The sequence below is a fragment of the Euprymna scolopes genome, chromosome 27 (assembly GCF_053919585.1).
Source record: "Euprymna scolopes isolate OS-2025 chromosome 27, ASM5391958v1, whole genome shotgun sequence".
NCBI classification, from domain to species: Eukaryota; Metazoa; Mollusca; class Cephalopoda; order Sepiida; family Sepiolidae; genus Euprymna; species Euprymna scolopes.
This window is the reverse complement of record NC_136508.1, coordinates 23,995,104-24,067,192: the sequence shown is the minus strand read 5'-3', so window position 1 is coordinate 24,067,192 and position 72,089 is coordinate 23,995,104. Positions and strand designations below refer to the sequence as shown.

At 34.0% G+C, this 72,089-nt stretch overlaps 2 protein-coding genes across 3 annotated transcripts in view; both read right to left on the bottom strand.

Moving 5' to 3' along the window:
- Positions 1 to 24,386, bottom strand: part of LOC145248797 (uncharacterized) — a 59,569-nt gene extending 35,183 nt beyond the window's left edge. Inside the window, exon 1 of one of the 2 annotated variants that reach the window (XM_080110452.1) lies at positions 24,213 to 24,386. In XM_080110452.1, coding sequence (XP_079966578.1) covers positions 24,213 to 24,371 — 159 coding nt within the window. In that variant the 5' untranslated portion in view covers positions 24,372 to 24,386. Of the gene's footprint in view, positions 1 to 15,274; positions 16,216 to 24,212 lie in introns of those variants that run through there. The other variant, XM_080110453.1, reaches the window with a different exon arrangement.
- Positions 24,387 to 44,633: 20,247 nt separating this feature from the next.
- On the bottom strand, positions 44,634 to 67,759 carry LOC145248796 (uncharacterized). The gene is made up of 4 exons (XM_080110451.1): positions 67,488 to 67,759; positions 52,547 to 52,604; positions 50,261 to 50,310; positions 44,634 to 45,982 (listed from the first exon to the last, which is right to left on the bottom strand). Exons 2-4 carry the CDS (start codon positions 52,561 to 52,563, stop codon positions 45,681 to 45,683), a joined length of 369 nt encoding a protein of 122 aa, XP_079966577.1. The 5' UTR covers positions 52,564 to 52,604; positions 67,488 to 67,759; the 3' UTR covers positions 44,634 to 45,680.
- Positions 67,760 to 72,089: the final 4,330 nt, after the last annotated feature.

Below are 72,089 nucleotides of genomic sequence, written 5' to 3'. Positions count from 1 at the left end.
AGGTGAGAATCCTATAGACCAAGCCTTCTCAGATTGTATTCAATTGAAAAATTTCTAAGTCCAAACAAGAGGGGATGTAAGTATAGATAGGTGAGAATCCTATAGACCAAGCCTTCTCAGATTCTATTCAATTGAAAATTTCTAAGTCCAAACAAGAGGTGATGTAGGTATAGATAGGTAAGAATCCTATAGACCAAGCCTTCTCAGATTGTATTCAATTGAAAAATTCTAAGTCCAAACAAGAGGGGATGTAGGTATAGATAGGTGACAATCCTACAGACCAAGCCTTCTCAACGTGTATTCAATTGAAAAATTTCTAAGTCGTAACAAGGGGGGATGTAGGTATAGATAGGTGAGAATCCTATAGTCAAAGCCTTCTCAGATTGTATTCAATTGAAAAATTCTAAGTCCAAACAAGAGGGGATGTAGGTATAGATAGGTAAGAATCCTATAGACCAAGCATTCTCAACGTGTATTCAATTTAAAAATTCTAAGTCCAAAAAAGAGGGGATGTAGGTATAGATAGGTGAGAATCCTATAGACCAAGCCTTCTCAGATTTTATCCAATTGAAAAATTCTAAGTCCAAACAAGAGGGGATGTAGGTATAGATAGGTAGGAATCCTATAGTCCAAGCCTTCTCAGATTGTATTCAATTGAAAAATTCTAAGTCCAAACAAGAGGGGATGTAGGTATAGATAGGTGAGAATCCTATAGACCAAGCCTTCTCAGATTCTATTCAATTGAAAAATTTCTAAGTCCAAACAAGAGCGGATGTAAGTATAGATAGGTGAGAATCCTATAGACCAAGCCTTCTCAGATTGTATTCAATTGAAAATTTCTAAGTCCAAACAAGAGGTGATGTAGGTATAGATAGATAAGAATCCTATAGACCAACCCTTCTCAGATTGTACTCAATTGAAAAATTCTAAGTCCAAACAAGAGGGGATGTAAGTATAGATAGGTGACAATCCTATAGACCAAGCCTTCTCAGATTGTATTCAATTGAAAAATTTCTAAGTCCAAACAAGAGGGTATGTAGGTATAGATAGGTGACAATCCTATAGACCAAGCCTTCTCAACGTGTATTCAATTGAAAAATTTCTAAGTCCAAACAAGAGGGGATGTAGGTATAGATAGGTGAGAATCCTATAGACCAAGCCTTCTCAACGTGTATTCAATTGAAAAATTCGAAGAAAAACAAGAGGGGATGTAGGTATAGATAGGTGACAATCCTATAGACCAAGCCTTCTCAACGTGTATTCAATTGAAAAATTTCTAAGTCCAAACAAGAGGGGATGTAGGTATAGATAGGTGAGAATCCTATAGACCAAGCCTTCTCAGATTGTATTCAATTGAAAAATTCTAAGTCCAAACAAGAGGGGATGTAGGTATAGATAGGTGAGACTCCTATAGACCAAGCCTTCTCAGATTGTATTCAATTGAAAAATTTCTAAGTCCAAACAAGAGGGGATGTAAGTATAGATAGGTGAGAATCCTATAGACCAAGCCTTCTCAGATTCTATTCAATTGAAAATTTCTAAGTCCAAACAAGAGGTGATGTAGGTATAGATAGGTAAGAATCCTATAGACCAAGCCTTCTCAGATTGTATTCAATTGAAAAATTCTAAGTCCAAACAAGAGGGGATGTAGGTATAGATAGGTGACAATCCTATAGACCAAGCCTTCTCAGATTGTATTCAATTGAAAAATTTCTTAGTCCAAACAAGAGGGGATGTAGGTATAGATAGGTGAGAATCCTATAGACCAAGCCTTCTCAGATTGTATTCAATTGAAAAATTCTAAATCCAAACAAGAGGTGATGTAGGTATAGATAGGTGACAATCCTATAGACCAAGCCTTCTCAACGTGTATTCAATTGAAAAATTTCTAAGTCCAAACAAGAGGGGATGTAGGTATAGATAGGTGAGAATCCTATAGACCAAGCCTTCTCAGATTCTATTCAATTGAAAAATTCTAAGTCCAAACAAGAGGGGATGTAGGTACAGATAGGTGACAATGCTATAGACACACCCTTCTCAGATTTTATTCAATTGAAAAATTTCTAAGCCCAAACAAGAGGGGATGTAGGTATAGATAGGTGAGAATCCTATAGACCAACCCTTCTCAGATTCTATTCAATTGAAAAATTCTAAGTCCAAACAAGAGGGGATGTAGGTATAGATAGGTGACAATCCTATAGACCAACCCTTCTCAGATTGTATTCAATTGAAAAAATTCTAAGTCCAAACAAGAGGGGATGTAGGTATAGATAGGTGAGAATCCTATAGACCAAGCATTCTCAGATTGTATTCAATTGAAAAATTCTAAGTCCAAACAAGAGGGGATGTAGGTATAGATAGGTGAGAATCCTATAGACCAAGCCTTCTCAGATTGTATTCAATTGAAAAATTTCTAAGTCCAAACAAGAGGGGATGTAAGTATAGATAGGTGAGAATCCTATAGACCAAGCCTTCTAAGATTCTATTCAATTGAAAATTTCTAAGTCAAATATAGAGGTGATGTAGGTATAGATAGGTAAGAATCCTATAGACCAAGCCTTCTCAGATTGTATTCAATTGAAAAATTCGAAGTCCAAACAAGAGGGGATGTAGGTATAGATAGGTGACAATCCTATAGACCAAGCCTTCTCAGATTGTATTCAATTGAAAAATTTCTTAGTCCAAACAAGAGGGGATGTAGGTATAGATAGGTGAGAATCCTATAGACCAAGCCTTCTCAGATTGTATTCAATTGAAAAATTCTAAATCCAAACAAGAGGTGATGTAGGTATAGATAGGTGACAATCCTATAGACCAAGCCTTCTCAACGTGTATTCAATTGAAAAATTTCTAAGTCCAAACAAGAGGGGATGTAGGTATAGATAGGTGAGAATCCTATAGACCAAGCCTTCTCAGATTCTATTCAATTGAAAAATTCTAAGTCCAAACAAGAGGGGATGTAGGTACAGATAGGTGACAATGCTATAGACACACCCTTCTCAGATTTTATTCAATTGAAAAATTTCTAAGCCCAAACAAGAGGGGATGTAGGTATAGATAGGTGAGAATCCTATAGACCAACCCTTCTCAGATTCTATTCAATTGAAAAATTCTAAGTCCAAACAAGAGGGGATGTAGGTATAGATAGGTGACAATCCTATAGACCAACCCTTCTCAGATTGTATTCAATTGAAAAAATTCTAAGTCCAAACAAGAGGGGATGTAGGTATAGATAGGTGAGAATCCTATAGACCAAGCATTCTCAGATTGTATTCAATTGAAAAATTCTAAGTCCAAACAAGAGGGGATGTAGGTATAGATAGGTGAGAATCCTATAGACCAAGCCTTCTCAGATTGTATTCAATTGAAAAATTTCTAAGTCCAAACAAGAGGGGATGTAAGTATAGATAGGTGAGAATCCTATAGACCAAGCCTTCTAAGATTCTATTCAATTGAAAATTTCTAAGTCAAATATAGAGGTGATGTAGGTATAGATAGGTAAGAATCCTATAGACCAAGCCTTCTCAGATTGTATTCAATTGAAAAATTCTAAGTCCAAACAAGAGGGGATGTAGGTATAGATAGGTGACAATCCTATAGACCAAGCCTTCTCAGATTGTATTCAATTGAAAAATTTCTAAGTCCAAACAAGAGGGGATGTAGGTATAGATAGGTGAGAATCCTATAGACCAAGCATTCTCAGATTCTATTCAATTGAAAAATTTCTAAGTCACAACAAGAGGCGATGTAGGTATAGATAGGTGAGAATCCTATAGACCAAGCCTTCTCAACGTGTATTCAATTGAAAAATTCGAAGACAAACAAGAGGGGATGTAGGTATAGATAGGTGAGAATCCTATAGACCAAGCATTCTCAGATTCTATTCAATTGAAAAATTCTACGTCCAAACAAGAGGGGATGTAGGTATAGATAGGTGACAATCCTATAGACCAAGCCTTCTCAGATTGTATTCAATTGAAAAATTTCTAAGTCCAAACAAGAGGGGATGTAGGTATAGATAGGTGAGAATCCTATAGACCAAGCCTTCTCAACGTGTATTCAATTGAAAAATTCTAAGTCCAAACAAGAGGGGATGTAGGTATAGATAGGTGAGAATCCTATAGACCAAGCCTTCTCAACGTGTATTCAATTGAAAAATTCGAAGTCCAAACAAGAGGGGATGTAGGTATAGATAGGTGACAATCCTATAGACCAAGCCTTCTCAGATTGTATTCAATTGAAAAATTCTAAGTCCAAACAAGAGGGGATGTAGGTATAGATAGGTGAGAATCCTATAGACCAAGCCTTCTCAGATTGTATTCAATTGAAAAATTTCTAAGTCCAAACAAGAGGGGATGTAAGTATAGATAGGTGAGAATCCTATAGACCAAGCCTTCTCAGATTCTATTCAATTGAAAATTTCTAAGTCCAAACAAGAGGTGATGTAGGTATAGATAGGTAAGAATCCTATAGACCAAGCCTTCTCAGATTGTATTCAATTGAAAAATTCGAAGTCCAAACAAGAGGGGATGTAGGTATAGATAGGTGACAATCCTATAGACCAAGCCTTCTCAGATTGTATTCAATTGAAAAATTTCTTAGTCCAAACAAGAGGGGATGTAGGTATAGATAGGTGAGAATCCTATAGACCAAGCATTCTCAGATTGTATTCAATTGAAAAATTCTAAGTCCAAACAAGAGGGGATGTAGGTATAGATAGGTTACAATCCTATAGACCAAGCCTTCTCAACGTGTATTCAATTGAAAAATTCGAAGAAAAACAAGAGGGGATGTAGGTATAGATAGGTGACAATCCTATAGACCAACCCTTCTCGGATTGTATTCAATTGAAAAATTTCTAAATCCAAACAAGAGGGGATGTAGGTATAGATAGGTGAGAATCCTATAGACCAAGCCTTCTCAACGTGTATTCAATTGAAAAATTCGAAGTCCAAACAAGAGGGGATGTAGGTATAGATAGGTGAGAATCCTATAGACCAAGCCTTCTCAACGTGTATTCAATTGAAAAATTCTAAGTCCAAACAAGAGGGGATGTAGGTATAGATAGGTGAGAATCCTATAGACCAAGCCTTCTCAGATTGTATTCAATTGAAAAATTGCTAAGTCCAAACAAGAGGGGATGTAAGTATAGATAGGTGAGAATCCTATAGACCAAGCATTCTCAGATTCTATTCAATTGAAAAATTCTAAGTCCAAACAAGAGGGGATGTAGGTATAGATAGGTGACAATCCTATAGACACACCCTTCTCAGATTGTATTCAATTGAAAAATTTCTAAGTCCAAACAAGAGGGGATGTAGGTATAGATAGGTGAGAATCCTATAGACCAACCCTTCTCAGATTCTATTCAATTGAAAAATTTCTAAGTCCAAACAAGAGGGGATGTAAGTATAGATAGGTGAGAATCCTATAGACCAAGCCTTCTCAGATTCTATTCAATTGAAAATTTCTAAGTCCAAACAAGAGGTGATGTAGGTATAGATAGGTAAGAATCCTATAGACCAAGCCTTCTCAGATTGTATTCAATTGAAAAATTCTAAGTCCAAACAAGAGGGGATGTAGGTATAGATAGGTGACAATCCTATAGACCAAGCCTTCTCAGATTGTTTTCAATTGAAAAATTTCTAAGTCCAAACAAGAGGGGATGTAGGTATAGATAGGTGAGAATCCTATAGACCGAGCATTCTCAGATTGTATTCAATTGAAAAATTTCTAAGTCCAAACAAGAGGGGATGTAGGTATAGATAGGTGAGAATCCTATAGACCAAGCCTTCTCAACGTGTATTCAATTGAAAAATTCGAAGACAAACAAGAGGGGATGTAGGTATAGATAGGTGAGAATCCTATAGACCAAGCCTACTCAACGTGTATTCAATTGAAAATTTCGAAGTCCAAACAAGAGGGGATGTAGGTATAGATAGGTGACAATCCTATAGACAAAGCCTTCTCAGATTTTATTCAATTGAAAAATTTCTAAATCCAAACAAGAGGGGATGTAGGTATAGATAGGTGAGAATCCTATAGACCAAGCCTTCTCAGATTCTATTCAATTTAAAATTTCTAAGTCCAAACAAGAGGTGATGTAGGAATAGATAGGTAAGAATCCTATAGACCAAGCCTTCTCAGATTGTATTCAATTGAAAAATTTCTAAGTCCAAACAAGAGGGGATGTAGGTATAGATAGGTGAGAATCCTATAGACCAAGCCTTCTCAGATTGTATTCAATTGAAAAATTCTAAGTCCAAACAAGAGGGGATGTAGGTATAGATAGGTGAGAATCCTATAGACCAAGCCTTCTCAGATTGTATTCAATTGAAAAATTTCTTAGTCCAAACAAGAGGGGATGTAAGTATAGATAGGTGAGAATCCTATAGACCAAGCCTTCTCAGATTCTATTCAATTGAAAATTTCTAAGTCCAAACAAGAGGTGATGTAGGTATAGATAGGTAAGAATCCTATAGACCAAGCCTTCTCAGATTGTATTCAATTGAAAAATTCTAAGTCCAAACAAGAGGGGATGTAGGTATAGATAGGTGACAATCCTATAGACCAAGCCTTCTCAGATTGTATTCAATTGAAAAATTTCTAAGTCCAAACAAGAGGGGATGTAGGTATAGATAGGTGACAATCCTATAGACCAAGCCTTCTCAGATTGTATTCAATTGAAAAATTTCTAAGTCCAAACAAGAGGGGATGTAGGTATAGATAGGTGAGAATCCTATAGACCAAGCCTTCTCAGATTGTATTCAATTGAAAAATTCTAAGTCCAAACAAGAGGGGATGTAGGTATAAATAGGTGACAATCCTATAGACCAACCCTTCTCAGATTGTATTCAATTGAAAAATTTCTAAGTCCAAACAAGAGGGGATGTAGGTATAGATAGGTGACAATCCTATAGACCAAGCCTTCTCAGATTGTATTCAATTGAAAAATTTCTAAGTCCAAACAAGAGGGGATGTAGGTATAGATAGGTGAGAATCCTATAGACCAAGCCTTCTCAGATTGTATTCAATTGAAAAATTCTAAGTCCAAACAAGAGGGGATGTAGGTATAAATAGGTGACAATCCTATAGACCAACCCTTCTCAGATTGTATTCAATTGAAAAATTCTAAGTCCAAACAAGAGGGGATGTAGGTATAGATAGGTGACAATCCTATAGACCAACCCTTCTCAGATTGTATTCAATTGAAAAATTTCTAAGTCCAAACAAGAGGGGATGTAAGTATAGATAGGTGAGAATCCTATAGACCAAGCCTTCTCAGATTCTATTCAATTGAAAATTTCTAAGTCCAAACAAGAGGTGATGTAGGTATAGATAGGTAAGAATCCTATAGACCAAGCCTTCTCAGATTGTATTCAATTGAAAAATTCTAAGTCCAAACAAGAGGGGATGTAGGTATAGATAGGTGACAATCCTACAGACCAAGCCTTCTCAACGTGTATTCAATTGAAAAATTTCTAAGTCCAAACAAGGGGGGATGTAGGTATAGATAGGTGAGAATCCTATAGTCAAAGCCTTCTCAGATTGTATTCAATTGAAAAATTCTAAGTCCAAACAAGAGGGGATGTAGGTATAGATAGGTAGGAATCCTATAGTCCAAGCCTTCTCAGATTGTATTCAATTGAAAAATTCTAAGTCCAAACAAGAGGGGATGTAGGTATAGATAGGTGACAATCCTATAGACCTAGCCTTCTCAGATTCTATTCAATTGAAAAATTTCTAAGTCCAAACAAGAACGGATGTAAGTATAGATAGGTGAGAATCCTATAGACCAAGCCTTCTCAGATTCTATTCAATTGAAAATTTCTAAGTCCAAACAAGAGGTGATGTAGGTATAGATAGGTAAGAATCCTATAGACCAACCCTTCTCAGATTGTATTCAATTGAAAAATTCTAAGTCCAAACAAGAGGGGATGTAGGTATAGATAGGTGAGATTCCTATAGACCAAGCCTTCTCAGATTGTATTCAATTGAAAAATTCTAAGTCCAAACAAGAGGGGATGTAGGTATAGATAGGTTACAATCCTATAGACCAAGCCTTCTCAGATTGTATTCAATTGAAAAATTTCTAAGTCCAAACAAGAGGGGATGTAAGTATAGATAGGTGAGAATCCTATAGACCAAGCCTTCTCAGATTGTATTCAATTGAAAAATTTCTAAGTCCAACCAAGAGGGGATGTAGGTATAGATAGGTGACAATCCTATAGACCAAGCCTTCTCAGATTGTATTCAATTGAATAATTTCTAAGTCCAAACAAGAGGGGATGTAGGTATAGATAGGTGAGAATCCTATAGACCAAGCCTTCTCAGATTGTATTCAATTGAAAAATTTCTTAGTCCAAACAAGAGGGGATGTAGGTATAGATAGGTGAGAATCCTATAGACCAAGCCTTCTCAGATTGTATTCAATTGAAAAATTCTAAGTCCAAACAAGAGGGGATGTAGGTATAGATAGGTAGGAATCCTATAGTCCAAGCCTTCTCAGATTGTATTCAATTGAGAAATTCTAAGTCCAAACAAGAGGGGATGTAGGTATAGATAGGTGACAATCCTATAGACCAAGCCTTCTCAGATTCTATTCAATTGAAAAATTTCTAAGTCCAAACAAGAGCGGATGTAATTATAGATAGGTAAGAATCCTATAGACCAAGCCTTCTCAGATTCTATTCAATTGAAAATTTCTAAGTCCAAACAAGAGGTGATGTAGGTATAGATAGGTAAGAATCCTATAGACCAACCCTTCTCAGATTGTATTCAATTGAAAAATTCTAAGTCCAAACAAGAGGGGATGTAGGTATAGATAGGTGACAATCCTATAGACCAAGCCTTCTCAGATTGTATTCAATTGAAAAATTTCCAAGTCCAAACAAGAGGGGATGTAGGTATAGATAGTGAAAATCCTATAGACCAACCCTTCTCAGATTGTATTCAATTGAAAAATTTCTAAGTCCAAACAAGAGGGGATGTAGTTATAGATAGGTGACAATCCTATAGACCAAGCCTTCTCAGATTGTATTCAATTGAAAAATTTCTAAGTCCAAACAAGAGGGATGTAGGTATAGATAGGTGAGAATCCTATAGACCAAGCCTTCTCAGATTGTATTCAATTGAAAAATTCTAAGTCCAAACAAGAGGGGATGTAGGTATAAATAGGTGACAATCCTATAGACCAACCCTTCTCAGATTGTATTCAATTGAAAAATTTCTAAGTCCAAACAAGAGGGGATGTAGGTATAGATAGGTGACAATCCTATAGACCAAGCCTTCTCAGATTGTATTCAATTGAAAAATTTCTAAGTCCAAACAAGAGGGGATGTAGGTATAGATAGGTGAGAATCCTATAGACCAAGCCTTCTCAGATTGTATTCAATTGAAAAATTCTAAGTCCAAACAAGAGGGGATGTAGGTATAAATAGGTGACAATCCTATAGACCAACCCTTCTCAGATTGTATTCAATTGAAAAATTTCTAAGTCCAAACAAGAGGGGATGTAGGTATAGATAGGTGACAATCCTATAGACCAACCCTTCTCAGATTGTATTCAATTGAAAAATTTCTAAGTCCAAACAAGAGGGGATGTAGGTATAGATAGGTGAGAATCCTATAGACCAAGCCTTCTCAGATTGTATTCAATTGAAAAATTCGAAGTCCAAACAAGAGGGGATGTAGGTATAGATAGGTGACAATCCTATAGACCAACCCTTCTCAGATTGTATTCAATTGAAAAATTTCTAAGTCCAAACAAGAGGGGATGTAGGTATAGATAGGTGACAATCCTATAGACCAAGCCTTCTCAGATTGTATTCAATTGAAAAATTTCTAAGTCCAAACAAGAGAGGATGTAGGTATAGATAGGTGAGAATCCTATAGACCAAGCCTTCTCAGATTGTATTCAATTGAAAAATTCTAAGTCCAAACAAGAGGGGATGTAGGTATAGATAGGTGACAATCCTACAGACCAAGCCTTCTCAACGTGTATTCAATTGAAAAATTTCTAAGTCCAAACAAGGGGGGATGTAGGTATAGATAGGTGAGAATCCTATAGTCAAAGCCTTCTCAGATTGTATTCAATTGAAAAATTCTAAGTCCAAACAAGAGGGGATGTAGGTATAGATAGGTAGGAATCCTATAGTCCAAGCCTTCTCAGATTGTATTCAATTGAAAAATTTCTAAGTCCAAACAAGAGGGGATGTAGGTATAGATAGGTGAGAATCCTATAGACCAAGCCTTCTCAGATTGTATTCAATTGAAAAATTCTAAGTCCAAACAAGAGGGGATGTAGGTATAGATAGGTGACAATCCTACAGACCAAGCCTTCTCAACGTGTATTCAATTGAAAAATTTCTAAGTCCAAACAAGGGGGGATGTAGGTATAGATAGGTGAGAATCCTATAGTCAAAGCCTTCTCAGATTGTATTCAATTGAAAAATTCTAAGTCCAAACAAGAGGGGATGTAGGTATAGATAGGTAGGAATCCTATAGTCCAAGCCTTCTCAGATTGTATTCAATTGAAAAATTCTAAGTCCAAACAAGAGGGGATGTAGGTATAGATAGGTGACAATCCTATAGACCTAGCCTTCTCAGATTCTATTCAATTGAAAAATTTCTAAGTCCAAACAAGAGCGGATGTAAGTATAGATAGGTAAGAATCCTATAGACCAAGCCTTCTCAGATTCTATTCAATTGAAAATTTCTAAGTCCAAACAAGAGGTGATGTAGGTATAGATAGGTAAGAATCCTATAGACCAACCCTTCTCAGATTGTATTCAATTGAAAAATTCTAAGTCCAAACAAGAGGGGATGTAGGTATAGATAGGTGACAATCCTATAGACCAACCCTTCTCAGATTGTATTCAATTGAAAAATTTCCAAGTCCAAACAAGAGGGGATGTAGGTATAGATAGGTGACAATCCTATAGACCAACCCTTCTCAGATTGTATTCAATTGAAAAATTTCTAAGTCCAAACAAGAGGGGATGTAGGTATAGATAGGTGACAATCCTATAGACCAAGCCTTCTCAGATTGTATTCAATTGAAAAATTTCTAAGTCCAAACAAGAGGGATGTAGGTATAGATAGGTGAGAATCCTATAGACCAAGCCTTCTCAGATTGTATTCAATTGAAAAATTCTAAGTCCAAACAAGAGGGGATGTAGGTATAAATAGGTGACAATCCTATAGACCAACCCTTCTCAGATTGTATTCAATTGAAAAATTTCTAAGTCCAAACAAGAGGGGATGTAGGTATAGATAGGTGACAATCCTATAGACCAAGCCTTCTCAACGTGTATTCAATTGAAAAATTTCTAAGTCCAAACAAGGGGGGATGTAGGTATAGATAGGTGAGAATCCTATAGTCAAAGCCTTCTCAGATTGTATTCAATTGAAAAATTCTAAGTCCAAACAAGAGGGGATGTAGGTATAGATAGGTAGGAATCCTATAGTCCAAGCCTTCTCAGATTGTATTCAATTGAAAAATTCTAAGTCCAAACAAGAGGGGATGTAGGTATAGATAGGTGACAATCCTATAGACCAAGCCTTCTCAGATTCTATTCAATTGAAAAATTTCTAAGTCCAAACAAGAGCGGATGTAAGTATAGATAGGTGAGAATCCTATAGACCAAGCCTTCTCAGATTCTATTCAATTGAAAATTTCTAAGTCCAAACAAGAGGTGATGTAGGTATAGATAGGTAAGAATCCTATAGACCAACCCTTCTCAGATTGTATTCAATTGAAAAATTCTAAGTCCAAACAAGAGGGGATGTAGGTATAGATAGGTGAGATTCCTATAGACCAAGCCTTCTCAGATTGTATTCAATTGAAAAATTCTAAGTCCAAACAAGAGGGGATGTAGGTATAGATAGGTTACAATCCTATAGACCAAGCCTTCTCAGATTGTATTCAATTGAAAAATTTCTAAGTCCAAACAAGAGGGGATGTAAGTAAAGATAGGTGAGAATCCTATAGACCAAGCCTTCTCAGATTGTATTCAATTGAAAAATTTCTAAGTCCAACCAAGAGGGGATGTAGGTATAGATAGCTGACAATCCTATAGACCAAGCCTTCTCAGATTGTATTCAATTGAATAATTTCTAAGTCCAAACAAGAGGGGATGTAGGTATAGATAGGTGAGAATCCTATAGACCAAGCCTTCTCAGATTGTATTCAATTGAAAAATTTCTTAGTCCAAACAAGAGGGGATGTAGGTATAGATAGGTGAGAATCCTATAGACCAAGCCTTCTCAGATTGTATTCAATTGAAAAATTCTAAGTCCAAACAAGAGGGGATGTAGGTATAGATAGGTAGGAATCCTATAGTCCAAGCCTTCTCAGATTGTATTCAATTGAGAAATTCTAAGTCCAAACAAGAGGGGATGTAGGTATAGATAGGTGACAATCCTATAGACCAAGCCTTCTCAGATTGTATTCAATTGAAAAATTTCTAAGTCCAAACAAGAGCGGATGTAAGTATAGATAGGTAAGAATCCTATAGACCAAGCCTTCTCAGATTCTATTCAATTGAAAATTTCTAAGTCCAAACAAGAGGTGATGTAGGTATAGATAGGTAAGAATCCTATAGACCAACCCTTCTCAGATTGTATTCAATTGAAAAATTCTAAGTCCAAACAAGAGGGGATGTAGGTATAGATAGGTGACAATCCTATAGACCAACCCTTCTCAGATTGTATTCAATTGAAAAATTTCTAAGTCCAAACAAGGGGGGATGTAGGTATAGATAGGTGAGAATCCTATAGTCAAAGCCTTCTCAGATTGTATTCAATTGAAAAATTCTAAGTCCAAACAAGAGGGGATGTAGGTATAGATAGGTAGGAATCCTATAGTCCAAGCCTTCTCAGATTGTATTCAATTGAAAAATTCTAAGTCCAAACAAGAGGGGATGTAGGTATAGATAGGTGACAATCCTATAGACCAAGCCTTCTCAGATTCTATTCAATTGAAAAATTTCTAAGTCCAAACAAGAGCAGATGTAAGTATAGATAGGTGAGAATCCTATAGACCAAGCCTTCTCAGATTCTATTCAATTGAAAATTTCTAAGTCCAAACAAGAGGTGATGTAGGTATAGATAGGTAAGAATCCTATAGACCAACCCTTCTCAGATTGTATTCAATTGAAAAATTCTAAGTCCAAACAAGAGGGGATGTAGGTATAGATAGGTGAGATTCCTATAGACCAAGCCTTCTCAGATTGTATTCAATTGAAAAATTCTAAGTCCAAACAAGAGGGGATGTAGGTATAGATAGGTGACAATCCTATAGACCAAGCCTTCTCAGATTGTATTCAATTGAAAAATTTCTAAGTCCAAACAAGAGGGGATGTAGGTATAGATAGGTGAGAATCCTATAGACCAAGCATTCTCAGATTGTATTCAATTGAAAAATTTCTAAGTCCAAACAAGAGGGGATGTAGGTATAGATAGGTGAGAATCCTATAGACCAAGCCTTCTCAACGTGTATTCAATTGAAAAATTCTAAGTCCAAACAAGAGGGGATGTAGGTATAGATAGGTGAGAATCCTATAGACCAAGCCTTCTCAACGTGTATTCAATTGAAAAATTCGAAGTCCAAACAAGAGGGGATGTAGGTATAGATAGGTGACAATCCTATAGACCAAGCCTTCTCAACGTGTATTCAATTGAAAAATTCCAAGTCCGAACAAGAGGGGATGTAGGTATAGATAGGTGAGAATCCTATAGACCAAGCCTTCTCAGATTGTATTCAATTGAAAAATTCTAAGTCCAAACAAGAGGGGATGTAGGTATAGATAGGTGACAATCCTATAGACCATTCCTTCTCAACGTGTATTCAATTGAAAAAATTCTAAGTCCAAACAAGAGGGGATGTAGGTATAGATAGGTTACAATCCTATAGACCAAGCCTTCTCAGATTGTATTCAATTGAAAAATTTCTAAGTCCAAACAAGAGAGGATGTAGGTATAGATAGGTGAGAATCCTATAGACCAAGCCTTCTCAACGTGTATTCAATTGAAAAATTCTAAGTCCAAACAAGAGGGGATGTAGGTATAGATAGGTGAGAATCCTATAGACCATTTCTTCTCAACGTGTATTCCATTGAAAAAATACTAAGTCCAAACAAGAGGGGATGTAGGTATAGATAGGTTACAATCCTATAGACCAAGCCTTCTCAGATTGTATTCAATTGAAAAATTCTAAGTCCAAACAAGAGGGGATGTAGGTATAGATAGGTGAGAATCCTATAGACCAACCCTTCTCACATTGTATTCAATTGAAAAAATTCTAAGTCCAAACAAGAGGGGATGTAGGTATAGATAGGTGACAATCCTATAGACCAAGCCTTCTCAGATTGTATTCAATTGAAAAATTCTAAGTCCAAACAAGAGGGGATGTAGGTATAGATAGGTAAGAATCCTATAGACCAAGCATTCTCAACGTGTATTCAATTGAAAAATTACAAGTCCAAACAAGAGGGGATGTAGGTATAGATAGGTGAGAATCCTATAGACCATGCCTTCTCAACGTGTATTCAATCGAAAAATTTCTAAGTCCAAACAAGAGGGGATGTAGGTATATATAGATGAGAATCTTACAGAACAAGGCAAGTCAACGTGTATTCAATTGAAAATTTCTAAGTCCAAACAGGGGTGGACGTAGGTATAGGTAAATGAGGAGCTACTAGACCAACACATGTCAAGTAGTATTCAATTGAAATTTCTAAGTTCAAAACAGTGTAAGTAAGTGTCTGGAAGTGCCCGATCGACGCCTACTGCCATGTTGGGTGCATGTAGGCGTAGCAAAATGCCTTCTAATCTGCTACGCACATCGGGACTTAGTTTTTTTTCTGTCCTTTCTCTGCACCGTGTAGGTTGGCGTCTGGATGTGCCTCATCGACGCCTACTGTTACCTGGGATAGCAAGACGGGGAATAGGGATAAAGAATAAGAAAAGGGAGATAGACAGATCTAGATAAATACAGAGGTATAAAGAGAGGCAGGCAAGGGAGATACATTTCATGATTCAACTTATATGCTAATAAGAAATAGTTGGTGTATCAGGAACACAAGCATTGTTTTTACTGGTTAATTTTACATCAGAATACACTTGTAGATTTTATGTAGCTTTTTTTCTATAGGGAACATGCAAATAGCACACATAACATCTAGACATATAAATATATACATAAAACAATTATAGTTATGAGATATATCTGAACTAATCCAAAAAGACAATAATGATGAATATCATCACTTACCTTGGAAAATTATCCAGGCTGTATGCCTACTCACATTCCATCAAACACCAGGAAATCATGAGCCATTGCTTGGTTGATTTTTTTTATTTTTTTTATTTTTTTTTTTTTCATACACATTTGTAATTGTGTCTTGCTTTATCAAGTATTTTTGTAGTTAATCTGTGGTGTTGGGAGAGGTGTTAACATGAATCAATTTTGCTTAACATTTTTGATTATGTATATTTTTTCAGTTTACAGAGTCATTGCAGTACCAAGTCTGACACTGTAATTGCTTGAAAAGTATTGCATTGGGAAGGATTCTTTTTTCTTTCTTTTTTTTTTTTTGAGGTGTGCAGGAATTTCAGTAGGGGAAGTTTCTACTGATTTCAGATTCCAAGACAGCAAAGTTGTATTTTATTGTTTGTGCATTCTTTTATCAAGTTTTTACAGATGTTTTTGTGTTATGAAAGTGAAAATGAATGAGTTGCAAAGACATTTACATTTTTGAATTCTTTTTTTAATTCTTCATCTTTTTTGTTTTAATGTCCCAAGAGTGAACCAAGACGGATGAGTCTTATTCAGCAAAGTGGAAAAAAACAGGTTACCTTTGGTTGTCCTCAATGGATTTGTCCATAGTATAATGTGTCCAAGTTATTGCCCTAATAAAGTGAGAACCATACCCCAAAACTAATGCAGAACTCTACTTACGTATTGCACAGCTACAAGAGTTAACTCGTCTAGGATAAGTGCCATATAAGTTTGCAGAAGTCACTATATAGCTCTATTTATTAACTCATATGAACTTAAATTGCTGAACATGTCTCAAAAATTTTCTACAGAGGTCTACTTAGAAATGAGCACTCTCAAAGACAATTTATCTAACATAATTTTGAAATATGTTTTATAAAGTTACCATAGAGCTCTCAAATATATTAGGCACTCAAATAAGAAACTTGTTTTAAATACTTGTCATATATATATATATATATATATATATATATATATATATATATATATATATATTAAACACTTACAGTATATCTATACTTACATATTGACATTTAGGTTTTCAAAACATACTGCAGAGCTCTTCATGTTTTCTGAATTTTATTCTTTCGTCTACTAATGTATTGAGCACTCTTAAGTATATTCGTGTAGCTGAATTGCCATACATGTTTTTTGAAAGTCTATATTTAGCTCTACTAATGTATTGAACTCTGTCAAAATAAATTTATGCAGTTGAAATGCCATATCTGTTTCTCAAATGTTTTATTTAGCTCTACTAATATATTGAGCACTCTGGAAGTAGATTTGTCTAAAATAATTGCCAAAATGTTTCCAACTCTTACTACAAAGCTCTATAAATGCATTGAGCACTCTTAAAGTAAAATCGTCTTGTATAATTAAACAAAGCAATTTTTAAATTTACTACACAGCTATATAAAACTATGGAGCACATGCAAGAATCATTGGTAAATATATAAATCACATAATTATTAGAAGTTATTTTTTTAATTGAAATACATATATATATATATATATATATATATATATATAATCTATATATATATATATTCAAGGGAGACAATTTGTATATAGATCACATAATTATTAGAAGTTTTTTTTATTGAAATAAATAAACATATATATATATATATATATATATATATTCAAGGGAGACAATTTGATATAGATCATATAATAATTAGAAGTTATTTTTATTAATTGAAATATATATATATATATATATTTATTTCAATTCAATCAATGAGACATAGAGCAATAAAGTCATGTTATTTAGATTTTTACTTAATAATAACACTTTAAAATAGTGCTCAAAACTAGACAGAGCTGATATTATAAAACGTTTATTTTATTACAGGATAAGTAAACATTAAGATTAAACTAGAGTTATATAAGAGTGCTCAATTAGACATAGAGCAATAAAGACATTTTATTTAGATTTGTACTTAATAATTACACTTTAAATAGTATTCAAAACTAGACAGAGCTAATATTATAAAACATTTATTTTATTACAGGATAAGAAAACATTAAGATTTAACCAGAGTTATATAAGAGTGCTCAATAAGACATAGAGCAATAAAGACATTTTATTTAGATTTTTATTTAATAATTACACTTTAAATAGTGCTAAAAAAAGGGAGACAATTTGTATATAGATCATATAATTATCAGAAGTTATTTTTTTTATTGAAATAAGTAAATATATGTGTATATATATATATATATATATATATATATATATATATATATACATATATATATGCAAGGGAGAACATTTGTATATAGATCACATAATTATTAGAATTTCTTTATTTACTGAAATATATATATATATATATATATATATATTCAATTTTTATTTATGTAATTTTATTACAGGATAAATAAATATATAGAATTTACCAGAGTCATATAAGAGTGCTCAATGAGTCCTAGAGCAATAAAGACATTTCATTTAGGTTTGTACTTAATAAATACACTTTAAATAGTGTTCAAAACTAGACACAGCTGATATTATAAAACGTTTATTTTATTACAAGAAAAATAAACATTAAGATTTAACTAGAGTTATATAAGAGTGCTCAATTAGACGTAGAGCAATAAAGACATTTTATTTAGATTTGTACTTAATAAATACACTTTAAATAGTGTTCAAAACTAGACAGAGCTGATATTATAAAACGTTTATTTTATTACAGGATAAGTAAACATTAAGATTAAACTAGAGTTAAACAGGAGTGCTCAATTAGACATAGAGCAATAAAGACATTTTATTTAGATTTGTACTTAATAATTACACTTTATATAGTGCTAAGAAAAAGGGAGACAATTTGTATATAGATCACATAATTATTAGAAGTAATTTTTTTAATTGAAATATATATATATATATATATATATATTCAAGGGAGACAATTATTTAAATAGATCACATAATTATTAGACCTTATTTTTTTATTGAAATAAATATATACATATATATATATATATATATATATATATAAATATATATATATAATATATATATGTATATATATATATATATATATATTCAAGGGAGACAATTTATATATAGATCACATAATTATTAGAAGTTATTTTTTTTAATAAATATATATATATAAATATATATATAATATATATATATATTTTATATATATATATAATCTATGTATATATGTTCAAGGGAGACAATTTGTATATAGATCACATAATTATTAGAAGTTATTTTTTTTATTGAAATATATATATAAATATATATATATATATAAAATATATATTTATATATATATATATATAATATATATATATATTCAAGGGAGACAATTAATACATAGATCACCTAATTATTAGAAGTTTTTTTTTTATTGAAATAAATATATATATAATCTATATATATATTCAAGGGAGACAATTTGTATATATATCACATAATTATTAAAAGTATTTTTTTTAATTGAAATATATATATATATATTCAAATTTTATATGTATTTTCTTTTATTACAGGTAAATAAACATTAAGATTCAACTAGTTATATAAGAGTGCTCAATGAGACATAGAGCAATAAAGACATTTTATTTAGGTTTGTACTTAATAAATACCCTTTAAATAGTGTTCAAAACTAGACAGAGCTGATATTATAAAACGTTTATTTTACTACAGGAAAATAAACATTAAAATTTAACTAGAGTTATATAAGAGTGCTCAATTAGACATAGAGCAATAAAGACATTTTATTTAGATTTGTACTTAATAATTACACTTTAAATAGTGCTGAAAAAAGGGAGACAATTTGTATATAGATCACATAATTATTAGAAGTTATTTTTTAGTTGAAATATATATATATATATATATATATATATATTACAGGGGGACAATTTGTAAATAGATCACATAATTATTAGACCTTATTTTTTTATTGAAATAAATATATATATATATATATATATATATATATATATATATATTCAAGGGAGACAATTTTAATATAGATCACATAATTATTAGAAGTTATTTTTTTTTAATATATATATATATATATATATATAAATATATATATTTTATATATATATAATCTATATATGTTCAAGGGAGACAATTGTTATATAGATGAAATAATTATTAGAAGTTATTCTTTTTATTGAAATATATATATATGTATATATATATATATATATATATATTGACATTTAAGATTTTTCATTGAGAATCATAACATTTAGAATAAAATTATTAAAATTTATATTACATTATGTCATATTCACACAAGAATACCAAAAATATTGTGGTTATCTAAATTGACGTATACATTTTTTTAACTTATTACCTTGCTCTACTGATGTATTGAGCACTCTACATATAAGTCCTGTCATTTGAATTTCTGTGTGTATATTTTAAATATTTACAGTTAGCTCTAAGTCTTACCATCAAATTGCCATACATATTTCCAAAAATTTAACAACTATCTCTACTAATTCATTAATCATTGTATATATTTATCTTTCTGTCTCTCATTATTTATCTATCTATCTATCTATCTATAGAATTGAATATGTCTGTCTGTGTGTACATTTCTGTCAATTTTAGTCTACATATTCCAAATTTTGATAAAAAGGGTACTGAGATTTTGGAAAATCTATGTGATTGGTACTTGGACAGAAATTTGGCGATTGAGGGGTCAAACTTCAATGATTTGGCCTTTTAGAACCCTACAAATCTCCTCCGACAATTATGGGTCTAAACACTTTAAATTTTACATATAGTTTCCTTGGACATGAATCTAACTTAATATCTCCATTGGAGCCCAAAACAATAAATTTTAAGGGTTCATAATAGGGGTCAAGTTTTAAAAAATTAACCGTTTCTCTGCTTTTTTTTTTGGTTGGGGAGGGGGGCAGCATACACCGCTAAACACCGGGGCTACGCCAGTAACCCATGCTAGTATAATATATATATATTATATATATATATATATATATATATATATATTTATTTCAATTAAAAAAAATAATTCTAATAATTATCTGATCTATATACAAATTGTCTCCCTTGAATATATATATTTATTTATTTCAATTAAAAAAAATAACTTCTAATAATTATGTGATCTTTATACAAATTGTCTCCCTTGAATATATATATATATATATTCAAGGAAGACTATGTGAATATAGATAACAATTATTAGAAGTTATTTTTTAATTGAAATAAATAAATATATATATATATATATATTTGAATTAAAAAATAACTTCAAATAATTATATGATATATATACAAATTGTCTCCCTTGAATATATATATATTTCAGTTAAAAAAATAACTTCTAATTATTATGTGATCTATATACCAATGGTCTCCCTTGAATATGTATATATATATATATATATATATTCAAGGGAGACAATTTGTATATAGATTACATAATTATTAGAATTTATTTTTTTTATGCTTAATTGAACTTTAATGCTTAGTTTTTCCATCAATTGTTTGACTTGGGTAATTTTTTTTAATGTATATTTGAAAAAAATCTATGTGCTAGTTGAGATAAGAAATAAAGAAAATTCTTACCTGTTACTTCCCAGGTGTTATCTCCACTTTTTCTCTTTTCTGCTTCTTGCTGAAACTCATGGCAATTTCAGGTTTGTTTGTGTTCTTTGTTACATATATATAATTTTTACTGTGATGATTTTTTTCCTTTTAATAATTTAAAAACTTCTTTCTTTTAATAATTTAAAAACTTTTTTTTAATGATATATTTACATTTCTGGCTATAATCAAACACCCATGTACTACTTTTTTATTTTTTTTGTAGTTGCATAAGTTAGCTGATGAGAAGAAATACAAGCAGAACTGCATTCATTTAAATAAAGCTAATAGTTTAGAATTTGATTGTACCCAGATGTGCATGTACACAAAGAAAGAAACACTTACTTGAGGACTTCTGTAACTACAGGAAACATGTGGCAGCTAGGATAGGTGATGCTGCTGGATTCAGTTGTTTTTTTCCAATGCACATAATTCTAACAATAGCTGATAGTAGAATTCCACCATGATCAAGGGGAGTACCTGAAATTACAAAAATATACACACAGAAGGAAAGAAAAAGAATACTTACTCTACTTCTATGACAATGATTGCTGCCAAGACTTCGAGATGCTAATGTTGGAAGAAACAGATAGACATACATCATACGCAGTTTGATTGTACCCCGATGTGCTTGAACGCAAAGAAAGAAATACTTGATTCAAAGTGCACAAGACATGTGGCAGACAGGAACGGTGATGCTGCTAGGTTTCATTGCTTGTTCCAATCTATAAAAAAGAGATGATATTTATAGTGTTGATAATCTACTGCTGTGTGAAAGCTGGAACAATGGAAACAGTTAAATTAAATTATCAAATCACAAAGACTGAAATCGAAATAAAAAGAAGAAAGGGTGATACTATACTCATCTTCCTGTCGGTGCAGACCACTTGCTGGTGACTGTTCGTTCGCCATTAAACTGGAAAGTAAAATAAAAAAAAGAAAAAAAAAAAGAGGTTCCACCGGAGAAAGCTCTCGTCTGGGCAGCGAGCGAGGTGATGAACTCCCGAAAGGAGGGGCACTATATAAAAACAAGCTTTGCTGCGAACATCTCCTAAAAAGCGGTTTCTACTCAGAATAACAGGCGGAGCAGAAAACAGAGGTGTTCTCTCTACCCAACAGGATTCGTAAAGAGACCACTAGTTTGTGTTCATAAGATGGCGATGATCGCTCACAAAACTGGCATTCCTACTATCATATCGGAGGACCGTCATATATAATTGCACTACCATTTCGTATTGGAGGACGGTCATATATAATTGCACTACCATACCGTTTCGGAGTTCCTAGACAGTAGGAATAATAAAAGCGGCCTTAAAGCGGAACGGCTTGTGAGCACACAATCTAGTCGAACTCTAGTCGTCCTTAGTCGAGTCGAGGCAAGCCTGCATTACATAGTAACACGAGCACGTGTCGCCTGCTTAGAGGGTAGCCCCCTTCGGGAGATTCGAAAGCGCACCTCACAGCGGAAGAGCTTCGGAACCAATCGGACCGTACCCAGACTTGCAGCTATTTGTTAACTTGGAAGTGGAGTCAACACCCCGACACTGAGAAAAGAGCTTTCCAAAAGCTCAAAACCAGTTGCATGCAAAGTCGGGGAAACTGGGAGCAGGCTGGGGAGAACACGGGGCCTTGCAGGGAGGCCCATTTTTCTCTTGCGTTCGGTTTACATCTTTCGGGTATTGTTCTCCTTTCAGCCTGCCCCCATCACGCCTTTTTGCTCGCCACATGCAAGCGTATAAAAAGACGACCAGATGACGGACGCAACAAACTAATGCCGACATTTTCTGGATTTTTTTTTTTTTTTTTTTTTGCCAGAGCCCATTTAGCCGTGTAGCTGTTAAACTACAACGTTACACCCCCCTACCACGGTGAGGATAGGGTTGGACTTTAGGGGGGAAAATACACATCCAGTATTTTATCCAATAAAAGAACGGTTTATAAACTGCACAATTGTCACGGTAATTCTACAGTTTATGGACCGCCCTTAAATAATATTATATACATGCTTTCATCTAACAAATTAAATAAAAAGACGTTAATTTAGATTTAAATTTAAAATATTTTTTCCAAGAACAGCACGGTTTATAAACTGCACAATTGTCACGGTAATTCTATAGTCTATTGACCACCCTTAAATAATATTATATGTATGCTTTCATCTAACAAATTTAAAAAAAGACGTTAATTTAGATTTAAATTTTAATATTTTTTTCCAAGAACAGCACGGTATATAAACTGCACAATTGTCACGGTAATTCTATAGTTTATTGACCGCCCTTAAATAATATTATATGTATGCTTTCACCTAACAAATTAAAAAAAAAACGTTAATTTAGATTTAAATTTTAATATTTTTTCCAGCAAAAGCACGGTTTATAAACTGCACAATTGTCACGGTAATTCTATAGTTTATTGACCGCCCTTATATATTATATGTATGCTTTCATCTAACAAATTAAAAAAAAGACGTTAATTTAGATTTAAATTTTAATATTTTTTTCCAAGAACAGCACGGTTTATAAACTGCACAATTGTCACGGTAATTCTATAGTTTATTGACCACCCTTAAATAATATTATATGTATGCTTTCATCTAACAAATTTAAAAAAAAAGACGTTAATTTAGATTTAAATTTTAAATATTTTTTCCAAGAACAGCACGGTTTATAAACTGCACAATTGTCACGGTAATTCTTTAGTTTATTGACCGCCCTTAAATAATATTATATGTATGCTTTCATCTAACAAATTAAATTAAAATACGTTAATTTTAGATTTAAATTAAAAATATTTTTTCCAGCAAAAGCACGGTTTATAAACTGCACAATTGTCACGGTAATTCTATAGTTTATTGACCGCCCTTAAATAATATTATATGTATGCTTTCATCTAACAAATTAAAAAAAAAGACGTTAATTTAGATTAAAATTAAAAATATTTTTTTCAAGAACAGCACGGTATATAAACTGCACAATTGTCACTGTGATTGTACAGTTTTTGGACCACCCTTAAATAATATTATATGTATGCTTTCACCTAACAAATTAAAAAAAAGACGTTAATTTAGATTTAAATTTAAATATTTTAACCAAGAACAGCACGGTCTATAAACTGCACAATTGTCACGGTAATATTTGTTGGCTGGCTTTCTAACAGTATAATAAAATATAAAAAGACGTTAAACGTTAAAATCGTGTAAACTACACGTGTCGAAATTTGAAAAGAAATTCGACGTGTTTATGAACTGTGCTCATACTAACAACGTTCATTGAACACTTGTGCAGTTTACACAACTGAAATAAATGCGTCATCTACTTTGAAATGAGAAGAAATAACCTTATTTTTTTTGACATCAGAGAAGTAGACAGAGGAGCGGCAGGGCGGCGGCTTAGCTGGGTCGACTGGCTGGTCATCTATTCTTACGGAACTCATCTCGCTGCCAGGGTCCAAACTGAATTTACAGCCCGTTTTCGGGCTCTTTTTATATTTCACCATCGGCGTGAAAACCGTTAACTTTTTCCGGGAAAAATCGAACAATTCGCAGTAGACGTTACAACCTTTTTACCTTTTATGGAGTTTGTGTTACCTAGCTGCCTTTTCATTGGTTGATTTAAACTTGTTTAGTTGAAGAGTGAATGTGGCGTGATATGCGCGCACGCACGCACGCACACACAGAGTAATACTTTGTGTTTGTGTTTGTTGGTGTCTTTATGCGAGTGTGTGTGTGTGTGTGTGTGTGTATGTGTTTATGTGAGTGTGTGTGCTGAGTTAAATTTGTTTAGTTTGAAGAGTGAACGTGGGCGTGTGTGTGTGTGTTTATGCCAGTGTGTGTGTATGTGGGTGTGTGCGTCGTTGAGAGAGAAAGAGAGAAAGGTTAGCACCCGGAAATTTAAAAAGTTATAAGAAGTTAAAAAAATAATATATATATATATAAACTTAGTAGCAGGGGCACGGTGAAGCCAGAGAGAGAGAGAGAGAGAGAGAGAGAGAGAAAGAGAGAGGGGAAAGGAGAGAGAGAGAGAGAGAGAGAGGGTAACAGCATACGGTCTTTGGTCTTTGGTCAGAGTCTATTCCTGATATTAAACTTCGTCAGTAAATATAACTTTGGGCGAGTGTTTCAATTTCCCAAGTTTTTTTATTTATTAAAGTGCGGCAGTGCGGCACAGTAAAAACAGAAAGGTTATTTTTACGACATACCCCAGCGTAGTATAAACACCCCAACCTCCCGATTTTAAGAACGATTTTCGGAATGAACCCCTTCCCCCCGATTTCTCCATGTTAAGAACGGCTTTCTAGGTTGTTTTTTTTTTTTTCAGAAAGCCGTTCTTATCATGGAGAGGTTAGAGGTGATAATACTACGCTGGGGCAACTTGTAAAAAATATCAAAGAAAACTTCTGCGATATTTTTGGGTAAAATTTTGAAGTTAAATTAAATTTTTATCCTATCTTTTGCCTATTAAATTATTGGATGAAAGTACAGAATAGTTAACATTCCCCTCTCTACATTAAGAATGGCTGGGTGCCCGGAAAACTCGTCCCGGGAAAACTCGTCTCGGGAAAACTCGTCTCCGGAAAACTCGTCTCGGGAAAACTCGTCCCCTTTCGCTAGGTAGGAAAACTGGTCCCTTATTGAATAAATATCGATTGAAAGCACATTTTATGATCGTTCTTGAAGGAGAAATTGTTTTTTTAAATAGACTATAGCCCCCCCCCCCATAATATTAAAAAAATTTTTTTTTACTTGTTTGATGTTTTTTTTTTTTTTTTTTAAATAAAATCGATTTTCTAAGTGTCCGTTTTCTACCTAACTGGCTAAGTTCTTAGTGGTTTCACTTATTTTAAAGCGTTTATTATGTTCATAAACGAGACCGCATATTTTTTTATATTAATATAAAAAGAATTTACTTATTTACTGTTGTTATAAAAGGGTAAAATCGATTTGGGTTTGTATTACTGTACACATAGATTCGAAAAAATTGTCAAAAAACAAATATATAACAAATAAATGTTATCAAAGGCAAGATAAGTTACTTTCCTACCAAACTGGATATATTTTTCGTGTTTTTATTCAATGTAACATGTTTATTCAGCTCGAAAAACATACAGTGTTTACCGATGTATTGGACAATTCAAAATAGAGGCCGACTCTTTCTTAAACACAGTAAGTTCGGGAATAGGTGTTATAAATAATAAACTAGACAAAATACTATTAAAAAAAACACCGAATATATGTCAACCTATGTCACGGTAATATATATTGAGCGAATTTCTAACAGTATTTTGTCTAGTTTATTATTTTTCGAATCTATGTGTACAGTAATACAAACCAAAATTTTAATATTTTTTGAAATATAATTTAGAGAGGGGGGTATATCTCCCTCGGAAAAACAACCAACAAAAAATGAAATTAAAAAGAATCTTGATAAACGATAGCGGATTTTTTAATAAAATTGATTAATAAATTTATTTAGTGATTACTTTTTCTCTGAATGATTGATTTTAGAATTTTGAAGTAAAAATTTAAAAAATTAAAAATGAGTTAACGAGAGATTGTTAGCACATGGCATCTCTCGCGCCAAAAAAATATTTCGCTTTTGATTTATTAGTTAATTTTTGCAAAATTTGACAAGACGACAATAAATGTGGATAATTGATAGAATTATAATTTTAAATAACGCATGAGTGCATTGCATTTGGTATGAGAGAAAACGAAAACATAAAACAAAAAACTATCATAATTAAAAAACCAAAACAAAAAAGTAACGCTCCCAGTTTTTAATTTTTTTGTTTTGTTTTTTTATTATTGTTTTTATGACTCCAAAAAACATCGTTAAAATAAGAACCAAAAAGTTTTTAAATTAACTTTGTATGAACATAATAAACGCTTTAAAATAAGTGAAACCACTAAGAACTTAGCCAGTTAGGTAGAAAAAAAAACAAAAAAAACATTAAACAAATAAAAATATTTTTTAAAAATATTGGGGGGGGCTATAGTCTATTTTAAAAAGCAATATCTCCTTCAAGAACGATCATAAAATGTGTTTTCAATCGATATTTATTCAATACGGGACCAGTTTTCCTACCTAGCGAAAGGGGACGAGTTTTCCGGAGACGAGTTTTCCGGAGACGAGTTTTCCCGAGACGAGTTTTCCCGAGACGAGTTTTCCCGGGACGAGTTTTCCTAAAATCGAATGGCTGTCTTAACTTTTAAGGTAATGATTTCTTTAAAAATTGCAATTAAAAAAAAAAAATAAACGGTTACTTTTACGACCTACCCCAGCGTAGTATAAACACCCAGTCTCTCCTTAAAAAAATATATGCATCCTATGCAGTTATGCTACCGTGCCGAAATAAAAACATTATTACTTAGAAATCTATTCTTTGTACTGTCATCTAACAATGTAATCAAGATGTTGTGAAACTTGAATTGAACGAGGAATAATTCCGAGTGAAACTCGAGTATCGCTTTTAGATAAACTCGACATCAGGTCAAATTTATTTAGTTTTGATTTAGCTTGGTCACATAATGCCAAACGAACATTTCGTCGATTTCAACAAAATTAAAAAAAAATAAAAACTTTTTCCCGACAGGTCGGGATTAGGGTTGTGAGGTGTGGTTAGAGTTTATGAAAATAAATGTTAGCAATAAATCTTTTTAAAACCAAGTTAGAAAAAAGAAAACAATTTGCTTCCCCCACCAAATTATCATATTATTGGAGCGTCTAAATTAAGATTCTTCTTTTTTTTTTAGGCGATGTAATAAACCATATTTTAGAGTAGGGTGCCTCCTGTCTTTACTTTGGTTTGTATATTTTTCATGTAGCAAAAATGCTTCCGGGAGATCTTTTAAGGATTCTAAAGGTTTGCCTTTTTTTACACTTTTTATTATCTTCGAAAAATGTACACAAATGTAAACAAGCAGTTTACGATTTGAAATGCATCGTTAAAATGATATTTTTCGCGAGTTCTTTCAACTGTATAGTTTTTATTTCGTCGTCTTCAAGTCCAATGTAAACAAGTTCTTGATGAGCCGTTCATCTTAAGTAATCCAATTTACCAAATTTACACTTCTAACGATTACTATGATATTGTCCATTGACTACTGTATGTACACACTTTAACCCTTATCCTCGAGTGGCCTCTGGGGCTTGATAAGTAGTGATTCCTTTATAAAACAAAAATATTTCAATACTTTGATGGTGAGTCTATAGTCAGTCTGTGCTGATTTTCCTTGCGATATTCGTTTTCAGCATACCTGAACAAACTGAGGGTTGGCCCCTTTCATATGCCGCCTGTTAAAACTGTTCACACATGGTCGCCAGTGATTTACATTTCAAAATACACGCATTAATAAAACTAGCTCCAAAACTAGTAGTCGGTCATTCTCTGCTAATTTTCCTTGCGATATTCGTTTTCAGCATACCTGAACAACTTGATGGTTGACCCCTTTCATATGCCGCCTGTTCAAACATGGTCGCCAGTGATTTACATTTCAAAATACACGCATTACTATCTCGAAAACTATTGGTCTGTCTGTGCTAATTTTCCTTGCGATATTCGTTTTCAGCATACCTGAACAAACTGAGGGTTGGCGCCTTTCATATGCCGCCTGTTCAAACATGGTCGCCAGTGATTTACATTTCACAATACACGCATTAATAAAACTAGCTCCAACACTATTTGTCTCTGCTAATTTTCCTTGCGATATACGTTTTCAGCATACCTGAACAAACTGAGGGTTGGCCCCTTTCATACACCGCCTGGTTAAACTGTTCAAACAGGGTCGCCAGTGATTTACATTTCAAAATACACGCCTTAATAAAACTAGCTCCAACACTATTTGTCTCTGCTAATTTCCTTGCGATATTCGTTTTCAGCATACCTGAACAAACTGAGGGTTGGCACCCTCATATGCCGCCTGTTCAAACATGGTCGCCAGTGATTTACATTTCCAAATACAACCGTTAATAAAACTAGCTCCAACACTATTTGTCTCTGCTAATTTTCCTTGCGATATTCGTTTTCAGCATACCTGAACAAACTGAGGGTTGGCCCTTTTCATAAGCCGCCTGTTAAAACTGTTCACACATGGTCACTAGTGATTTACATTTCAAAATACACGCATTAATAAAACTAGCTCCAAAACTATTTGTCTGTGCTAATTTTCCTTGCGATATTCGTTTTCAGCATACATGAAAAAACTGAGGGTTGGCCCCTTTCATACACCGCCTGCTCAAACATGGTCGCCAGTGATTTACATTTCCAAATACACGCATTAATATCTCGAAAACTATTCGTCTGTCTGTGCTAATTTTCCTTGCGATATTCGTTTTCAGCATACCTGAACAAACTGAGGTTTTGCCCCTTTCATATGCCGCCTGTTCAAACATGGTCGCCAGTGATTTACATTTCAAAATACACGCATTAATAAAACTAGCTCCAAGACTAGTAGTCGGTCATTCTCTGCTAATTTTCCTTGCGATATTCGTTTTCAGCACACCTGAACAAACTGACGGTTCGAGTTTTCCGGGTACGGTTTTTCCGGAGACGAGTTTTCCCGGGACAAGTTTTCCGGGCACTGGTATAAGTGCTATGGGTTCATGAGAGCACATCCCATTAAAGTACTTGTAAACAGGGATGCAACACCGAGGCGATGGGACAGACGTTGGAGATTGACCTATAGCACGCACGGGGCCTATTAGATTAGATACTCTTTTTTTTTTTGTTTTTGTGCTCAACTATAAAAACCGACTTCTTCATTTGTGTTTGCTTCTCATTTTCGCTTTTTCTCTGATAAGTGTTTCGCTAATGTGAAAAAGAAAACATGTTCGAACGTTTGCTGACATTTACTGGATGTGTTCCTACCAGTATTTTGCTTAATTTTCGAGTTTGGAGCGATTATCGAGTCTCACAAGATGTCTGTAAAATGTCAGACACTTCTTTATTGTTCTAACTTAAAACCGTGCGCTACTTTTGTTTGTGTTAAATAAACGTTTTAAAATAAGTTAAAACAACAAAAATGTGATCTAGGTAGGTAGAAGAGTAACTTATCTTGCCTTTGGTAACATTCATTATCTTACATATTTATTTGTTCACTACTTTTTCGTTTTGTCCTCTTGAATGCGAAATATTCGCCGTGGAATTTCCACGGGTCACGATTATTTCGTTTTATTAATCTTAAGTTTCATAGAATAAAAAGTTCAGACACAACTTTGTCGAGCCATTTGTAATCGATTTCATTTAACCTCTGTTTGACCCCGGCACGTACGATCCTTTCTCTCCTTCCCTCACTCTGTCTCTCTTCTTTAGCTTGGTGACAAGCGATATGTCTATGTGTGCGTGTGTGTGTGTGTGTGTGTGTGTGTGTGTATGTGTGTACATGCGTGCGTATGTGTGTTGTCGTAATCACCAAAATTTAAAAAAATAAAAACTTTTTTCCCCGACCGGTCGGGATTAGGGTTGTGAGGTGTGGTTAGAGTTCATGAAAATAAATGTTAGCAATAAAAACTTTTTAAAACCAAGTTAGAAAAAAGAAAACAATTTATTTCCCCACGGAGCCCCCGATTCTTCTTCTTTTTTTAGGCGATGTAATAAACCATATTTTTGAGCAGGGTTGCCTCCTCTCTTTATTTTGGTTTGTATATTTTTCATGTTGCAAAAATGCTCCCGGGAGATATTTTTAGGATTCTAAAGGTTTGCTTTTTTTTACACTTTTTATTATCTTCGAAAAATGTATAAAAAAATGTAAACAGGCAGTTTACGATTTGAAATGCATCGTTAAAATGATATTTTTTGCTAGTTCTTTCAACTTTATATTTTTATTTCGTCGTCTTCAAGTCCAATGTAAACAAGTTCTTGATGAGCCGTTCCTCTTAAATAATCCAATTTACCAAATTTACACTTCTAACGATTACTATGATATTGTCCATTGACTACTGTACACACTTTAACCCTTATCCTCGAGTGGCCTCTGGGGCTTGATAAGTAGTGATTCCTTTATAAAATAAAAAAAATTTCAATACTTTGATGGTGAGTCTATAGTCAGTCTGTGCTGATTTTCCTTGCGATATTCGTTTTCAGCATACCTGAACAAACTGAGGGTTGGCCCCTTTCATAAGCCGCCTGTTAAAACTGTTCACACATGGTCGCCAGTGATTTACATTTCAAAATACACGCATTAATAAAACTAGCTCCAAAACTAGTAGTCGGTCATTCTCTGCTAATTTTCCTTGCGATATTCGTTTTCAGCATACCTGAACAAACTGAGGGTTTGCCCCTTTCATATGCCGCTTGTTCAAACATGGTCGCCAGTGATTTACATTTCAAAATACACGCATTACTATCTCGAAAACTATTCGTCTGTCTGTGCTATTTTTCCTTGCGATATTCGTTTTCAGCATACCTGAACAAACTGAGGGTTGGCCCCTTTCATATGCCGCTTGTCTAAACATGGTCGCCAGTGATTTACATTTCAAAATACACGCATTAATAAAACTAGCTTCAAAACTATTTGTCTCTGATAATTTTCTTTGCGATATTCGTTTTCAGCATACCTGAACAAACTGAGGGTTGGCCCCCCTCATATGCCGCCTGTTCAAACATGGTCGCCAGTGATTTACATTTCCAAATACACGCGTTAATAAAACTAGCTCCAACACTATTTGTCTGTGCTAATTTTCCTTGCGATATTCGTTTTCAGCATACCTTAACAAACTGAGGGTTGGCCCCTTTCATAAGCCGCCTGTTAAAACTGTTCACACATGGTCACTAGTGATTTACATTTCAAAATACACGCATTAATAAAACTAGCTCCAAAACTATTTGTCTGTGCTAATTTTCCTTGCGATATTCGTTTTCAGCATACCTGAACAAACAGGTTTTGCCCCTTTCATATGCCGCCTGTTCAAACATGGTCGCCAGTGATTAACATTTCAAAATACACGCATTAATAAAACTAGCTCCAAGACTATTTTTCTCTGCTAATTTTCCTTGCGATATTCGTTTTCAGCATACCTGAACAAACTGACGGTTCGAGTTTTCCGGGTACGGTTTTTCCGGAGATGAGTTTTCCCGGGACAAGTTTTCCGGGCACTGGTATAAGTTCTATGGGTTCATGAGAGCACATCCCATTAAAGTACTTGTAAACAGGGATGCAACACCGAGGCGATGGGACAGACGTTGGAGATTAACCTATAGCACGCACGGGGCCTATTAGATTAGATACTCTTTTTTTTTGTTGTTTTTGTGCCCAACGATAAAAACCGACTTCTTCATTTGTGTTTGCTTCTCATTTTCGCTTTTGCTCTGATAAGAGTTTCGCTAATGTGAAAAAGAAAACAGGTACGAACGTTTGCTGACATTTATTGGATGTGTTCCTACCAGTATTTTGCTTAATTTTCGAGTTTGGAGCGATTATCGAGTCTCACAAGATGTCTGTAAAATGTCAGACACTTCTTTATTGTTCTAACTTAAAACCGTGCGCTACTTTTGTTTGTGTTAAATAAACGTTTTAAAATAAGTTAAAACAACAAAAATGTGATCTAGGTAGATAGAAGAGTAACTTATCTTGCCTTTGGTAACATTCATTTTCTTATATATTTATTTGTTCACTACCTTTTCGTTTTGTTCTCTTGAATGCGAAATATTCGCTATGAAATTTCCACGGGTCACGATTATTTCGTTTTATTAATCTTAAGTTTCATAGAATAAAAAGTTCTGACACAACTTTGTCGAGCGATTTATAATCGATTTCATTTAACTTCTGTTTGACCCCGGCACGTACGATCCTTTCTCTCCTTCCCCCACTCTCTCTCTCTTCTTTAGCTTGGTGACAAGCGATATGCTTATGTGTGCGTGCGTGTGTGTATGTGTATGTGTGTACATGCGTTCGTATGTGTGTTGTCGTATTCACCAAAATTTAAAAAAATAAAAACGTTTTTCCCCCGACCGGCCGGATTAGGGTTGTGAGGTGTGGTTAGAGTTCATGAAAATAAATGTTAGCAATAAAAACTTTTTAAAACCAAGTTAGAAAAAAGAAAACAATTTGGGTTTGTATTACTGTACACATAGATTCGAAAAAGTTGTCAAAAAACAAATATAGAACAAATAAATGTTATCAAAGGCAAGATAAGTTACTTTTCTACCTAACTGGATATAATTCACGTGTTTTTATTCAGTGTAACATGTTTATTCAGCTCGAAAAACATGCAATGTTTACCGATGTATTGGAAAATTCAAAATGGCAGCCGACTGTCTCTCGGAGAGGGTACGTTTGGGAAAAGGTATTATAAATAATAAACTAGACAAAATACTGTTAGAAATTCGCTCAATATATGTTCCCGTGGGTGCCCGGAAAACTCGTCCCGGGAAAACTCGTCTCCGGAAAACTCGTCTCGGGAAAACTCGTCTCCGGAAAACTCGTCTCGGGAAAACTCGTCCCCTTTCGCTAGGTAGGAAAACTGGTCCCTTATTGAATTAATATCGATTGAAAACACATTTTATGATCGTTCTTGAAGGAGAAATTGTTTTTTTAAAATAGACTATAGCCCCCCGCCCATAATATTGAAAAAAAATTTTTTTACTTGTTTGATGTTTTTTTTTTTTTTTTTTAAATAAAATCGATTTTCTAAGTGTCCGTTTTCTACCTAACTGGCTAAGTTCTTAGTGGTTTCACTTATTTTAAAGCGTTTATTATGTTCATAAACGAGACCGCATATTTTTTTTATATTAATATAAAAAGAATTTACTTATTTACTGTTGTTATAAAAGGGTAAAATCGATTTGGGTTTGTATTACTGTACACATAGATTCGAAAAAATTGTCAAAAAACAAATATATAACAAATAAATGTTATCAAAGGCAAGATAAGTTACTTTCCTACCAAACTGGATATATTTTTCGTGTTTTTATTCAATGTAACATGTTTATTCAGCTCGAAAAACATACAGTGTTTACCGATGTATTGGACAATTCAAAATAGAGGCCGACTCTTTCTTAAACACAGTAAGTTCGGGAATAGGTGTTATAAATAATAAACTAGACAAAATACTATTAAAAAAAACACCGAATATATGTCAACCTATGTCACGGTAATATATATTGAGCGAATTTCTAACAGTATTTTGTCTAGTTTATTATTTTTCGAATCTATGTGTACAGTAATACAAACCAAAATTTTAATATTTTTTGAAATATAATTTAGAGAGGGGGGGGGTTATATCTCCCTCGGAAAAACAACCAACAAAAAATGAAATTAAAAAGATTCTTGATAAACGATAGCGGAGTTTTCAATAAAATTGATTAATAAATTTATTTAGTGATTACTTTTTCTCTTAATGATTGATTTTAGAATTTTGAAGTAAAAATTAAAAAAATGAGTTAACGAGAGATTGTTAGCACATGGCATCTCTCGCGCCAAAAAAATATTTCGCTTTTAATTTATTAGTTAATTTTTGCAAAATTTGACAGGACGACAATAAATGTTGATAATTGATAGAATTATAATTTTAAATAACGCATGAGTGCATTATGAGAGAAAACAAAAACATAACAACAAAAAACTATCATAATTAAAAAACCAAAACAAAAAAGTAACGCTCCCAGTTTTTAATTTTTTTGTTTTGTTTTTTTATTATTGTTTTTATGACTCCAAAAAACATCGTTAAAATAAGAACCAAAAAATTTTTTAATTAACTTTGTATGAACATAATAAACGCTTTAAAATAAGTGAAACCACTAAGAACTTAGCCAGTTAGGTAGAAAAAAAAAAAAAAAAAAAAAACATTAAACAAATAAAAATATTTTTTAAAAATATTATGGGTGGGGGACTATAGTCTATTTTAAAAAGCAATATCTCCTTCAAGAACGATCATAAAATGTGTTTTCAATCGATATTTATTCAATACGGGACCAGTTTTCCTACCTAGCGAATGGGGACGAGTTTTCCCGAGACGAGTTTTCCGGAGACGAGTTTTCCCGAGACGAGTTTTCCCGGGACGAGTTTTCCCGGGACGAGTTTTCCTAAATTCGTTACCGTGACATCAGTTGACATGTATTCGGTTGTTTTCTAACAGTATTTTGTCTAGTTTATTATTTATAATACCTTTTCCCAAACGTACCCTCTCCGAGAGACAGTCGGCTGCCATTTTGAATTTTCCAATACATCGATAAACATTGCATGTTTTTCGAGCTGAATAAACATGTTACACTGAATAAAAACACGTGAATTATATCCAGTTAGGTAGAAAATTAACTTATCTTGCCTTTGATAACATTTATTTGTTCTATATTTGTTTTTTGACAACTTTTTCGAATCTATGTGTACAGTAATGCAAACCCAACAATTTACTTCCCCACGGAGCCCCCGATTCTTCTTCTTTTTTTAGGCGATGTAGTAAACCATATTTTTGAGCAGGGTTGTCTCCTCTCTTTATTTTGGTTTGTATATTTTTCATGTTGCAAAAATGCTCCCGGGAGATATTTTTAGGATTCTAAAGGTTTGCTTTTTTTTACACTTTTTATTATCTTCGAAAAATATATAAAAAAATGTAAACAGGCAGTTTACGATTTGAAATGCATCGTTAAAATGATATTTTTTGCTAGTTCTTTCAACTTTATATTTTTATTTCGTCGTCTTCAAGTCCAATGTAAACAAGTTCTTGATGAGCCGTTCCTCTTAAATAATCCAATTTACCAAATTTACACTTCTAACGATTACTATGATATTGTCCATTGACTACTGTACACACTTTAACCCTTATCCTCGAGTGGCCTCTGGGGCTTGATAAGTAGTGATTCCTTTATAAAATAAAAAAATATTTCAATACTTTGATGGTGAGTCTATAGTCAGTCTGTGCTGATTTTCCTTGCGATATTCGTTTTCAGCATACCTGAACAAACTGAGGGTTGGCCCCTTTCATATGCCGCCTGTTTAAACATGGTCGCCAGTGATTTACATTTCAAAATACACGCATTAATAAAACTAGCTCCAAAACTAGTAGTCGGTCATTCTCTGCTAATTTTCCTTGCGATATTCGTTTCCAGCATACCTGAACAAACTGAGGGTTTGCCCCTTTCATATGCCGCTTGTTCAAACATAGTCGCCAGTGATTTACATTTCAAAATACACGCATTACTATCTCGAAAACAATTCGTCTGTCTGTGCTAAGTTTCCTTGCGATATTCGTTTTCAGCATACCTGAACAAACTGAGGGTTGGCCACTTTCATATGCTGCCTGTTCAAACATGGTCGCCGTGATTTACATTTCAAAATACACGCATTAATAAAACAAATAAATGTTATCAAAGGCAAGATAAGTTACTTTCCTACCAAACTGGATATATTTTTCGTGTTTTTATTCAATGTAACATGTTTATTCAGCTCGAAAAACATACAGTGTTTACCGATGTATTGGATAATTCAAAATAGCGGCCGACTCTCTCTTAAACACAGTAAGTTCGGGAATAGGTGTTATAAATAATAAACTAGACAAAATACTATTAAAAAAAACACCGAATATATGTCAACCTATGTCACGGTAATATATATTGAGCGAATTTCTAACAGTATTTTGTCTAGTTTATTATTTTTCGAATCTATGTGTACAGTAATACAAACCAAAATTTTAATATTTTTTGAAATATAATTTAGAGAGGGGGGTATATCTCCCTCGGAAAAACAACCAACAAAAAATGAAATTAAAAAGAATCTTGATAAACGATAGCGGATTTTTTAATAAAATTGATTAATAAATTTATTTAGTGATTACTTTTTCTCTGAATGATTGATTTTAGAATTTTGAAGTAAAAATTAAAAAAATTAAAAATGAGTTAACGAGAGATTGTTAGCACATGGCATCTCTCGCGCCAAAAAAATATTTCGCTTTTGATTTATTAGTTAATTTTTGCAAAATTTGACAGGACGACAATAAATGTGGATAATTGATAGAATTATAATTTTATATAACGCATGAGTGCATTGCATTTGGTATGGGAGAAAACGAAAACATAAAACAAAAAACTATCATAATTAAAAAACCAAAACAAAAAAGTAACGCTCCCAGTTTTTAATTTTTTTGTTTTGTTTTTTTATTATTGTTTTTATGACTCCAAAAAACATCGTTAAAATAAGAACCAAAAAGTTTTTAAATTAACTTTGTATGAACATAATAAACGCTTTAAAATAAGTGAAACCACTAAGAACTTAGCCAGTTAGGTAGAAAAAAAACAAAAAAAACATTAAACAAATAAAAATATTTTTTAAAAATATTAGGGGGGGGCTATAGTCTATTTTAAAAAGCAATATCTCCTTCAAGAACGATCATAAAATGTGTTTTCAATCGATATTTATTCAATACGGGACCAGTTTTCCTACCTAGCGAAAGGGGACGAGTTTTCCGGAGACGAGTTTTCCGGAGACGAGTTTTCCCGAGACGAGTTTTCCCGAGACGAGTTTTCCCGGGACGAGTTTTCCTAAAATCGAATGGCTGTCTTAACTTTTAAGGTAATGATTTCTTTAAAAATTGCAATTAAAAAAAAAAATAAACGGTTACTTTTACGACCTACCCCAGCGTAGTATAAACACCCAGTCTCTCCTTAAAAAAATATATGCATCCTATGCAGTTATGCTACCGTGCCGAAATAAAAACATTATTACTTAGAAATCTATTCTTTGTACTGTCATCTAACAATGTAATCAAGATGTTGTGAAACTTGAATTGAACGAGGAATAATTCCGAGTGAAACTCGAGTATCGCTTTTAGATAAACTCGACATCAGGTCAAATTTATTTAGTTTTGATTTAGCTTGGTCACATAATGCCAAACGAACATTTCGTCGATTTCAACAAAATTAAAAAAAAATAAAAACTTTTTCCCGACAGGTCGGGATTAGGGTTGTGAGGTGTGGTTAGAGTTTATGAAAATAAATGTTAGCAATAAAAACTTTTTAAAACCAAGTTAGAAAAAAGAAAACAATTTGCTTCCCCCACCAAATTATCATATTATTGGAGCGTCTAAATTAAGATTCTTTTTTTTTTTTTTAGGCGATGTAATAAACCATATTTTAGAGTAGGGTGCCTCCTGTCTTTACTTTGGTTTGTATATTTTTCATGTAGCAAAAATGCTTCCGGGAGATCTTTTTAGGATTCTAAAGGTTTGCCTTTTTTTACACTTTTTATTATCTTCGAAAAATGTACACAAATGTAAACAAGCAGTTTACGATTTGAAATGCATCGTTAAAATGATATTTTTCGCGAGTTCTTTCAACTGTATAGTTTTTATTTCGTCGTCTTCAAGTCCAATGTAAACAAGTTCTTGATGAGCCGTTCATCTTAAGTAATCCAATTTACCAAATTTACACTTCTAACGATTACTATGATATTGTCCATTGACTACTGTATGTACACACTTTAACCCTTATCCTCGAGTGGCCTCTGGGGCTTGATAAGTAGTGATTCCTTTATAAAATAAAAAATATTTCAATACTTTGATGGTGAGTCTATAGTCAGTCTGTGCTGATTTTCCTTGCGATATTCGTTTTCAGCATACCTGAACAAACTGAGGGTTGGCCCCTTTCATATGCCGCCTGTTAAAACTGTTCACACATGGTCGCCAGTGATTTACATTTCAAAATACACGCATTAATAAAACAAGCTCCAAAACTAGTAGTCGGTCATTCTCTGCTAATTTTCCTTGCGATATTCGTTTTCAGCATACCTGAACAACTTGATGGTTGGCCCCTTTCATATGCCGCCTGTTCAAACATGGTCGCCAGTGATTTACATTTCAAAATACACGCATTACTATCTCGAAAACTATTGGTCTGTCTGTGCTAATTTTCCTTGCTATATTCGTTTTCAGCATACCTGAACAAACTGAGGGTTGGCCCCCCCTCATATGCCGCCTGTTCAAACATGGTCGCCAGTGATTTACATTTCACAATACACGCATTAATAAAACTAGCTCCAAAACTATTTGTCTCTGCTAATTTTCCTTGCGATATTCGTTTTCAGCATACCTGAACAAACTGAGGGTTGGCCCCTTTCATACACCGCCTGGTTAAACTGTTCAAACAGGGTCGCCAGTGATTTACATTTCAAAATACACGCATTAATAAAACTAGCTCCAACACTATTTGTCTCTGCTAATTTCCTTGCGATATTCGTTTTCAGCATACCTTAACAAACTGAGGGTTGGCCCCCCCTCATATGCCGCCTGTTCAAACATGGTCGCCAGTGATTTACATTTCCAAATACACGCATTAATAAAACTAGCTCCAAAACTATTTGTCTGTGCTAATTTTCCTTGCGATATTCGTTTTCAGCATACATGAAAAAACTGAGGGTTGGCACCTTTCATATGCCGCCTGTTCAAACAGGGTCGCCAGTGATTTACATTTCACAATACACGCATTAATAAAACTAGCTCCAAAACTATTTATCTCTGCTAATTTTCCTTGCGATATTCGTTTTCAGCATACCTGAACAAACTGAGGGTTGGCCCCTTTCAGACACCGCCTGGTTAAACTGTTCAAACAGGGTCGCCAGTGATTTACATTTCAAAATACACGCATTAATAAAACTAGCTCCAAAACTATTTGTCTGTGCTAATTTTCCTTGCGATATTCGTTTTCAGCATACATGAACAAACTGAGGGTTGGCCCCTTTCATACACCGCCTACTCAAACATGGTCGCCAGTGATTTACATTTCCAAATACACGTATTAATACCTCGAAAACTATTCGTCTGTCTGTGCTAATTTTCCTTGCGATATTCGTTTTCAGCATACCTGAACAAACTGAGGTTTTGCCCCTTTCATATGCCGCCTGTTCAAACATGGTCGCCAGTGATTTACATTTCAAAATACACGCATTAATAAAACTAGCTCCAAGACTATTTTTCTCTGCTAATTTTCCTTGCGATATTCGTTTTCAGCACACCTGAACAAACTGACGGTTCGAGTTTTCCGGGTACGGTTTTTCCGGAGACGAGTTTTCCCGGGACAAGTTTTCAGGGCACTGGTATAAGTGCTATGGGTTCATGAGAGCACATCCCATTAAAGTACTTGTAAACAGGGATGCAACACCGAGGCGATGGGACAGACGTTGGAGATTGACCTATAGCACACACGGGGCCTATTAGATTAGATACTCTTTTTTTTGTTGTTTTTGTGCTCAACTATAAAAACCGACTTCTTCATTTGTGTTTGCTTCTCATTTTCGCTTTTTCTCTGATAAGTGTTTCGCTAATGTGAAAAAGAAAACATGTTCGAACGTTTGCTGACATTTACTGGATGTGTTCCTACCAGTATTTTGCTTAATTTTCGAGTTTGGAGCGATTATCGAGTCTCACAAGATGTCTGTAAAATGTCAGACACTTCTTTATTGTTCTAACTTAAAACCGTGCGCTACTTTTGTTTGTGTTAAATAAACGTTTTAAAATAAGTTAAAACAACAAAAATGTGATCTAGGTAGGTAGAAGAGTAACTTATCTTGCCTTTGGTAACATTCATTTTCTTATATATTTATTTGTTCACTACTTTTTCGTTTTGTCCTCTTGAATGCGAAATATTCGCCGTGGAATTTCCACGGGTCACGATTATTTCGTTTTATTAATCTTAAGTTTCATAGAATAAAAAGTTCAGACACAACTTTGTCGAGCCATTTGTAATCGATTTCATTTAACCTCTGTTTGACCCCGGCACGTACGATCCTTTCTCTCCTTCCCTCACTCTGTCTCTCTTCTTTATCTTGGTGACAAGCGATATGCTTATGTGTGCGTGCGTGTGTGTGTGTGTGTGTATGTGTGTACATGCGTGCGTATGTGTGTTGGCGTAATCACCAAAATTTAAAAAAATAAAAACTTTTTTCCCCGACCGGTCGGGATTAGGGTTGTGAGGTGTGGTTAGAGTTCATGAAAATAAATGTTAGCAATAAAAACTTTTTAAAACCAAGTTAGAAAAAAGAAAACAATTTACTTCCCCACGGAGCCCCCGATACTTCTTCTTTTTTTAGGCGATGTAATAAACCATATTTTTGAGCAGGGTTGTCTCCTCTCTTTATTTTGGTTTGTATATTTTTCATGTTGCAAAAATGCTCCCGGGAGATATTTTTAGGATTCTAAAGGTTTGCTTTTTTTTACACTTTTTATTATCTTCGAAAAATGTATAAAAAAATGTAAACAGGCAGTTTACGATTTGAAATGCATCGTTAAAATGATATTTTTTGCTAGTTCTTTCAACTTTATATTTTTATTTCGTCGTCTTCAAGTCCAATGTAAACAAGTTCTTGATGAGCCGTTCCTCTTAAATAATCCAATTTACCAAATTTACACTTCTAACGATTACTATGATATTGTCCATTGACTACTGTACACACTTTAACCCTTATCCTCGAGTGGCCTCTGGGGCTTGATAAGTAGTGATTCCTTCATAAAATAAAAAATATTTCAATACTTTGATGGTGAGTCTATAGTCAGTCTGTGCTGATTTTCCTTGCGATATTCGTTTTCAGCATACCTGAACAAACTGAGGGTTGGCCCCTTTCATAAGCCGCCTGTTAAAACTGTTCACACATGGTCGCCAGTGATTGACATTTCAAAATACACGCATTAATAAAACTAGCTCCAAAACTAGTAGTCGGTCATTCTCTGCTAATTTTCCTTGCGATATTCGTTTTCAGCATACCTGAACAAACTGAGGGTTTGCCCCTTTCATATGCCGCTTGTTCAAACATGGTCGCCAGTGATTTACATTTCAAAATACACGCATTACTATCTCGAAAACTATTCGTCTGTCTGTGCTATTTTTCCTTGCGATATTCGTTTTCTGCATACCTGAACAAACTGAGGGTTGGCCCCTTTCATAAGCCGCCTGTTAAAACTGTTCACACATGGTCACTAGTGATTTACATTTCAAAATACACGCATTAATAAAACTAGCTCCAAAACTATTTGTCTGTGCTAATTTTCCTTGCGATATTCGTTTTCAGCATACCTGAACAAACTGAGGCTTGGCACCTTTCATATGCCGCCTGTTCAAACATGGTCGCCAGTGATTTACATTTCACAATACACGCATTAATAAAACTAGCTCCAAAACTATTTATCTCTGCTAATTTTCCTTGCGATATTCGTTTTCAGCATACCTGAACAAACTGAGGGTTGGCCCCTTTCATACACCGCCTGGTTAAACTGTTCAAACAGGGTCGCCAGTGATTTACATTTCAAAATACACGCATTAATAAAACTAGCTCCAACACTATTTGTCTCTGCTAATTTCCTTGCGATATTCGTTTTCAGCATACCTTAACAAACTGAGGGTTGGCCCCCCCTCATATGCCGCTTGTTCAAACATGGTCGCCAGTGATTTACATTTCCAAATACACGCGTTAATAAAACTAGCTCCAACACTATTTATCTCTGCTAATTTTCCTTGCGATATTCGTTTTCAGCGTACCTGAACAAACTGAGGGTTGGCCCCTTTCATAAGCCGCCTGTTAAAACTGTTCAAACATGGTCACTAGTGATTTACATTTCAAAATACACGCATTAATAAAACTAGCTCCAAAACTATTTGTCTGTGCTAATTTTCCTTGCGATATTCGTTTTCAGCATACATGAACAAACTGAGGGTAGGCACCTTTCATATGCTGCCTGTTCAAACAGGGTCGCCAGTCATTTACATTTCACAATACACGCATTAATAAAACTAGCTCCAAAACTATTTGTCTCTGCTAATTTTCCTTGCGATATTCGTTTTCAGCATACCTGAACAAACTGAGGTTTTGCCCCTTTCATACACCGCCTGGTTAAACTGTTCAAACAGGGTCGCCAGTGATTTACATTTCAAAATACACGCATTAATAAAACTAGCTCCAAAACTATTTGTCTGTGCTAATTTTCCTTGCGATATTCGTTTTCAGCATACATGAACAAACTGAGGGTTGGCCCCTTTCATACACCGCCTGCTCAAACATGGTCGCCAGTGATTTACATTTCCAAATACACGCATTAATATCTCGAAAACTATTCGTCTGCCTGTGCTAATTTTCCTTGCGATATTCGTTTTCAGCATACCTTAACAAACTGAGGTTTTGCCCCTTTCATATGCCGCCTGTTCAAACATGGTCGCCAGTGATTTACATTTCAAAATACACGCATTAATAAAATTAGCTCCAAGACTATTTTTCTCTGCTAATTTTCCTTGCGATATTCGTTTTCAGCATACCTGAACAAACTGACGGTTCGAGTTTTCCGGGTACGGTTTTTCCGGAGATGAGTTTTCCCGGGACAAGTTTTCCGGGCACTGGTATAAGTGCTATGGGTTCATGAGAGCACATCCCATTAAAGTACTTGTAAACAGGGATGCAACACCGAGGCGATGGGACAGACGTTGGAGATTGACCTATAGCACGCACGGGGCCTATTAGATTAGATACTCTTTTTTTTGTTGTTTTTGTGCTCAACGATAAAAACCGACTTCTTCATTTGTGTTTGCTTCTCATTTTCGCTTTTGCTCTGATAAGAGTTTCGCTAATGTGAAAAAGAAAACAGGTACGAACGTTTGCTGACATTTATTGGATGTGTTCCTACCAGTATTTTGCTTAATTTTCGAGTTTGGAGCGATTATCGAGTCTCACAAGATGTCTGTAAAATGTCAGACACTTCTTTATTGTTCTAACTTAAAACCGTGCGCTACTTTTGTTTGTGTTAAATAAACGTTTTAAAATAAGTTAAAACAACAAAAATGTGATCTAGGTAGGTAGAAGAGTAACTTATCTTGCCTTTGGTAACATTCATTTTCTTATATATTTATTTGTGCACTACTTTTTCGTTTTGTTCTCTTGAATGCGAAATATTCGCCATGAAATTTCCACGGGTCATGATTATTTCGTTTTATTAATCTTAAGTTTCATAGAATAAAAAGTTCTGACACAACTTTGTCGAGCGATTTATAATCGATTTCATTTAACTTCTGTTTGACCCCGGCACGTACGATCCTTTCTCTCCTTCCCCCACTCTCTCTCTCTCTCTTCTTTAGCTTGGTGACAAGCCGCGTATGTGTGCGTGCGTGTGTGTGTGTGTGTGTGTGTGTATGAGTATACATGCGTTCGTATGTGTGTTGTCGTAATCACCAAAATTTAAAAAAATAAAAACGTTTTTCCCCGACCGGCCGGATTAGGGTTGTGAGGTGTGGTTAGAGTTCATGAAAATAAATGTTAGCAATAAAAACTTTTTAAAACCAAGTTAGAAAAAAGAAAACAATTTGGGTTTGTATTACTGTACACATAGATTCGAAAAAGTTGTCAAAAAACAAATATAGAACAAATAAATGTTATCAAAGGCAAGATAAGTTACTTTTCTACCTAACTGGATATAATTCACGTGTTTTTATTCAGTGTAACATGTTTATTCAGCTCGAAAAACATGCAATGTTTACCGATGTATTGGAAAATTCAAAATGGCAGCCGACTGTCTCTCGGAGAGGGTACGTTTGGGAAAAGGTATTATAAATAATAAACTAGACAAAATACTGTTAGAAATTCGCTCAATATATGTTACCGTGACATCAGTTGACATGTATTCGGTTGTTTTCTTCTTACACCATTATAACAATGATCATATATTATTATTATTATTATTATTATTATTATTATTATTATTATTATTGTTATTATTATAGTGACATTTGAGGTCACTCTCATATTCATATATTATTATGATAGTGATATGTGAGGTCACTCTTATATTTTTGCCCACAGTTGCCTGATTAACCCTTTTAAAACTAAATTTCACGAATTTGGCTTCTTTTTTTTTAAACCTTCAAAATGTTGTATTTGGCCCTTTTCAAATTTTCTTTTAGCCATCAGCTGATCATCGCTGCAATAGAGTGAAGGTCAGAAAAGTTTCGACATATATTTATAATATGAAAAGATAATCAATTCAACATGGATATGTTTTTCTTTTTGTTTTATTTTAATGAACAGAACCAAAGAACGAATAGGTAATATATACAAAATTCAGAAGATGATAATATATATTTAAATTCATAAGTCTTATTTTTCTTCTTTTTTCTTGAGCTCCCAATAACGAATCAAAACGGATTCACAACCCCCCTCAAAATAAATTACAGAGTTCTTCCCTTTTAATCATTTATTTTTCTTTTATAACTCTTAATGGTTGATTTGCTATTTTTCCCTTTCATGCGATAGACTTTTCTTTTTTTTAAGAGATCCAATATTTCCTTTATAATTGAGAAATGGAAAGAGTGAAAGATGAACCAGCCTTTATTTTATGCTTTTCTTTTCATCTTTCTCGCGATGTTGATTTTATCGGCGGAGCTAAGCTACTGCTCAGACGTGTTTTTCTTTGGACTCCCGTCTGCAACTGATTAGCGTTTGAAATTCTTAACTGTAACTTTTGTCGAACGTTTTTTTCTGAATTTTAAATATATCAGCGTTTTTTTCTTTCTTCATTTTTGTTTTATTCCTCGATATCGCTGTCGTTGCTATGGTAACGGCTTACTTGTCTCGCGTTTTGGAATTTTAACCATTAAATTTATTTGTTTTTTTTTATTAATACGATATTGATATATCCCAATATCGTGACACACTTGTACGTTTTATCATTTTTTCTTTCCAATTCTACGTATTTATAACTCAATCAATTTTTTACTGAATAATTCTTACTGACATTCTCTTTATTCAGAAATAGAAAATGAAATTATTAATATTAAAAAAATATATAATTTGTTAAATACTTCATATCTTCTTTACAATCGAATTACATGGGTCAAAATTATTAATATTTACTTACCAATGACGTTGAAAGTAACAAATTCAATATAATTTCCGGTATTATCCGAACACGACCATTTGTTTTGATCTTGTTGCACCTCTTTTATGATGAGAGTCATGTTATAACCATTTCTTGAAAGCTCGAATCTAGAATCCTCTTGACAAGTTGTTAGATTCCTACATCGAAGTGTATTACCATTTTTCACATTTTCCCATCGTAAACGATTGAATATAGGATCAGCAGGGAAGATACAGTTTAGTGCTGCGGGGCTTCCTTCCAGAAAATCGGTTGCATTTGCAGAAAAAATGATTCCTGAAAAAAATAAATAAATAATAAAATAAAATAAAAAATAATGGATTCAATGGATTAAATGCAATATTTTGAAGCATATGATTTTAAAATATGATATTCTTATATATATATATATATATATATATATATATATATATATATATATATATATATATATATATAATATAAATGCGAGATTTTGAAGCAAATGATTTTAAAATATCATGTACTTATATATAATGTATATATATATACATTATATATATATGTATAAGTTGGATTTTTAATTGAGACCTAAATAGCATCACATCTGACAAACTAATGTTTGATTCTACCTAGCCAGTTTGTCTTTGGTTTTCTACTTCCCAGCATGTTTTTTACAATCTAAAAATCTTTCTCAATCCTTTTCTTTGAAAAATACTTATTCTGACAAGAAAGATTATTACAATATTTTTACATAACAATATTTTACATAGCCCTCAAATTTTCATTAATGACCTAAAAATTCATTATTCACACACACACACACACACACACACACACATATATATATATATATATATATATATATATATACATATGAGCAAACAGTTAATAAAATATGTTAAAAAACACTTTGAAATGAGTTAAAAACATATTTAATCTGAAAAGGAAACACTAGATAAATAGATAGTCCTTAATGCGTGGAGTTTCGAAGAAATACTCTCCTTCTCATCAGAGGGTAAAATTAGCAAAATGCGGGATCGGATTTTGCATGCAGAAGTATTTGATGAAACAACAAGTAAGTCAAAGATCTTACTTGAAAACAAAATAAGTTAAGCAGAAGGAATATGGTAAAGAAAAAGGTGATTACACATGAATGGATAGTCTGGTGGAAGATAAAAAATCCAGTGACGGTAAAATCCAAATGTAAAACTTCAAGAAAGTTAAGAGAATTTCCATTTGTACAAGTAAAATCCAAAGAAATTCCGTAATTGGAAGAAGATGGTCCATAATAATCCAAAGGCAGAAATCCATGGAATAATTCACAAAAATGTGTACAAGGAAGTGCTTTTCACTCTACTTCCGAGACATAACTATAAATAAAAAATCTGGGAAGAGAAAGGAGAGAAAAAAAATGATAAAGTTAAATATAAAGGCGGCTTCTTAAAGGCAATAGCCCAGGCTTGCGATTTAGACGTCAACAGGGAGGAGGAGAAGTGATGATTTGAGCTGGTATTATTGGAAGTGAGATTGTTGGTCCTTTTCTTGTCCCTGATTGTGTCAAAATGAATTCTGTGAACTACTGCAAGTTTTTGGAAGCAAATTTATTACCCTGATTGAATTCACAAAATGATGCTCTCAACCAGAATCTAAATATCCAACAAGACAATGCCCAAGCTATGCCTCTCGGTTCACAAAAGCCTGGCTTTCAGACAAGGGGATCTCTGGTGAACGTCTGACGGTCTGGCCCTCTCAGAGCCCGGATTTGAATCCGATAGAGAACCTCTAGTCGATTCTGAAGAGGAAGGTTTACGAAAACGGGCATCAATTCCATAAAAAGACATTTGGGAGAGCATCAAGAAGGTATTTTCTGAAATCACACCTCAGCAAGTGAAATCACACCTCAGCAAGTGAAATCACACCTCAGCAAGTGCATAGATTAACATCCTCTGTTGATAGGAGGCTGATTGATTTGATTAAAAATGGAGAAAAGTGAATAAAGGGTTAAATAGTTTCATAAATTCGTATTGTCCTGTTAATTGTTATTTGAGTAATAACTGTTGTTTTCTTGTAATATGTTATCAATATATGGTACTATAATCATCATGTCACAATTTTTCGAATTATATCATGTTTAAAATGGTATTTATTGCGGATAAATGAGTGCTTGCAAACTCTTTGGGCCCATATTCCTTCCTAAAATCATTTAAAAATCCATACCCACCCCCAGAATATGATTATTTGGTTTTCGTTTCTATGAATTTACTTCACATATTTGCATATCAAACAGTGAGTAACATAGTTATTATATTGGAAAATATTGAAGCATAAATTTATCAATTTATACAATTTGCAAACACTTTTGACCCCCACTGTATATGCATCATCTTTGTCGATATTAAAATATTTGCAAACTAATTTTCAATCTTTATTTATTAATTTTATTATTGCCATCCGTAGTTGTTGTTGTGAGGCGATAGCAACTATGGATGGCAATAATTGATGTAATGCAATGAGGAGATTTGGAGTTCCAATCCCGTTGCGGTTACCACCTGATGAAGATCAAAGGAATAGTTGGTCGAAACGTCGTGAAACAACAACTAAGAAAGATGAGGATGATAGTTCGCAACAAATAAATAAATTGATAAATAATACTCATCTCAATAATAAATTCCAATTAAACAATAAAGAAATCTTTATTATTTAACATTTTCGTTTGGAGTATTTGAAATAGCAAACATTTGCAAAGCGATATTAAACAGGCAAAGTTGTGATAAATTTAGTATTAGGGTTAGGGTTAGGGTTAGGGTTAAGATTGCATAAGGTGGAACATATTGTTTTCATTTACATGAATAATAGTCGCAGTTCCAAGCTGGCCAATAAACTAATTCAGAGAGTCTGCAAATGTTCACCTCTAATCTTAAACCCTAAATCCAGCCGTGAACCTCTTCCCTGGAATAGTTTAGAGGTTATTTGACAGATATTTTTTATGAGATACAGAAAGAAGATGTCATATTCCAAAAATTATATAAATTGATTACATAGTTTTTTTATATAGAAAATATTTTTTTACGAATTTTAACGATTTTATTAGAAAACTGTATCCATTACAAGGTTGATTGTAATCTCAGTAGTTCGAATTGAGTTCTCTTTCCCCTTATTTATAAAAAACATTACAGACCAAAACATGAACTCTTAGTTAAAAAAGACTACTTGATCAATTTACGTGACTTTTGGAATATGACATATTCGTTGCGTGACGGGTATGGACATGATAAAGTTTTTAGATTTTTCTGTATTTTTGTTTTGAAGATAGGTTTAATTCTAAAATAAGCACCAATTTTTTCTTTGAAATAATCAGAAAAATACAAATTTGGCCTTCGGTTTAGGATCACATCTAATCAGACGATAACGAAAGTGTCCTTGACGCCATTCCAAGTCATTTGAAGTGAAGAGTAGCAGCAATATGATTGAAATCAAATTTCAATAATATTGTCTAACAACACATTGTCTGCGCAAAACGTTTTAACAACCACTCACATAGCTCTCGACAAAGAGGTACATATTGAAGCATATCATTAAATAGCAATAAAGCAAAGACTGTTGGGCATTCATGAATGAAACTTGGTGGTCAAGTTAAACATAGACGTCAGTTTATTTGTACTAATGTAGAGTTGAATGTAATAATCAAAGAAGCAAGCGCCCATATGTATGTGTGCATTGTGTGGCCATACGACTTACCTTCAGGTGGGATCTGAGAGAGAGAGAGACAGACAGAGAGAGATTAAATATGTCGACCCTGGCTTTATAACGTGTAGTCTCGTAGAATTGCACGAGATCATACTGCACACATATGCAAATGAATTGCAGTCAGTTTTTTTTTAATAAACACCTGTTGGCAGAGGTGAGAGGGACAGACGTGTGCTGGAAGGCGAGAGAAAATTGTGAGGAAAAGGAAATACAGCGATTCGTGAACTTTTGTGTTTTTTTTGTTTCTTTTTTTTTCCTCCCAAAATATCAGCCCATTTAACTGCAACCAAACATATTTGAATTGCAGTAAGGACTGTGAATTTAATCAATCATTCCATGATTGACATTTCTTGGAGAAAACTGTATTTTGTCAAAAAAAAAAAAAAAATTGAGACTTAAAAGCAACCTCCACAAATCTCTACTTTTGTCCGAATTTCAAAATAATAATACACTAAATATTTTTTCTATTTTTAAAGGAAAGTAACTTTACTCTTATCTCCTTTGCTCTAAAAGCATTTTTGAAACACGAGTTATCTGCCCCTGACTTAGGACTAGACATTAATGAGATGCTAAATAGGAAAACATTAAATGGACGTTCGCTCTGCGACAGACAATTAAATGCCACCTCATTTCACAGTAATTTCTTTTTAACTGCTATTTATATAATAAATAATTATTGTTGTTTACCTACAGAATCGTTTTCATCCAAATTATTTCTTCATATTTTTGTTTTATCACTTAAAAATGTCAGTATTTTTGTATGAAGCTCCAGAAATTGATTAATAAGTATGAGAAATTAAATAGATAAAGCTAAAAGAATAAAAAATAATTTAAAAAATAACATACTGAAAGACTCCGTCAAGTGGATCATGCTTGCTATTATTATTATTATTATCCTGGAAAAGAGAACAAAACTATTTTAATTAAAATCGGAAATTTCAAATGGATACAGAAGTGATTAACACATTTGGTTGTGGGTCTGACGTCAAGGAGTAGAAAGCCGCAGAAAATTATAAAACAAAAATTAAGGTCAAAATACAAAGACGAAAATAAAACATAAGTGGGAAAGCAGAAACATTTCTTTGTTGATGACGTCATTGGGTTGAAATGTTGTTATATGTAAATGTGGTTGGAAGTTAGGCCACAAATAGAAACGACAAGAACTGACATCAAATGACGTAAACAATTGTTATTTAACAGAAGGAATACGAGTCCAAGCAGATTCTGGCAGACAGATAAGTAAGGAAATGAAAAGGCCTCATAAAAATCGTGTTTGTTTGTGAAAGAAATTAACGAAAAAAATAAGATTGTTGTTTTTATAAAGAAAAAAAACATCTTATTCTTATTCTGTTAGCCACAATCGAATAGTATATATATATATATATATATATATATATATATATATATATATATATATATATATATATATATATAATAAATGAAAATATATATGGCAACTAAGCTACACAGAATATTCCGTGTTTCATTCTCATGAGAATTCGTCAGGTTGACGAATTCTGACGACTTCGCTTCCTTCAAATTAAGGCTAGTCATTTCAAGCGCGTATGATAGCGTTGCAAAATGGCCATGAAAAAGTGACCCCTTCTTGTAAAAAACTGCTCAGTTGAGGGTGAAGGAATTAATGTCTTTGGCTAATTTTTCGATATTTGTTGTCTGAAAGATCAAGGTTAAAAACGATACTTGTTCCGACATACAAACACACACGCACACACACGCACATTTTGATTGGGTGTGTTGCGGTGGTGTAGTAAGTCTATTTTGAACTCTATCAAGGTAGGATGTCCTTTCTAGCAGTTCCTTCCCAGATATGGCTACAGTACTCCATCCTTGGATGTACCTGGCTCTTATAAAGGTAGAGAATTACATCAGCAGTGAGATATCTACTGGATCGGTAGAAGGATCTCACCATTTTTCCAACAACCTTATATACTAGTCGATCTTCTTGTTCAATATCCAACATTCACTAAAAGATGATTTAATTGTCTTTTGTATTCCATATGTATGTTGCGGAATGAGATTTTTTTAGATCCTGTTAAATTTCACCGATACATATCTGAAGACAATTCATTGGTCAATATATATATTTGCATTAGATAGGGGGGGTCAAAGGGAGACAGAGACCAAAATTACTAATTAATTATATCTTATTAGTCCATGCTCTTACACGGCTGACATCCACATTGCATGCTTCTAAACAGACTATCTTTTCTATCACCTTCTCTCTTTGAGTCATGTGTTGTCATGTCCGTTTCTTGTCCTTTTTCACAGCCTAAACAATTTTAAATTCAGGATCATCAAGTATACCTCTTGTTATTTTCAACTAACTAAATTATATGCCAGTGAATCGTTCAATATTTAACCAATAAACCAGCTCCCAATAAAAATGGGAGTGTCCATAGCAATAGGAGCAATAGAATAGTTTCATTTTATTTATACGAAAAAATCAAACGACACGCGACAGAATGAAATAGTGCAAATTTTATAAAAGTCAATCAAATAAATCTAGACATGACGTCCCATTTGCAAATTATAGATATTACAATCTAGGAGGTATATAAACAGTTCTAAGAAATAGTGACCCCCCCAGAGCACCCCGGCAAAAAAGCCTTTGCTGCACATATAAAAATGCACACACCGCTTTTGCCTTATATATATATATATATATATATATATATATATATGTCCTGACACGTTTGACACCCACATTTCATGCTTCCAAACAGACTATCTTTTCTATCATCCTCTCTCTTTGACTCATGTGTTGTCATATCCGTTTCTTGTACATTTTCACAGCCTAAACAATTTTAAACTTAGAATTATCAAGTATAACTCAGTTTCTATTTCTTGTTATTTTCAACTAAATTATATGCTAGTGGATCGTTCAATATCTAACATTTAAAGGTGATTTTATTTTCATTACATTTCCCACATACGTTGATCAACGATATTATCACTATGACGAACACGTATAAGTATTTTCAAAAGTCAAGAATCTCAGTAGAATGTTTGGTGCTATGCATGAATTATTAAAAATTTGTGTCAAGAGGGTTTGTATATTTGCAAGTGTCAACAACAACAAAAAAAGCAATTCATTAAAAAGATTAAACAAACCTGATCGTCGTTTCCATGGTGATTGCAGCTTAATTATCTTCAGAGAAAATATTTCTTGCTGAAATAATTAAATAATTAATTAATTAAAATTTAAATTAATTTAAGTTAAAAGAATTCAACATTAAAAAATTTAACATTAAAAAATAAATTCATCATAAATTCATATTTTTCATTGAGAACTCAAAGTTTTTTCTGTGTCTGAGGCGTCTTTTTCCCTCTCTCTCTCTCTCTCTCTCTCTTTGTCTGCCTGTCTGTCTGCCTGCCTGCCTGCCTGTCTGTTTCTGAGCATTTGATGTGATTCAAAATCATTGCATGAAATTTTCGTATTGTCTGGGATGGAAAATTCTTTCTCTTTTTATATCCACGAGTATTCGTCCAAACAAAACAATGCTCATTTGCATAAGTGTACTCTTGGCATCACGCACACAAAAAAACAAGATATTTTCATCTTAAATGTAAATAAAACACTCTGGGTTCAATACCCAATCAACAACATATGACACAACCCTAACTCTTTTCCTCATAAACCTCATGATGGCTGCTAACTCAGCCTCCTATCTCTTGACTAAATATGATGCAGAATAGCAGTGGATATCTGGTTCACGTGCTTCTTTGAAGTGGAACGTGCACCATAGTTTCTGTTTTTGTTTTCTTCAATAAAATTTCTGCTTCCAAATCATCCAACAAGATGCGTAGCTCCATTTCCATAAGAATCACTGGCACCAGCCATTTACAGCTCAGTACTAGGTTACTCATCCATTTCCTCATCTTTTTTTTACATAGGAGTCACCACTTATTAAGTCCCAGAGGCCACTCGAGGATAAGGGTTAAAGAGAGTACAGTAGTCAATGGGACAATATCGTAGTAATCGGTAGTAGTGGATATTTTATAAATTGGATTACTTAAGGGGAAACGGCTCATCAAGAACTTGTTTATGTTGGACTTGAAGACAACCAGATTGTAGTTAGCTGGAAAGCAGGCAAATGGAAGCCAATTCCACAGGTGTGTAGTTCTAAGGAAGAACTTTGTTCATGGAATCTACGTTTAGGTTTTTTTTTACATAGGCATCACCACATTATCAAGGCCAAGAGGCCACTCAAGGATAAGGGTTAAAGAGTGTACAGTAGAAATTGGACAATATAGTAATCATTAGTAAAGAAAATTTGGTAAATTTGATAACTTATATGAAACGGCTCATAAAGAACTTATTTACGTTAGACTTGAAGACAACCATATTGTAGTCAGCCGGAAAGCAGGAAACCGGAAGACAATTCCACAGGCGTGCAGTTCTAAGAAAGAAGCTTTGCTCATGGAATCTACGTTTAGGTTTAGGCACAGATGAAGAGTGGGGGGAATTATTGATAGTGTTTACAGCTAGACGAGTGTTTCTTGTGAAAGTTTGGCGAGGGGGACCATAGATTGAAGCTCAGTCGAACACTTTCCATGAAAATAACGATACATCAGAGACAAACTCGCAACATCTCTTCTGTGAGATAGAGGTTGCAGCGAAGAGAAAAGGACATCTCCTACGAGGCTACGAAGTCTATTTTGAACTCTATCAAGGCAGGACAAGTCCTTTCTAGCAGCTCCTGCCCAGATGTGGCAACAGTATTCCATCCTTGGACGTACCTGGTTCTTATATAGATAGAGAATAGCATCAGCAGTGAGATATCTACCGGGTCGATAGAAAGATCCCACCATTTTTTCAGCGGCCTTGGCAACAGATTTGATGTACGTGTTCCATTTAAGATGAGGAGTAATGGTCAAGCCCAGAAGCTTGTCAAAACTTGAGGCCTCCTGAAGACGAGAGCCATTCATTTCAATTGATGCCAGATGTGGATCAGAATGTTGATGATGTAAAGAGAGAAGCTTGGTTTTAGATGCATTAAAAGTAACCAGCCACTCCTTACCCCATTGTACTACGTGCTCAAGATCAGAGGAGAGAGAATTGGAGAGAACTTGGTCGTTTACTGTCTTAGATGTGCTACCATAAATGGTAGTGTCGTCAGCATAGATGTCTACAAATGATATAAGGATGTGATTTGGAAGATCATTAATATAGATCAGGAAAAGAGTTGGGCCCAGGATGGATCCCTGAGGGACACCGGCATTAATACTGTGAGCTTCTGATTTTTGCCCCTCAACTACTACTCTTATGAACCTATCAGAAAGAAATGATTTAATAATTGAGACGACATTTCCAGCAATACCATAGCTAGAGATCTTATGAAGTAAACCTTTATGCCATACCCTATCAAAGGCCTTAGATATGTCAAGAGCAATTGCCCTAGAAAGTTTGCCTCCGTCGAGAGATTTGCTAATCTTATGAGATATAACTGTAAGCACATCTGCTGTAGATCTAGCAGAACGGAAACCATATTGAGTGTCACTAAGAAGGTTATTTTTGTTGAGATGGTTGATTACTTCTGTATTTAACACAGATTCCAGCAACTTACTCATGACGCACAGGAGACTTATTGGCTTGTACTGAGAGGGGGATGAGCGATCACCTGAATTCTTAAATACAGGGCATACTGATGAAATTTTCCAGGGAGATGGGAAACTATTCTCCTTAAGACAACGTTTAAACAGTTTTGTAAGTATGGGCGCTAGTTCAGGTTGAAGTTTTTTTAGTACTATAATTGGAATACCGTCAGGGCCAGTTGCTTTACTGGAATCAAGGTTTTTGATTAGCTTGGCAACATCACGTACAGATATACGTATTTCACATAGCGTGTTTTCTGATACAGGAGGAAATATTGGGGGTTGGCAGCCTTGATCGCAAAGGGTAGAATTAGCTGCAAAGTTCTTGACAAAGAGTTTGGCTTTGTCTGATGCTGACGAGATTACCTCAGGTCCATTGATAATGGTTGGGATGGAGCACACGCTTCTGTTCAGGATTCTGTTTGCTCCAAAACTGTTGGGAACCAAGCCGCTGCTAAGCTACTTTGGACTGAACAGGTTGAGCATACAACTCTCTTGCATTCTTTATTACTTTCTTACAATGGTTGCTGGCAGTCCTGAAAGCGGCTTTAGTTTTCATACATCTATTACGTTGGAAACAGTGGAAAAAGTGATTTCTGTGCGCAATGGCAGCAGCACATTCTGGAGAGAACCATGGCTGGCTGTTAGGTTTTTGCTGAAACTTTTTCGAGGGTATGAAACGGTCAATACCTACAATTAACCATTCCGTCAGGTCTAATACTATAGAGGACACATCCTTTTTAAACATGGAATGCAGAGGTAGATCAGATATAAATGTACGAAAGCTATCCCAGTCAGCCTTAGTGTATCGATATACTGTACGATGGAGAGGTACGTCTGGGGACTTATTACATTTCATTTTTATCTTAATTGATACAACAGAATGGTCGGAATATCCAAGAGGCGACAGAACAGAAACTGAACATAGTTCAGGGCAAGTTGTGAGAAAAAGGTCTAGTAGGCTCGCATACTGGCCGTCATTGTCGGGCACACGAGTGGGTTCCTGAACAATCTGAGTGAGGTCATAGGCAATGGAGAAATCATGACAGAACCTCCCCTCATCATCGGTCTTGTTAGAGTGGGTCAACCATTCGACGTTGTGAACATTGAAGTCACCACATACGTGAATGTTAGCTGAAGGATAAGCAGATAGGACTTGGTCAATTTTCTCAGATATGCTTTGAAAGATAGTAACTCCGCTGTTATGGGGGCGATAGAGAGTAAATATAAATGCCGTAGTGTGAGCTAAAGCAACCCAGAAGCACATATAGGGTAAGTTAGGATCTTCCCTGGAGATGTCCCTACCACATGGAAAGTTATCCCTAATATAGGCACATATTCCATGCCCATGGCGATCTTGGGGGTCAGATTTAGAAGTTAAGTTAGAGTATCCTTTAATTGCGAACTCTTCTAGGGAAATAGCCTGTCCAATGCCAGTTTCACTTAAAAATAAAAGGTCTGGTTTAGTCTCCTGTAATTGGGTTTCAACCTCTGGAAGGTTAGAACGTAGACCCCTGATGTTGGAGAAGGAGACATGGTAGTAGGGGTCTACGTTCGAAGTTGGAGAACCGGGTTTAATCGTGTATTTTTTCTTGAAACTTGTCATGATGAATTTTTGGAAATGGTCTAGTGGTCGTCAGATTTACTTAGAGCAGGACAGAGAGGGGAAACTAAGAGAGAAAAAGAAACGAATTTTTTTATTATTTGTAGCTAATGATAAGGTAAAGCCGTAACAATTACCCACTAGTATGGCATCGAGAGGCCCCACCAGAAGCTACTGCATGGTCCAGAATCCATTCACCAAATGGCAATACAGCAGCTCCAGTACTTTGCACCTGCTGATAGGACAGCCTCCTTGGTGGTTAATCCAAAGTTCGGGTCCCTGACTATCAGGCGGATAACGTCAGCCCAGACAAAACGTTTACCTCCAGCACCCTTACTAGTGACATGGCTACAAGGATAGACATAGAAACAGAAAATTTCCGCCATCTCTGCCATCTGTTCGCGCAAAATACTGCCAACCTAGAAAACAGCTTTTTCTTCTCCCTTTGTCAGAAAAATCACTCATTAAAAAATGAGGACTGAGGGATAAATAAGAAGAAGCGAGAGTAACAGGAGCTGCCGATAACGCATCCACAATGCGTTTTCTACTCTCCATTAAAAAAAAAAAAAAAAAAACTATTAAGTATTCTACTTAATAAAAGTCCAACGGACGTGTTTAAGGGAAAATATGGTGATAGATTCCCCTCTCAGGAATTAAGAATGAGTACAAATTCGTAATCTATTTTTGCAATCGACTTGGTAGATAAATAAACATTTATGGACGAGAAAAAAAAAGCTAACATTTGATAAAACAAAAATACATAAATTAAATACTGAAATAAAATGGAGTTATTAATATTTGAATCTAAAAATAAAAAGTATGATTAAAATTGAAATCACTTATCTCAACAAAAGCACGTCCGTCTCCATAATGTAAACTGAAATGAGGAATTTAAGTTAATAATAATAATAAAATAAGTGCAATTCTAAATATGCACTGAATTTGTTTAAAAAAAAAGAAGAAAGAAAAAGAACATATTGTTTTATTAAACTTATTGGTTAAATAATTTGACTTTGCCCATTAAAAAAATAATGGCTTAAAAGACATTTTTCACTCAATAATAAGCCTTAGAAGATTGTTAGTGAAAGAAATACAATCACTAAAAGATAAGTGTTTTATTATTTTTAGTAGCCACTTTGAAAAATCACTCGTAAATGCGACTGTTTCATTCGCAATGAAAATTCCTGCACATTACAGTCACCATTAAATTGTGGAATTTAATTTTTTTTTCATTTGCTGATGATGTGAATCAAAACACATATTTCTTGTAGGCAGGTTTAGGCACAGATAAAGAGTGGGGAAAATTATTGATAGTGTTTTCAGCTAGATGTGTGTTCTTCATGAAAGTTTGGTGAGGGGGACTATAGATTGGAGCTCAGACGAGAACTTACCATGTAACAGTAAAGCAGAGACAGGCTTGCAACGTCGTTTTCCGTGAGAAAGAGGTTGCAGGGAAGAGAAAAGGCCATCCCCCTACTAAACTATGAAGTTTATTTTGAACTTTGTCAAGGCAGGATAAGTCTTCCTAGCAGCTCCTGCCCAGATGTAGCAACAGTACTTCATCCTTGGATGTACCTGGCTCTTATATGGGTAGAGAATTGCACCAGCAGTGAGATATCTACTGGAGCGATAAAAGGATCCACCATTTTCCTAGCGAGCTTGGCAACAGATTTGATGTACGTGTTCCATTTCAGATCAGGAGTGAAGGTCAAGTCCAGAAGCTTGTCAAAACATGGAGCCTCTCCAAGACGAGAGCCATTCATTTCAATTTTCAGTCATTGAAGAGTCTGCTCCCAAAGCATGGTGTAACTCGCATACTAGACATGGAATTCCATCAACAATAACAGATTGCTGGACCACATTAGTCACTTGTCCCAGTTTTAATCTAGTGGCATATCGATAGCCTGGCATTTTCACCAAGTGGTTCTACCTAGACGTGATCTACTACAGTATGGCCTGTCCATCAAGTAACTGTGTCAAGTCATTCCTTTTTACTTGAGTCTGGTGTATGTAGATGACATTTGCAGGTGTAGTCGATGGGGACACACCATTCTTTGTCTAGACAGGAAACGAAATACGTAATTTAATAAACACTAATGTGAAGTAAAACAAAAAAATTAAAATACTGCTACGTCATCTCGTAACGCTCCCGCGATGACCTCATTTAGTGGCTATCTGTCAATCAAACCTCTTTCACTCGCTTTATAAGCCTTATTTTAACACTATAATCAATTCCTCTTACTCTTGGCCTACACGGTTAAGTGGTTGGAGTTTGTTTCACCTCCGCGTCAAGGCTCTCGGGTTCAATCCAGCCTCACGACCAAAACTATTATTTTTTTCGTTTACATCTTTAAACACCCGGGCAACGTTTCTTTATTTTTTTTTACTTCGTTTATTCTTTAGTTTACTTCCCCCTCCCCTATACACACAGCGTTTTTTTCGACATGCGGGCAACGTTTCTTTATTTTTTTTTACTTCGCTTATTCTTTAGTTTACTCCCCCCTATGCACACAGCGGTTTTTTTTTCGCTGTTTTTTTTTGGCGGGGGGGGGGGTCCGATTTTTTTAACATCGTTTCAGAGTTATTACTTATCCCCCCATACACACACCTACAAACACCCGGGCAACGCCGGGTACCCCCCGCTAGTCTAATAAGAAAACAGAAAAAAAACAAACAAACAGTGAATAAAAGTTTGTTTTTAAAGGAATATGCAAATTAGTATTCCTTTTTAAGTTGCTAGTATATTCACGCATATCTATCTATCTATCTCTCTCACTCTCTCTCTCTCTCTCTCTCTCTCTCTCTCTATATATATATATATATATATATATATATATATATATATATATATATATATATATATATAAGAAAGCTGTATTTATTTTAAAATAGAAAAGTGGGCTTTTAATATCAAAACTATTTGTGGAAATTTAAGTAGGATGACCTTTGAAGTAAATGTGGTATTATGGTAATTGGTGATTCTAGTTAAAAGTAAAATATATATTTTTTTAATTATGGTGAGAAAAGATGGATAATGGTACCCATTTTCTCACACTTTTGTGTGGCCTTGTGCCTAATTTTTTTCAAATATTTAAAATGTAAAGTTTTTTGTTTTCTTCAAATAATTCAAGAGTATTTGTACAGTTTAATCAAGACATTAAAAAATGAAAATATCGAAAAAGGTTATATTTTACGCATCCATTTTGGACTGAAGATCTCCAGAAAAATATTTCACTTCATTTGATCGAGTAGTTTTTTTGTTTGTTTTTTTTACAGCGGAAAAACACGTTTTTATGAGAGCGCATTGAGGTTAATCATCTTGGAAATTTTTGAATATGCCACGGGGAGATAATTTAAACCGCCGACAATCCCTCCCCATCTTGAATACTTGCTTTTCTTCCTAAAAAATCTAACCTTTTGCTCGGTATCATAACAAATTGTTTTTTCACTATAAAAAAAAAAAACTACTTGATGAAATTAAGTGAATTTTTTTTTCGAAGGACTTCGTTCCATAGCTGATATGTACAATATAACCTTTTTTCGATATTTTGATTTTTTTAATGTCTTGATTAAACTGTACAAGTGCCATTCAAAGTGTAGTATCTGTTCGCAGCATCTCAACTACTTCAGCCGTTTTATTTTTTACAAAAAATTTAATGATAGAAAATGCGCTCTATAAAATATATTATAGTTCTGGGATTGAGTAATGTATAAACAAAATTCCATTTTAATTGATCTAGTTAGTTATGATTATGTGTTATTGAAATGTAAAATATAATAGACTGGCAAAAATGCTAACTTAAACATTGTTTTTGTTTTACGCCATATTAGCCCTTTTCAGATTATTTAATGCGAAATCTAATAATCTTCAAGAAAAATTTTTTAATAGAATTAAAAAAAAAAAAAGTTCAAGTCGGTTTCTATTTAACCAATAGTTGGGACCCTAACATATACTACCACCTCAGGTTAGAGTGGACCTGGGAGCAATGGTAATTAAGAGGTGGATCCACACTCCCCAAAGCCCCACAAACTATTGGATATAGTTTCAAGTCATATCCAGGACCGATAACTTAAACATTAGAGATTGATGAAAAAGCAATTTCACATTTACGTAAGACAGATTAATGCACACATTATTTCAAAGTTAAGTTTTACAGTTTATTTAAAATGTTGAAGCTGTATTCCTTAATTTTTTTTTTTTTTTTGCAAATAAATAATTCAATATCAGTACGGCAAATAACTCAACTTATATATGTATGGGAAACGGGGTACGATTATGAATATCTCCAGTATCAAATACGCCTTATACAATGTGAGATTTACTTTATGTATGAAAACCAAGATATAACACATGAGAAATATTTGGAATCAAGTCTCCCCTTGATGTTATTTCAGGTCATTTGAAATGATAGTAGCAAGTTTTTGTCTCCCCTCCATCAAGGTCAAAGGTTTTGGGAAAATATCAGATATTTTGTTATTCATATACAAAACTAGGAAAACAAATGATTGAAGTATTGGTAAAGGTGGAGTATCTTTGCACACACGAAAAATCCTTTAAAATTACTGAAAATTAGAGGGGTTTTTTTTTGGGGGGGGGTGATGAACACGACAATAATAATAAAAAATTCCAGGAAATAAGTAGTTTCCAAGATATGAATAAATTACAGTTTTAAAAAGTGGGAGATCACTTTTCTATATTAATTTAATGTAAAATGAACATCCACTTTATAGCCAAGGTGACCGTAAAGTGGGTGTTCATTTTACGTTAAAACTTTATCTATCTATCTATCTATCTATATTCCTATAAATTCGTTTTTCCTTTGTGTGTATTGATATTCATATTAAAACCCTTTTTTATTTATTTAAAAAAAATACAATTTTCTCATATATGGGTTGTGGAATTGCATTCACTAGCAAAAAAATCTAGCCAATTTGCATATTATTTTAAACATTCATTTTAATTAATCCCCTATTAGTTTTTTCGGTTCTTTAATGCGATAATCATCTTTAGTTAACTATTACGTATAATTATATTCATGCAGATATTCTATATGATTTATACTTGCCTAATATTTGCGTAAGAAGTTTATGGTAACCACAAAATTGTTTCCATATATATTTATGTATACGGATATATTTTTGTTTAACAAATTTTACCTACCAAACCCCTCCTAGAGTTTTTGGTCTACAGACATGAAACTTCATATATAAAGTATTTGAATCCATGCAAAACTTTATATTTGGGTTTTAGCCAGGAAAAATCGGTGCAAAAGTGTGAAAATTAAAAAAAATGAAATTTGCAGGTGAAAGTCGAACGCCGGCATTACGAATGCATCACGTCGTAGCTATTGGTTCATGTTTTATTTTTTAGCTTTGCAGTCAACATGTTTTCATAGCCCAGTCATTGAAGGCAGAGGCAAAATAAATTTTGAGCTGAATGTTTTGGTTTCGATTCTCGGTGGTGGCGCATGAGTCTTTTTTTTTAATACTTTTTAAATCATTGCATCCAATCTATCTATCTATATCTATAAAAGTGAAAATGTCTGTCGGTCTTTTCTCTATGGTAGTTAAGGATGAGCATTATACAGACAGGCATTACTTTACATATTCACACTTTTTAATATATACATATGCACATAATCTTGTAAACAGTACATAGGACCCCAGCAAAGCCGGGCGGAACTGATAGTCTATCTATCTTCTATCTATACTCCTATGAATTCGTTTCTCTTTTGTTTGTATTGATATTCATATTCAAAACACGCTTTTCTATTTATTTAAAAAGAAAATACAATTTTCTTATATATGGGTCGTAGAATTGCATTCACTAGCAAAAGATCTAGCTAATTTGCATATTCTTTTAAACATTCATTTTAATTAATTCCTTATTAGTTTTTTTCGGTTTTCTTGTGGAATGATTATCTTTAGTTAACTATTACGTGTAATTATATCCGTTCAGATATTCTACATGATTTATACTTGCATAATATTTGCGTAAAAAGTGTGGAGTAAACACCAAATTGTTTCCATATATATATTTATCTATACGTATATATTTTTGTTTTTCTATCTATCTATCTATCTATCTATCTATCTATCTACCTATCTATCTATGTATATATATATATCTATAAAAGTGAAAGTGTCTGTGTATCTGTCCGTCTGTGTACATTTTCCTTCGCAATAACTCTGTTAATTTTCAATCAACAGACACAAAATTTGATATACAGGGTATGGAGATTTGGGAAAATCAATGTGATCGGTTTTCAGCCCCAAATTTCGCTGTTAAGGGGTCAAAGTTCAACGAGTTGACCTTTGAGAACTCTACCAAACTCCTCCAACAATTTTGGATCTACACACTTGAAATTTTAGATATAGGTTCCCTGGGCATGGATCTAACTTAATAACTTGATTTGAGTCTAAAACAACAAATGTTAAGGGGTCATAATAGGGGTCAAAGTTTAAAAAAAAATTGACCACTACGGTCTCTACCTAATTACTCAGACAATTTCTGGTCTAAACATTTGAAATTTCACATAGAGGGTATTCAGAGATAGGGCAAGCTTTTTCATCAGTTTGGGTTGAAAATTCTTAGTTACCAATATATAAATGTATGTATGTATGTCTGTTTGCAGATCTGCCAAAAACTTTCGACAGACGCGACGGATTTTACCAAGATCATTATCGTTTTGAAGTTCGACCTTTAATACGACAATTATTGAAAATTTGGCTAAAAACATTCACATCTTAACCTTCAATTACGCACTTTTCAACAGGGGGGGTCGTTTTTTCGCGGATATTTTGAAAGATATCCTCCCCTTTCGATTGTGTAACCTTAATGTGAACGTAAGTCACTTCAAGGTGGTCATAACCGCAAAGACGTCAGGTTTGTTTCCCCGTTCTCTTCCTCCTTTGCGGTACGGGTTCGAGCCTGCCTTCCTACTACCACTTTTTTTTTTGCTCAACATACACATCCAAACACCCGGGCAACGCCAGCTTAAATGCTAGTGTATCTATAAAAGTGAACGTGTCTGTGTGTCTGTGTGTGTATATTTCCCTACGCAATTACTCTGTCAATTTTAGTCTACAGACTCGAAATTTGATATACAGGGTACTGAGATTTGGAAAAATCTTTCTGATCGGTTTTCGGCCAGAAATTTGACCGTTAAGGGGTCAAAGTTCAACGATTTGACATTTGAGAACTCTATCAAACTCCTCCAACAATTTTGGGTCTAAACACTTGAAATTTTAGATATAGGTTCGGTGAACATAGATCTTACTTAATAACTCCACTTGAACCGAAAACAATAAATTTTAAGGGGTCATAATAAGGTTCAAATTAAAAAAATTGACCTTTTTTTTTTTGCTCAGCATACACCTCCAAACACCCGGGCAACGCCGGGCACCCATGCCAGTATATCTATAAAAATGAAAATGTCTATGTGCATGTACGTGTGTATCTGTGTGTGTGTACATTTCCTTACCAAACTACTCTGTCAATTTTCAGTCTACAGACACGAGATTTGACATACGGGGTATTGAGATTTGGGAAAATCTTTTTGATCGGTTTTTCGTCAGAAAGTTGGCTGTGAAGGGGTTAAAGTTCAACGATTTGACCTTTGAAAACTCTAACAAACTCCTCCACCAATTTTGGGTCTAAACACTTGAAATTTTAGATGTAGGTTACTTGGACGTTGATCAAACTTTTTAATTTGTATTTGAGCCCAAAACAATAAATGTTAACGGGTCAAAATTGGGGTCAAAGTTAAAAACAATTTGACCTCTGCGATCTCTACCAAATTACTCAGTCAATTTTTGGTCTAAACATTTGAAATTTTTCATAAAGTTTATTCAGACGTAGGGCAAGCTTTTTAATCGGTTTTGGCCGAAAATATTGCTGCCAAGTAGTCAAAGTTTAAAAGATTTGACCTTTGCCGTCTCTAACAAACTATTCAGCCAATTTTGGGTTTAAACATTTGAAATTACATAAAAGGTATTCAGACATGCAGCAAGGTTTTTAATCAGTTTTCAGACGAAAATTTGGCTGCCAATAGATCCAAGGTGAACACGTTGACCTTTGCAGACTCTACCAAACTCCTCCGCCAATTTTGGGTCTAAACACTTGAAATTTTTGATGTAGGTTATCTGGAAATGAGTCAAACATTTTAATATAAAAGTACATATGCACATAAAGGTATGCACAGTACACAGGGACCAAGCAAAGCCGGGCTGAACAGCTAGTTACTATAGAAAACTGATTCCCCACTTTTTGAAGCAGTAATGTGCGATCTTAAGGGCAAATGTCACATAGCTCATTGCTTAATGTCTGGAAAAGTACTTGTTTGAGGCAAATTTAAATACGATATTCTTTTTCAGCATCCCCCAAAACTTGTATAAGTCATCATATTTAAGGTGATTGTTAAAGTGGAAAGTACGTAAACATTTGCCATCAATTTCAACAATAAGCAATCTACCTAATCATCCTGCATTATTACATGTACTTTGTACGAATAGATGATTGTGTGACATCCACCATTAAAGACCGACTGAATTACTTCCCTTGACTTAATACTATTAGTTTATATAGGCACTTGAATTTTTTTTTTCGAAAACTGTTTTTATTAATAATTAATTTTCTATCTCATCGTTTTTCGTAATTTTTGCATACTTTCATTACTGCGACATGACAATTCAATATTTCATTTTTCGAATTTATCTACAATAACAATAAAAGAACTTTTAACATTCTTGGCCTTCGGGACAAGATCAAAGTGTACGAACTTGTACGAACTTTTCCGGTATAAAGAACATACCAGGCGCTTCTGTCCGTGCTGTGACGAACGCGAGCCCGAAACAATCGAGCACGCGTTTTTTAGTTGAAGCCGGATACAGCCCCTATTAAAGTACGTCGAGGGGGTAACAGTGTCCGCTTGATCTCGACGTAGGAACTTTTGTGTACAACATGGAGCCGCCGTTCCCCAGGGAGGAAAGTTTGGTTTTCCTGGCGATCCTAGCAGTAGCGCGCATGACCATTTGGATCACGCGCCTCAAGTTGGTCCGCGAAGGGACATCTGTTCCTGATCGGGATCTGATCGTTTACTTTAAACATTTGCTTAAAGTAAAGATCAGATGCGATTGGAAGAGGTTGCCTAGAGTGGAATTTGACAAGAGGTGGGTGCACAGCACTAGTTTGTGCATCCGTCGAGGAGCCAAGTTTCAATACGTGTTCCCTCCTTAGGCATGGCATGGGCGGTGCTGGGTCCTACGGAACCCATCCCACCTAGGTTAGCATTATAAGTTCAGTAAAGTAACTCTTGACTGGTGGTACAAATGAGATCCTGTTCCTGATTTTATTTTTTGGTATTAGAGAACCTCTGAGTCTGCCCAACCCCCCTGCTCCTCATCTTTATTTTCTGATGCCCCCGGTCATCCCCCTACTCAGAGGTCACCTTCCTACCCCCTCCATCCGTTGCTTTATTTTCTCCCACCTCCATTAAGGCGACTTCCCCAAACCCCATTAGGGATGCTCTGCTTGTTTTCGGTTCCCCGGAAAACAGTGGGGGATCTAGCCACATAGAATAGTACAGGGGGGTCTTACTAACAACACATTAGTAGTTTTTTCCTTATTTTTGAAATGAACATTTTCATTAGTTTTTTCCCCCTCCACGAACATTTTATGCCAATTAATTCAAGAACTCTTTCTAATGAAATCGAACTTTATTTTCTCACACATACACAAAAAAAAAAAAAAAAATGCACACACAACATACAGAAATGAATATACAAATTGTACATAGTTAAATTTTACATTGAACGCTGGGGTTATTAGTTAGATTAGGATCCACAGAGTGATTGAGGTATTTTGGTAAATGTTGCCAGTCAAGAATAAGACTTCAAAGTCTCATCTGTTACATAGTCAAAAAGACCCTGTACCCTCCCCCTCCCAATTTCTTGTGGGGCCTTGTGCCTAATTTTGTTGAATTGAATTTTTTGTACGTTTTTTATGTTCAATTTTTTCTTTCTGAATAAAATATATAAACAAGATCAAAGTGTAGTATCTGTTCTTCAGATGCTACACTTCAATTTCTTGTTCTTTGTCAGTGGAGGAGAAATCCTTCACGACTGAGACAATTTTATTTTTGTTCCTTTTCTCCACGTTAAAAAACGACCCTGGTGTCTAACTCTGTCCCGTGGGGAGGCATTGTAAATAGGAACAATAAAAGAACTTTTACATTTACGTTTGGCTTCTATTTATGTGAATGAATTCAGCACGATATGGGTTCCATGTAAAAATAAATATGTAAATTTAACCATAACATTCCTACACATAGTTCTTTTTTGTCCTTGTTAATCGACAGATCGATTTTTTAAAACATGTCGTTTTAAGCAACAACAATATTACGTACTTAATTGGCATGTCGATAATATTAATATATCCAACAATAACGAAAATTCGTCGAGTAGAACAACTGCTATTGTGTTTTAAGTAAACAAACAAAAAAACGTCTATCGTTATAGATTACAAATATAGGTGTAATCTAAGCCTTATGTTCCGAGTTATGTTCCCTGTGTATGGACTCTTCATTGTCTACTTTAAAATGCAATTTTACCCAATTTTCAGTAAAATTACTTTTAACTCTAAATAACTTTCTACTCGATAAATTTTCGTAATTCTTGAATGTATTACTATTCTCGACATGACAGTTACGTACGTAATATTGTTTTCTTTTTGCTTAAACGAAATGTTTTTTAATCGATCTGTCGATTTTATCTTAACAAGTACCTTTTTTAATATTGAAGTATAAAATTTAACGCAAAAATTAAAATCAACGCAGAAAAAAATTAGAAACTTACTTTGTTTTGATTGTTCAATCATTTAAGCTTCATCTTAAGTGGGTAATGTGGTTGCCAATCGGATTATGATGAATAAAAAAAATGAAAGAAACTTAGTTTTCTTTTTGTGGGTTTTTTTTCCTGTCATAATTTTTCTTTATTTTTTTTTTTAATTTTAAAACTTCCTGCTTTACCTGTATTCAGGTGTTTTGTCAATTGATCGTTTATACACAATTGAATATTATGACAGAGGGTAAACCCGAGAATTATAGTCTACCTTGCTCAGTGTCTCAATTTTTAGGTCGATCTGATTCGGTCCAGTCCTAAAAGGCAATCTTTCTAACTATCACTTTGGTATACAATCTTCCTATATTAATAAAGAATATTAATATATCTATCTATCTATCTATCTATCTATCTCTGTGTATATATATATATATATATATATATATATATATATATATATATATATATATATATATATATACTAGTAGTTCCATCCGGCTTTGCTCGGGCCCTATGTACTGTTCAGAACTTTGTGTGCATATATATATATATATATATATATATATATATATATATATATATATATATATATATATATATATATATATATATACTAAAACGTTTGACTCATGCCCAGGTAATCTACATCTAAAATTTCAAGTGTTTAGACCTAAAATTGGCGGAGGAGTTTGGTAGAGTCTGCAAAGGTCAACTCTTTCAACACTTGGCAGTAAAATTTTCGCCTCAAAACTCATTAAAAGCTTGCTGCATGTCTAAATACCCCTTATGTAAAATTTCAAATGTTAAGATCCAAAATTGGCTGAATAGTTAGCTAGAGACCACAAAAGGTCAAATCTTTTGAACTTTGACCCCTTAGCAGCCAAATTTTCGGCCCAAACCAATTAAAACGCTTGCCCTATGTCTGAATACACTTTATGTAAAATGTCAAATGTTTAGACTAAAAATTGGCTGAGTAATTTGGTAGAGACCGCAGAGGTCAAACTTATTTTTAACTTTGACCCCAATTTTAACCCGTTAACATTTATTGTTTTGGGCTACAATAAGATTAAAAAGTTTGATCCATGTCCAAGTAACCTACATCTAAACCTTCAACTGTTTAGACCCAAAATTGGCGCAAGAGTTTGGCAGAGTCTTCAAAGGTCAAATCATTGAACTTTGATCCCTTGACTGCCAAATTTCTGACGAAAAACCGATTAAAAATATTTTCCCAAATCTCAATACCCTTTATGTCAAATCTCAAGTCTGTAGACTAAAAATTGAAAGAGTAGTTTGGTAGGGAAATGTATACACATACAGACGCACACATACACAGACAGACAGATAATTTTACTTTTATATATATATATATATATATATATATATATATATATATATATATATATATATATATATATATATATAACCCCATAAGCATAAGACACAAGAATGCTGACATGTAGCAGCCCGGCGATGGAATTTTTTTCCCCTAAACACTCATCATGTAAAAAACAACCTTTTGTTGTTAACATCAAATGGAAACATCACCTGACGAGTTGGAACCATAAATCATAAATTACCATCCCACTAACGAAACGGTTTTAATGAAAAAAATCCAGGATGAAATAAACAAAAGTTATAAAAAAGAAAAAAATGTAAGTTTTTTAATTTCAACATAGTTCAGCAATATATATATATATATATATATATATATATATATATAAGTGAACGTGTGTGTGTGTGTGTCTGTGTACATTTCCCTACGCAATTACTCTGTCAATGTTTAGTTTACAGACTCGAAATTTGATATACAGGGTACTGAGATTTGGGAAAATCGATCGTGATCGGTTTTTGGCCTGAAATTATCGCGATTAAGGGGTCAAAGTTCAACGATTTGACTTTTGAGAACTCTACCAAACTCCTCCGACAATTTTGGATCTACGCACTTGAAATTTTAGATATATGTTCCCTGGACATGGATCTAACTTAATAACATGATTGGAGCCAAAAACAATCAATTTTAAGGGGTCATAATATGGGTCAAAGTTTTAAAAAATTGACCTCTGCGGTCTCTTCGAAATTACTCAGACAATTTCTGGTCTAAATATTTGAAATTTTACATAAGGGGTATTCAGAGATAGGGCAAGCTTTTTCATCAGTTTGGGTCGAAAATTTTTTGTTACCAATATATAAATGTATGAATGTATGTCTATTTGCATGTCTGCCTTAAACTTTCAATAGAGGCGACGGATTTTACCAAGATCAGTATCGTTTTAAAGTTCGACTTTTCATACGACAAATATCGTAAAATTGGCTGAAAACATTAATATCTTCACCTTCAACTAGGCACTTTTCTACAGGGGGGGGGTCACTTTTTTCGCAGATATTTTTGAAAGTTATCCTCTCCTTTAGGTTGTCTAACCTTAATTTTTAAAAATGTCGCTTCCGGTTTGGCGGTTATTGTAACAGCATAAACGTTAGGTTTTACCCCGTTCTTTTCCTCCATTGCGGTACGGGTTCGAGCCTGCCTTCCTACTACCATTTTTTTTCTCAACATACACATCCAAACACCCGGGCATGGCTGGACTGAAATGCTAGTATATATATATATATATATATATATATATATATATATATATATATATATACTTCATTTAATCACATAAATGAATATACGAAATTATTATTTTATGCGTAAACTTTAAGTATATACTTCAACAGTGCTTAATACATAGGTAGAGCTAGGTAGTAAGTTATAAACATATATATGGCAATTAAGGTACACAGAATATTCTGCGTTTCATCCACGCTCGGATTCGTCAGGCTTATGCGTGGATGAAACGCGGAATATTCTGTGTAGCTTAATTGCCATATATATTTTATAACTTACTAAAAATATATATATATATATATATATATATATATATATATATATATTATTTCAACCTCGGTGATTTTTACTGAGATCATTACAAGTTGTTTCAATAGATAGGAAAATAAATCATGCTATCGATCTCGTCAGACGATCTAAGCCAAAATAATTGAGAAGGAAAAGATTTTTGTAAATTACGTATGGATATAAAAAAAACCCAAGAGTGAAGTGTTGGAAAGAGAGGGGAGAGGGGAGAGTGAGAGAAAAGGGATGAGGGGGAGAAATATGGATTATATTTAACACTAGCGGGGGTACCTGAGTTGCCCGAGTGTTTGTTTCCGGGACGGGGGGGGAGTTTTAAAAAATGTTATGGTAGGTAAGTGGAAAGGATCAAACCCGGAGTCATGAGTAAAAGTAGGAAAATAAAGTGTGAAAAAAAAAACCATCTGCAACGTTAACAGTTCGGCCACCAAGAAAAGTCCATTCCAGTTGTTTAGGAAAAAAAAAAAAAAAACGACTACGGTAGGTCGGCGCGAACGTGAAAATATAATGTGAATTGTCCAGCACGCTAACCACTACGCCACAGAGCACTGCAGCTTAGTTTAGTGATTTTAAATAACTTCACATGAAAGAACTACGAAGCCAAACCGGTGTTCTCTTCTCAACTGTTCCTTGTGAACGATCCCCAAACGGTGTTAAGTGGTGGCAGGGGGAGGAGGAATTTATTAGAGAGAAAATATTTTACCACTTCCATTGATCTTAACCGATTTTGGCCGTGACTTCTCAGCAGAAAAAGTATAGAAATCTAAGATTATCGAGGAATTTGAGAAATAATAAGCCTATAACACACCTCAGATATTGTTCTGCCGTTTGTGCATATTATATTTGCATGAAATATCTTGATTTTTAATCCTATTAAGGTCAAAATCCGACGGGAAAAAATGAGTTCATTTTATTTATATAGATAGAAGAAGAATAGATAGAAGATAGAAGAAGAAGATAGATAGATAGATAGAAGAAGAAAAGATAGAAGAATAGATAGAAGAAGAAGAAGAAGATAGAAGATAGAAGAGAAGAAGAAAAGAAGATAGAAGAAGAAGAAATAGAAGAAGAGAAGATTAGAATTGAAATAAAAAATAAGAATAGAAGGAAAGAAATTAAAATGAATTAAAATGAAGAGAGGAGATTGTTTGTTAAAAAAAAAGATTAATAGCATATAATAAATAAATCTACCTATCTATACATATATCTATCAATCTCTATCTCTCTCTCTCTCTCTCTCTCTCTCTCTATATATATATATATATATATATATATATATATATATATATATATATATATATAAGTGAGCGTGTCTGTGTGTGTTTCTGTGTACATTTCCCTACGCAATAACTCTGTCAATCTTTAGTCTACAGACTCGAAATATGATATACACGGTACTGAGATTTGGGAAAATCTTTCTGGTCGGTTTTTAGCCAGAAATTTTGCTGTTAAGGGAGTCAAAGTTCAACGATATGACATTTGAGAACTCTACCAAACTCCACCGCCAATTTTGGGTCTAAACACTTGAAATTTTTGATATAGGTTCGTTCGACATGGATCTAACTTAATAACTTGATTTGATCCCAAAACAATAAATGTTAAGGCGTCATAATAGGGGTCAAAGTTAAAAAACATTGACCGCTCTTCTTTTTTTTTTTGCTCAAGATACACCTCCAAACCCCCGGGCAACACCGGGCTGAAATGCT

Bases quoted from the DNA above. Each gene is read 5' to 3' on its own strand.
- LOC145248796 (XM_080110451.1), bottom strand. The intron at 45,983-50,260 runs GTATGTTATTTT...TATTTTTTTCAG, and splicing joins CCACTTGACGGAGTCTTTCA to GAATCATTTTTTCTGCAAAT.